We start from the raw sequence: 69,906 nt of genomic DNA on the forward strand, positions 1-69,906 counted from the left end.
GAGATGGTGCAAACTCAGTGGAGATGGCGCGCAAAATGGCAAGCTTGAGGGCGGCAGCGGCAGCGGAGGAGGAGGAGGGTCATCATGTAAATTGTTGGTGACTGCCCACCACATGGCTCACTCATCACATGGGACCTGATTTGGCCAGAGATGAGGTCGATCTAGCGTTGGGGCTCTCAATATGCCACAAGCTCAGTTAAGGGGAAGGGGCGATGGAGAAGGCGATGGGAACGAGAGGGGCATCACAGTTAGGATGGACATCGGATCTACATCGCGGTTGGGACGATGGGGAAGGCAATGGGAACAAGAGGGGCATCGCCAATGATGGAATAAGAAATAGGGCAAGATACGGGAGAAGCACTACCCAATAAAGATCTTGACAAGGAGGAAGGTTGAGCGACATCAAGTACCAAGAAGGAGGAGAACGGGTCGGCCTTAACCTCTAGATCTAGCCGGATAAACCTCGATCCAACCATTGGTGGAGAGGGGAGGCCAGTGGCGACGCGTTGGAGATGAGAAGCGATGGCTGCGAGAGGAATCATGAGAGGGAGGGGCGGTGGGAGAAGAACAATGATGAGAGGGCTGGGCTTGGGTAGTTGGGATTTTCCTCTTTTTAACTAAGGTATGTGGTCCACCTTAAGGCCCTCTTTTGAAATAAGCATTGTGAAGGTAGCAACAAGTTTTTATCAGCCCCGGCTTATGGCTGGTCAGTCTATATACATTATTGTTGCTCTTAGCTGCATCGATATCGACGATTGATAAAGTCAATTATACAAATACTTATTTAAAGCAGGGGTATATGCCACCCAATTGTGCATATCAAAGAGGAGGACATAATATTTTATACACATTCATACCTTCCTTAGGATAATAATCTTATGTTATATCATGCCTTATTAATCTCAAGATAATACAATTATAATGGGGTGTCTAAATCTAATCCTAAAAATCATGGCGAGTTCTCTTGTGTTCTAAATCCTAAAGCTATTATCGGATAAATATAATAATGGCTTGGATTTGCTATGGATCCGAATAGGTTGTTTCTGTTTCTATTCGACTAGATTTGCTTCATATTGCTTATCTAGTTTCTAGATTCCAATCTTGCTACCCTCTTTCTTTCTTCATTATCTTCTTGACACAACCCTCCTCTTTTTATATAGTCGGGTTAGAGAGACTTATCAGACTCGGAGTCTCTAAGTATAAACTCTCTATATTATATTATTTCTGAATATCTAGATGATTCATTTCTAATCTAGTTTTCATCACGATGAACTGCTTGGAATATCGACACATACCTCATTTACCTCATAACGTTTATGAAACCTACCATATTAAATAAAAGACATATACGATGATGACCTATCTTCAGAATATGTCTTCAGAATATGTTGTTAGGGGTATATTTAGGATATCTCTAGATATGGTAGTTTAGGATTGATTGTAATCTAATGATACTTGTCTTATCTCTAGAAGAGGCTTCTTGCACTTCAAGCTTTATACTCTATATATTTCGCTCTCGAGGCTCAATGCAATACATCAAACATATTAACTAATCCTCGTATTCTGTCATAGTACCATGAGTTTAGGTTCTGATCCTAGGCCATAAACCCTACCCGTCGTCAGCTTCCGCACTGCGTGCCCTCAAGGAGATCAATCTCCATAATCTCCACCGGTGGCAGTGCCGCCCGTATCTAGAGTTCGCACCGCCGATCGTGTTGATCGGCCATTCTAGATAGTCTTTTTTGATCTCTTGGTCGGGTTTTTCTCTCTTGTTGGTTGTTGACCAGTGTTTCTCTGTGGGTTTTTTTTATCCAATATCAGTTTGCGTCGCTCATCGTCCACGCGCCTCTGTTCAAATCAGCATCGACTCCATCGGTACTATTCATGGTTACTACAGTACCACTATCGCTATAGTGCCATGCCATGTTCGCGGCTACTGCAGTGCCGCCGCTACAATATCTCAAAGCTGTTTTCGTCTGCCCCACCGGTCGACACACCTCCACCAATCGGGACGCCTTCGCCATGATTTCCTCAAGCGCCCTCAGTCTAATCAGCTGATCGCGCGTGGTTCCTCCCAGTCGATCAAGCGTGGCTCCCGTCGTCCACTAGTACGAGCGTCCCCTTCCCGAGCATCGGGGCTACCGCTGCGTTACCTTCGGGCCGTAGTTCTGCCCCTCATGGCCATGCCTTTGCAGTGTCGTTGCACCCTCCCCCCCCCCCACAAGCGCGGTCCAGCCAACAGAGGATCTTACCGTCACCCTACATCACTGTCCCCACGCGCCACGACACTTTGGATGATCAACGCCGCCTCTCTCGAAATGTCGTCACCTTCATCGTCCATGCACTTGGTCTTTGTCACATTGTTCAGGTGTTCTTTGCTAACTTCTTCAAGCACCACCACCACGCTCTCTTGGATATCGGTGTCATCGCTCCAGGCTGCTGGGTTCTGCCTCCCTCTACCATCTTCATCCAACACAATCTCGTTGCCAACATCGCAGTCTCCTCCCCAACTACTTCGTCTACTCTGACAGTCGCGGGCTGCATCGGCACTCCCCTCCTCGCTGCTCTGCACACCGTAACCGTCTCAGAGGCCTCCTCTGTTGGTCCCTCAGACACTGGCGCACGGTTGGGTTCCCTACCTTCACACGTTTGGTATTGGCAACACCGGTATTGCCTTCATCCCCGACGCGTTCCCAGCCCTAGCAAACCCGATGCACACGTCATCCTTGATGGTCTCGACTGTGTCGGCTTCGACATCAACCTCTTCCTCAACGATTGCCTCGTCCGCATCACCGTCTTCTTCCCTTAGGCCTCCCTGAGCCCATCTCCATGGCGCCTCTGGCACCCGTGTCTTCAAGTGCGACTCCCTTCACCGCAACCCTGACTATGACTACGTTGACCACATCTATCTCACATGCAGCATCCTCAACCACGACTACTCGCCTCTCTCTCAGCTACCTCGACTTCAACACAAAAGGCTACCATCTGCATTAGCAACTCGTCGGTTTCTCTAGTTACAACATCTGCATCGCGTTATTTCGACTGTGAGGGGATGCCATTCGTCTTCCTCTTCAGTCTTGTCGTCTGCTACGCTCACGCTGCGACTGCGGGGATGTTAGATTATATTTGTGATATCTCCACATATGGTACGATTGATTGTAATCTTATGATATTTGTCTTATCTCTAAGAGAGTCTTTTTGCCCTTCAAGCTTTGTACTCTATATATATTTTGTCATCGAGCCTCAATGCAATACATCAACCATATTAACTATATATTTTTCACTCTCAAAGTTCAATGCAATACATAACCGTATTAATTAATCCTCATATGCTATTATATATTATATTTCTGATAAATGTTTAATTATTAAATTTTCATCAGTTAGTTTGACGTTTCTTCGTGGAAGTACTGGTACTACTTCGGTTTCATGAACTACAGCCATTAGCTCTCGGAATCTAGCCGATGAAACTGATTAGGTAGCCCATGTTTCTTGCGGCTTACGACGTGTGCTGCCTCCGATATATCTGGACCACTAGTTTAATGGAGATTTGATCAGGAAGCCTGGCTAGTGTGGTGGAAGTGGCTAAGCCGGGGTTTAATGCGAAACAGAGACCCAGCACGCGACCGAGAAAAGACGCCATGCGTATCTCGTCAGCTTGTCCTCAGACTTCAGTTGCGTCATCGAGTTATTGCTCGACTGTTTTCAGATAACTACTGCTGGTACGGCCAAGCCTTGATTAGATGCCGCATGCAATTAATCAACAAGTGCGTTAATTATAATACTAAACATTGTTAGTAGCCCATCATGTTGGATCTCTCAGGTTTCCTGGAATGCAGATATGATCGTGCTGCTGTGATGGGATGGAAATGTGACTCAGACGGTTCACCTTGTCGCCAACAAGATGATGTCTGACGTTTATTGTTAGAACGGATTGTGTAGGGAAGAAGAAGAACTAGTACAAAACTTAGCAAATGGCAGATGTTGTGTTGATGTGCATCGTCGTCGTTTGAGGCAGCGTAAACTGAGCAGCATGTGGTCGGAAAGTTGAATCAGCTGTGACTAGATGCAGCAAGGAGATCACTTTGTACCGTTTCTGTTAGGAAATTTAGCCTTGCAGAAGTGACAGATTGATCTATCAAGATGATATATACAAAATTACAGATAATATTAGAGACATGATATTTATTAATAAGATTTAACCGAAGCCTACATCTTTAAAGCATAGTTACGGGTGCTTTTGCACATGTCACAACACTGGCCTCTGTAGGGTTCTGGCAAAACCGTCGCCGTCTCTGCTAACCTGTCGCTATATTATCATAGTTATAATAGTATACCTCCTCTCATATTTATAAAGAGGACAGGTTACCAGAGTCTAACTTCAACTCTATCCATACCGTTAATTACAACTTCAAATCTAATATGTAACCTGTCTTTAACAGATCTGTCATGTTTTTTTCTGAGACATCTTTTTGTAGGGGATTTTTTTAGAATTTTAATCACGAGGATTTATATCTAAATGACCCCTACCGAAACAGATCCTTACTAGCGTTCCTACATTAGACCATTTTTTTAGTTCTCGCAAGCAGGCCATTAGCTATGCTGTCTTGCATTACTCTGCAAACCTTGGCCGGTTGCTAGCTCTACAATGTCTGTCTTCATGTTAGTACTTGCTACTTAGTCTTCTCCTGGTGGTGACGTTCTTTTCCATTGTTTTCTGAGAACTTTTTTCTTAACGCTTTTTTCCTGTAACATCTTAGCTAAAATGTGATCTTAACGCTAACTAGCTTCTCAGACTTTTCTGATAGCTACGATGTCGCGTGTAACGGAACCATCTCACTCAGTCCTCTGCTTTTCTGGAACTGGATGGATTCCTGAATTCCACCACAAGCTCTAGATGTGCAGGAAACCATAGCAATGTAAGGCGCGTCAGAACATACCCATCACATTGAACGCTGGTGTATCCCAGACCACAACTAGGATTGCAACGATACCATCTGATCCAGCAAAGTCAGCACATATTTTGGTCAAAAAGGTTTTTAGGTGATCTGTTATATCAGTATGACCATCAAGCTACAGTCCCTATGGCCCATCGTATAAATAAGGTAGGCCATCTGAAAACTGTAGGACGTATGCATCATCTGTGCTGAAGCGAAAACGAAAGCATGATCCACAGGAACAAGCCAAATTAGATTCCTCCTCCCAGACCAGAGATAGTTACAATTTACAGGCATAAATTATGTACAACGAATTCCGTGGAAGGCGAAAATGTTAACGCCTTGTATATTTGTGTCTGCACCTAAGTGAGCAACTGAGCATATGATACAGAAGAAGCTGGTTTACTACGATTCATCAGGCTTTGGTTCAAGGATCACAGGGATCTTCTCTTTATGGTCACCACGCAAGACTTCCACGGTCACCTATAATACCATGGAATTCAGTATCTTAGCAAATACTATCAAGCACAACAATTTTTTTCTTTTGTAAACAAAGGTCAAAGCTTACCGTTTCCCCAACTTTACACTGATCCAATATCCGATACAAGTCACTTCCATTTGTTATCTTTGTACCATTCATGGAGGTAATTATATCCCCCAGGATAAGCCGACCGTAGGCATCTCTTTTAGTTGATTGCAGACCCTGGCAAACAACATGAAAAGTATTACTTTTAGCCACAGTAGTACTACACTGCAAGCAGCACATGTTTTAAAATGCATTATGTTAGACGAAAGGTACATGAAAAAGGAAAGTTTATTTCAAATAGTTTACCACTGCCCATTTTGTTTGCTGAGTTGTCCATAGTTCTAACCAAACACACAGGACAACATAGGTCATCTAGTAGATTAATAACTTAAGGTTTTCCCATGGTACGTATATGCTGTAACTGGGCATAGAGCATGAATAAACTGAAAGTAATACCGCCTAAAACTCAAAAGTGAAACTGAAGTATAATTACAATATGCCCAGTCCAAGAAATCTGTACTTTCCAGATTCCAGGAAACACAAAAAGTTTCTCACCGCTTTGCCAGCTGGTCCATTTGGAGGAGCATCCAAGACAAGCACTCCACTTAGTCCAAGCTGCTCTACAGATTGATCAGGGGCAAATTTTATTCCCAGAATAGGTCTTGTCACTTTACCAAATTTTATAAGCTGATCCACGATGCCCCCAACCTGAAAATAGATGTTATTTCAGTTATGGTCAAAATGCGATGTGACTGTGAAGAAGAATGAAACAGAACAGAACAAATTTGAAGTTCCAAACTGAATTTAGTGAGCTACTATTGCCAATAGATTTTTGGCAAGGAGTGTCGGTGTATCGAATAAGGGTCCTCACAGCGTCAAAATACCCGGGAGATCGGAAAACTTTTCCGAGAGACTTGGTGATATAGGGCCCAGGCCTAGGCTGTACGTGGGTCCTTCAGCTCGATGATCTCCAGCTCGAAGCTCCTCAGAGGCTCCTTCAACGCTTTAAAAGCATCTTGAAAAATGCTATGAGTGGTGCTCTCATCCTCCCTAAGCTGGGTGTGTTCGGTGACGAGCGCAGCTTTTTCTCGTTGGAGCTCACCCACTTCTGTTGGAGCACGAGTTGTGTCGCCTTTTCTTCGGCCAGCTGCCTCTCCAGTTCAGCGCACCTACTACTTCCTTATCGTCAATCAGCTTGCAGATAGAGGTCGGGAAGCGAGTGGCTAGGGAGAGCAGGTCAGAGGCCGAAACAGGCTCCATAACTGACTCAGCAGGCGTGGGAGTCACGATCAATGCTCCCGAGGTCAGAGCTGCTGCAAGCTTAGGGGCTGAAACATGTTGCTGAGGTATTGGTGGAGGAATTACAACCGGGATCGTGGGTGGGGTCGAGGACCTACAGCAACAACAGATTTACAAAATCAAGAAAAGAAAGAAAACTTGAGGTATCTGCGCCTAACCGAAAACCTTAGCATGGCGACGAAATGCTGAGCACAAGCCTGTACCTCGTAAAGCCGTTAGGTCGGTTGGTCAAGGAGGACAGTCCAGTGGTCGAGCCGCCGAAGCTCGATGTCCCGCAAGCACGTTTGGATGCCTCCGCGGTAGACGGGCCCTCCGCCGGTCTCTTCCCCCGGAGCGCGACTGGTCAGAGCGCGCCTGGTCAGGGTGAGTTTGGTCGGGGTGATGCTGGTCGACCCTCTGCAGACCGGCGTCGCTCATAGAACAGTCACCCGCGGTCGCTACCCGACTCTAAATAGTTTGGTCGCCTTCTCGACTAGCTGGGCCGACATCACGACCAAATGAATGGCCGCCCGGAGTGGCGCTAGGAGACAGAGAAGGCATGCTGGCAGCAAGATCAACTTCCCGGGCGGTCTCCGTGATCTCGTTGATTATCGAACGCAACATCGACCTCAGGAAGACCCTGCGGCGACACAAACCATGAAACATTGGTCCAAGAGAAGACTTGAAGATGAAAGTTCTGAAAAAAGACCAAGCATACCAATCTGAGCCGAGCCCTCTCCGACGGAGAGAGATCATACAATGGAGAAGCACCTCGCGGCGGGCCATCTTTCCTCAAGGCTACCGCCATGAGGAATTTGATCCGCGACTTGATGAACTCGTTAGAAAGATCTGCATAAGAGGGATACTTAAGATACAACACGAATAAACAAAGAGCGCCATGGAAGCGGTTGCGATGTTACCTAGAGAGCTCTCCCTGGTAACGTCGTCACTCCCGGTATACATATATGCCGGATGTGCTCTTTTCTGCAAAGGGTACAACCGGCGCTTGATGAAGTCATGGGCAACATCTGATCCCGTCAGCCCGACGTTCGTGAGGTTTTTGACCTGGGCTGCGAGGCTTAACAGCTCCGGAGTGGTCGCGAGAGAGTTCCCCCAGCTCTCGGAGACTTGTGCTGGTTTGTTTGGCATGCAGATATTGTTCAAGGAATCCTCCATCTTGAGATAGAACCATTCTTCCCTCCAGCCCGACCACGACGACTTAAGACCCATCTTAAGGTAGGAGCCCGTGATACCATCGTGAAGGTGGAATCTGCAGCTCCCGTCGGCTCGTCTGCAACCTGGTTGTGTAAAAATACCTAAAGAGATCGAGGCATGATTCGACCCCAATGAAGTTCTCGCACATATGAGCAAAGACGCTTAGCATGATAATGGAATTGGGATTGAGGTGGATGTAGCAGATATCGTAGAAGTAGATGATGGTGGTGAAGAATTCAAAAAAAGACAGCACAAAGCCGTCCAAAAAGAAAGAGGTAAACAACATGATCTCCCCCTTGCGGAGAACAGGCACGTCCTCCCTTGGGTGGTACCCCGAAGAAAGGCGGAGGGAGTAGACAGTTGTCGTACATCTGCTTTAGCTTCGCCGCAGTGCACTTGGACTTGGAAAAGTCTGGTTTTTACCTGTGCACGGCACTATTGAGAGCGGCAAGGGTGGTTGCGGGAACACGAGTGGAAATAGAGACGATGGGCTCTGAGCGCAAGGACTTGGAGGCGGTGGGAGATGACGAAAGGATTTATGGGAAAACGTTAGCTTTCCAATTTATAGGGCCAATGTGATAATTCAACCGTCGCGCGGAGCTCAACCGTCTCGAAATTCAAAAGGCCACGCTTTAGAGGCCGAAATTCCCTTAGGTCCGGCAGAAATCAATGTCTCTTTCCCACGATATTTCTCTCTTTGTGGAAGTTTAAAACCTCCCCTCGGGATGTAGTTTTGTGGGTCCACCACGAAAGTGGACTACGTTGATGGCCACTCCTACGGTGAACTCGTGTTGACCTGGGGCCCAGGTGGTGCGACCAGGTCCATCCGTGACCACGCGGCGAACCACTCAAATCACCACATCCGCGATGGAGCTTGGGGGCTACTGTCGCTGTATGGAATAAGGGGGTCCCTTGTGCTGAGGGTCCACACCGGTCAATACTAGTTGGCAGAAGATTCTTTTCCGGATCAGGATCCCACCACGCGACTATTCTACATCTTAGCGACCAGTCTGCATCTTTGCGACTAGGATCCTTACCACATAGGGATTCCTGCGACCAGCCTTCGCTGGTCGCGGGACAGGTACACATCTAATCAGTCTATTCTCATTAAATACATTTCACTCAAGTGTTTTCCTTCCCTAGGCACTCCTCCCCAGCGGAAAGGTCGTGGCCGGTGCAATGATGCCATACCCCATCCCGTAGTATTAAACATTATGGGACGGGCTTGCAGGCGTGTTAGACTGATTCACAGGCGCGCGTGTAAGACCGGTGATGGGACGGGGCGCATCGACTGACCAGGGAGACGTAGGCGTGGAGGTGTCCAGCGGATGGGATAGGCTCAACTGCTTCATTTGAACAAAAAGGTGCGTCGTCCATTTAAATAGCCTAGGGGTGGGAGGTTTAGCTAAGGTATGAGTCAGCAGAAAAGAGGTCCACTTGTAAGATCTCATTCTCTCTGTTATATAAAGAGAGGAGAACCCAATTTGTAAAGGAATAGATAATCAGTTCACAAACACTAATAACAAAATACATAGGATGTAGAGCTGTTATCCTTAGAGAGGTCTGAACTTGGATAATCTCGATGTTCTTGAGTTCATCACAAACACACGCACACCGCAAGCGTTGTTCACGCGTCTATCGACCAGTACACCTCGAAATCATTGTCAGGGATTAACTTTCAACAAAGAGTAGAAAATGTTACATACCGTATCAACTGGAATGGAAAAGCCAACCCCAGATGATGCTCCTGAAGGTGAGTATATAGCAGTATTTACACCTATCAAGTTTCCAGAACTATCAAGAAGTGGACCACCACTGTTACCAGGGTTGATAGCAGCATCAGTCTGTATCACGTCCTGTATAGGACGTCCTGTTGCAGCTGAACTGATTTCTCTACGTAATCCACTGGGGGGGATAAGAATAGCAAAACAGAGAGTCTCAGTGCATTCCAATATGAATCAGCCAAAGATGAATCAGTTTAACAAACAATATTCCACCTGATAACACCTGTTGTAAGAGTGTGGTCAAGGCCAAACTGCAAACATAAAGATGATAAAATGTTTTAAGACTTCTGGCATATTACTAATCAGTTAATGCAATGCACTTGTAATCATAAAGAATACACCAAAAAAATTTAAATCCAATAATTTTCATAGAAGTAAGATCAAATCTTTCCATACAGGAACTTTGCTCAAATTTTGATCCACCAATAAATAAACGATACACTATTTTTTCATCGAAGTATTATTTGTTTGCAATTCTGTCTAGTCTGCCAACAAATAACATATTCACGAAAACAGCAACAACAGTTGGCTTATGTGATTGTTACAGTACAGATATAGCATTCAAAGTTAACCTAAGAAAATAAATCAGGAAGCAAATGGAAAGTATTTAAAGGTAAGACATCTGCCTTTAAGTTCCAAGCTACAAACCCGCTACAAACCCACCATCATGTATATAAATCTCATAAAATTACGAGGTCGTGCAAACAAAATGGTATAAGAAGCACTCACTGGGTTTCCTATGGCATATACTTTCTGACCAACCAGTAAGTCTGCTGACACGCCAACTGGTATAGGCCTTAGTTTATCCTTAGGTGCTTTGATACGCAAAACAGCAACGTCCTTGTCCTGGTCAAATCCAACAACTTGTGCTTCATACACTGACTGATCAGCAAGTGTGACCCTGTGTACAACTAGCAGGTAACTTCACTTTGCCACTATACATCTAGTGACCATCATATCGAAAACATTCATAAAGTAGCATCACAAATGGATATTTAAGTTTATTTGTGTATCTAAGTAAAACAAGTGACATTAATAGCATAATGGACACAGCTCCACAGCATGACCAATTAATGCTAAATTTTGGTTAGCAGAAATCCGAAGTTTGTGTCATTGACTCATTGTAAGATTTTAAGCATGAAATATTTTGCATTAAAATAATTAAGTGTAGTGTTAAGTACTACTTGAAAGTGGATGCAAAGTAAATAACTTCTATAGTAAGTAGTCTATATCCAACAAATTTCTGTAAACGCGCATACACATACCCTTTACATAACTTTGGACAGTCAGATAGCGAATCCGGCGTACATGTGCCATGTTGCTTCACTTATGCTCGGAAAGTGGCTTTTAGGAAGCCAAAATGATAATGAGCCATTACTGGGCCCTGCTCATAGTTTGCTGGGCTATTGTCAATCAGTAAATTCATTGCCCCAGCTTACAAACAATTGTAGTACTTAAATTCTATCCCCCTATACCCATTTCAAATTATTGCAGACTTCAGCGACACTAACATTTAGCAGAATCGAAAAGCTTTGATTGAGCACAACCAAGCTAAAGAAGTGTGGTAGCAATCAGCAGCCCTTTGAACCAACCTGAGGTCCGACGCGCCACGGATGACATGGAAATTGGTGACGACGTGGCCGTTCTTGTCCCAGACAAACCCCGACCCGGACCCCTGCGGCACCTCGAGCACATCGAGCGTGAACGCATCCTGCCTGCACCATACCTTTGCATCAGGAGTTCAGGACACCAACACAACACACAGAAGTTACCGGGCGGGGCAACCAAGGAACGGAGACGGAGTGGCCTACCTCACGGCGAGGTTGGTGATGTAGACGACGGATGGCGTGTTCTCCTGGAAGAGGCGCACGGTGGCGACTTCGTCGGCCTGCAGCTTCCGCGGCGTGGCCACCACGAACGCGGAGGCCGCACCGGCGTCGCCGAGGATCAGGGCCGCGGAGGCAAGCGCGACGATGAGGGAGCCCGCGACCGACGACAGCAGCCGGCCCGCCTCGGCAGGGACTAGCTCACCGGGCCACCGCGACCACGGCAAGGGCGAGAGAGAGGAAGGCAGGGCGAGGGAGCGGGAGCGGGAGGCGGCGGCGGCGGACTTGGTGGACGCGGCGCACGCGAGGTGTCTGAGGAAATGACGCGGGCGGCGAGGCGGGGAGCACGGGGAGAAGAAGCAGGCGGTGGAAGAGGAGGAGGCGGCGGCCATGTGGTGCGGGAGGGGAGTGGGAGTGGAGGGAGCGCAGCCGCGGCGGCCTCCAGCGGAATGGGGGTTGGGTGATGAGTGGATGTGTGGCATTGCTTTGCTGCCTGCTACTGGCTGGTTCTTTCCTGTAATTTTTTCGTTCTCGCTTACTGTCAAGTCGTGTGGGGTTTTATCTCTAGAATGTCGTGTGAGACATGCGCATCATTTCAGAAAATACTCACTTCCATTATAAATACTCGTCGTTTTTAATTTTACGGTTTGATGTACAATTTTAATAATTATTTTTTATTAAAATATAATTATAATATTTAATAAAAGTATAATATTATGAAAATATTTTTAAAGATAAATCTACGTATATGATTTTTATGTTTTCAAACTAAATATTTTAAAAATTATAGACGATTAAAGTTTTAAAATTTAATCGAATCTTAATTAAAAAGATAAATATTTATAATAGAAAGGAATAGCAAGCTACCTGTAGAGGCCCGTAGTATGTCATTCGCTGTTGCTTGGTCGGTTCAAGTTCGACTCGTAAAAAACAACAGGTTGTTTGCAGGCCCTTCAACTGGCCCAAACTAAAAGAGCAAATGGCTTGGCCCAGTTTTTCTTTCATAAAACAAAGGTCATATACCGAGTGACCCAACCTTCTTATCCAGTAAGGAACGCTCCTAAATTCCAACTAAGTCGTTGCAACTCCCTCATCCTAGTTATCTTTGAATCTGCCTACCTCGAGTCTGATTTCTAGAACAAAAGGGAATTTAAGAGTCTGAAACGGTCTCCTTGTCGTCTTCCTTTCTCTTCTTCCATAGTCCCATCTACCGACCACCACTCCCTTACTCTCCCAGCCGACGCCCATGGCTTCGCTGCGACCCTGAGAGGAGCTCTCTGCCGACCTTGCTCACTGCCTCATGTGCCTTGCTGACCGCATCCATATGTCCAGCACGTAGCGCACATGGCGTGCAGGTGTGCTCCTGCTACACCCATGTCCGAAAGAAAAATCTATAAGACCATGTCATATGAAAGAGGCTCTTACATGTGATGACACATATTCATTTCATTTTTCTTCTCTTCAGACCAATCATTAGATCACAAGATGGATAATGTGAATATGTTATCATGAGAATCTTTCTAGACAGAATTCTATAGAATTTGCTTACTCCACGCACACCCTAGCTCTTGTGGCTCCGCCTTCCGTACTGTCGCGCCGCTCATCTCCTGCTCGACATCAACCGCAGGGCGTCCATCTTTTGCGTCCTCTGCAACCAGACTCACTACGTTTTTGTCCTGTTGAACACCCGCGACGTGCTTCGACGCATACGTTGATGGCCGGATGTCGCTCATCAATCTCCACACCTACGAGCAGATCTTTCTCCCAGATGATATCACATGGGAGGGATGTCCCTCGCACCATCTCATGGTCATCCACGCTGCTACCACCTTCTCTTCCCCACCGATTCCACGTGAGGGATGTGTCACATCACTGTAATGAAGATATACAACATCAAACTAGTAAATAACAGGCATAAGTGCGGAACAGAATGATAGTGGATAAATAAACTTGCACTCCTACCCATTGGAAACAGGATATATACAGTAGTCTTTGGGGCACAACAATTCTACATGTAACACTTGAACAAGTTTGTCAAGAGCCCTAGGCTGCTCGGTTCCACTTGTCACTTCAAATTGGACAATTCAAAATTCTAGGATTTGCTTTAGAGGTCAGTACAAATTAGTGAACTTTCTTTAGGAGCATAGCGACAGATTAGTGCAAGCATCAAGTTTACAAACTAACCTAACAGCATGGGCATAACAACAAATACACCAGACATAATCTTGCCAACATGGTAATAGCAGAAGTTAAACTCCACAGGAACCTAATAAATCATTATCCCATCTGATTGCCAAGTGATGTGAAACCAATCCATATAGTTTCAAAACAGAAAATGCAAAACAGCAATTTAATCAGCCTGCAAACTGATTTCTTAGATAGCTTGTTTGGCCCAATGTAAAGTAGAGGCACAAGGCTCACGAGTTCAGGTCTGCCGTACCAGATTTGAAATCAATATGCATCAGATTATTAATGAGCATTTGAAATAGATAGATAAGGGCACAACTCTGAAGAAATAACACTTTCAAAGTTCTTGAATTCTCTGTTTTGCACCTACACTCTCCTTGTTGAAGTAAATCAGCTCGATCTTATAGATGTTTTGTTATATAAGAGAGACAGAAAAGAAATGAAATTTTTTGCAACTTCAAGAACTTGTAGGCTAGTTATATTGGTATTTCTCTTTTCTTTTGTACCATACAGTAGTTCATGATGTGGGCATCTTGGATAACATATTTGCATCAGGGTATATGAGAACATACAATAGATTCACTATTCAATAGTTGTTTCCTGATCCTCATGTTCCTTACGTTATGAAACATGTGACTATAACATTGTACACTGTCAGTTGTGCCTGCTCCCTGATATAGAAAAGGGAAGAGAATTTACCTTTCCAAACGATCCAATGGGCCATCAAGAAGAGACATAATGACTGCTACTGCAACAATGCGTGTTAGTGCAGCCTTCAAATCCCACAGATACTCTATCTGCTGCGCAACATCCTCTGACGAGGGCTCCACAGGCATTGTGAGGAACACCAATACTTTCACTTCAATACAGTGAAGGAAAAGCATTTATTTCTACAGTGCTATATCGGAGCGTCAATTGAAATAAAAGGATTCAAATATGTAGCTATAATGTTATATAGCAGGGAATAAAGGTATAAACTTCACAGGAGATCCGAAGCACTTCGAGAATTCAGGGAAAACAAAAAGGAAGACTAGTTACCTACCGTGATCACCAGATTGCGATCGGCCTGGTAATTCTCAATGATGGGCATCAGATCTCTCGACTCAATCTTCCACTTGCAGACCTGCTTGAAAACCTCCCGCCGCTGCGGATCGTCGCGCCGCAGGAATCTCTGCAGATCCTTCAGATTATCTAAAAATGGGAACGTGCGCACACGGCATTAGTTAGCAAACACGCCTCCGCGGATCTGAAATGGAGGCGAACCGAAGCCGTCGGAGGGGAAGCGAACGAGATGCCTAGGCAGTGCTCGCTTTTGGCGTAGCCGATTACCGCGCCGTTGTCGTCCTCCTCGGGCGCGCCGAGGCAAGCGCAGCGCAGGTGAGTCAGAGCACCGCCGAGTCCATGGCGGCGCGCCTTCGCTAGGGTTTGGCCGCCTGGCCGGTGCCGGGAGTCGGAGCCTAGCGGCAGTTGGATGCGGCGGCGAGGGAAGGGAAGGCGAACTGGACAAGTGAGGAGTGGCGAATCGAAGTGGAGAGACGCGGGGAGCTCGTCCTCGGGAAGCCAATGAGATGGAATTTTCCCGCCGCCGTGCGCCATTTGGGGCCGGATTGCCCCCCGCGCTTTGCTTCTTCTTGGAGCTTGGTGGGCTGCGCTTCCACTGTCCATGGGCTGGACCATCTAAGAAGTTGCATGCCCTGAGTAGATTACAGGCCATACCCACCAGGCCCAAAAGCATTTATCCACACACCGCCTAATGATCATGGGTCTGAAAACGAGATCATTCATCAGTCGATGAAGAACCTACGGGTTAGGGAAGGGGTTGATTTGAGATTAGGGATTTCATCATTGTCAGACTTAGAAGATGTCTTAAGGCGGAAGGAAGGTCCGATAGAGGAGGAGGGTGTGGGAGCGGAGCGATGAGGTGCTAGTTATGGGTGATGGAGGACGGCCAATAGGAGGCGCCAAGATAGGGGTGAGCGGAGACAGTCCGACGGAAACGGTTAGAATGGCAACAGATAGTGGATATGTATCTGGTGACAGGAGAGTTACCGAAGACATTGAAAAAGGGTGGTAGGCAGGAGCGATTTGTGCTGGCTCGAGCAAGAAGATGAATAATATAGGATAAATTGGAGAAAGAAGAAAGAACGATTGTCGTCAGATGGAGTTTGGAGCGCTGACGTTTATGGATATATGGTTTTGTTTTCAAACATCTGAAATATAGCAACACCCTTTATTACAGCCCAGATGAACCTACGGCCCAACAGAGTGATGCCATAAAGGGTAGGAAGAAGAAGCAGAAAAGGCCAGATTAAAATCCAAACTGAAATCAGCAGCTCGCGACCGTATCCATGGCCCTCTCGAGCTCGCTCCGTGCCCTGGCCCTCGTCCCCCCTCCCCTCCCCTCCGCGCGCCCGAGCGGGGTCGCGGCCCCGGCGTCCTGTGCGCAGGGTCGGCGGAGGAGGGGGGCGGGGGTCGTGGCTCTGGCGGCGGCGCTGCCGTCGGACGCGCAGTGGCTGGAGCGGCTGCCGGAGAAGAAGAAGCCGCTGTACACGCACAGCCTGCCGTGCATCGAGGCGTGGCTGCGCAGCATCGGGTTCACGCAGTCCCGCGAGGACCCCGCCGTCTGGGTCGCCGAGATGCCGCTCTGGCACGCGCGCCTCAGCCTCGACGTCACCGACCTTCACATCAGGTAGGAACCGCATAGTATTGTTCCTGTACGAATTTGTACCTTCTACCTTGGAATTCAACCCATGCTCGTAATGTCGCCAAATTTTTTCCTGCAATCTCGCTTGCCAATCAGCTTATGTGGGTGCGTGGAATGAACATGCAGTTAGGAACTTAGGATGTTTATTGTTCTGTGTAAGCACACAAGTATGCTCAGCTAGGATTTATTTTGTTAATAAGGATTGTTCATCTAGTTCTGAAGATTCTTCGTTGCATCAGTGCCTTATTCCTCAGCTACTCCCTGAGTTCCATGAATTAACTTAGCATTAGATCACTGTGAAAGTATGAATCATGTGCTCATTTACATAATTGTTCATTGTTCGAAAAAAAAAACTCAATTGTTCATCAACTGAAGACAAAATTGTTAACTTAATCTTCAACTAGGTACTTGAAAAGCGGCCCTGGAAATCTTGAGAAAGATGTCGAGAGAAGATTCAGCTATGCCCTAAGTAGAGAAGACATCGAGAACGCAATACTTGGAGGACCTTAATCCAATCACGGGGCTCAAATTTAGGATTCGTTTAGTCATGTTTGTCCTTGAGCAAGGTTAACACTGGAGAAGTTGTACAACGCCCATCATTAAAGAGATTTGCATACTTCTCTTCCATCATTTTAAGAGAAAAACGGATCATGTGCCGAAAATTCGGAAGTTATAGTCTTGCCAAAAAATGGCCACTGGAATTGTGGGTGCCTTGGGGTGCCATGCATTTGGTTTGTTGGCGTCCAAGTGAAAATTTACATTTCATTTTTCTTGTAAAACCTTATGTCCTCCTTGAGCAGAAGTTTTTCACATTTCTGTAAAATTGACTTTGTCCTATGTTTTTTTTTTATATTCGTGTGTCAATATGGCTTACCTTTTTTGACCTATATGTGGGGTTAAAAAAATTGGATCAGTTTTTCGTCATGCTAATATGACATGTCCTTGAGAAAATTTTGGTACTCCGGCTCGATCACATTTAAGTGTCATTATAGACAATGTGATTCTCTGAAAACATAATTTTGAGTAACAGCTCACATCAGTTCTGTAAAAATGAAATAGAAGTATATCATTTTTCTCTACCCCATATGACTATTCCTAAACAGAAAGAAACAACTTGACAATGCGCATTCTAGAATAACGCTTAGTATGTTTGAGTAGGGTATAAGAGAAAAAACTACTACCATGCCATTGCCTAATCCGTTAGGATTCTTCTTTCACAATGGCTGAAGCATCGCAAATCGTGCGCTGAGGCAACATGATAATGTGCGGTGGGCTGATGTTTTTCCTCCTCCTCTTTCACCTCATCTCCCTCTTCTATTTCTCTTGCAAAAATTTGAGAGGGGGCTCAAGGCCCCTACCGGCTGCCACTCCTATAACCCCCAAGCCCTCCCCCTAAGATTTGCCGTTAAACATAGGACATGTTATTATTTTTTCATCCACCCTCGCCTAACCTTCCTTAGTAAGCCAGCGAAGGAGGATGTTCACGGTTCTCTTCCTTGGTTTGAATTTCCGCAAGGTGGATGATGATTTACTTAGTATTAAGAGAGTCAAATTTAGCTTTTCTACACCACTTAGCGTTGCACAACCTTGCCTAGCAAGGCTAGTGGACAAGGTTGGAGTAGAAACCAACATTGCCTAATAACTTACATTGAATCAAGGTTGTGATGATGATCACGTAGTGCTAGAGGTGTAGCGAGATAGTAGGATACCGTCGTGGATTGAAGACAATGGTGCACTGTAAACACGATAAGCATCTTGGTTTGTTGTGTTGGAAATAGGACGTTGGCTGTTGGACATGATGGGCAACAATCAACAATAAATTAGAGGCAATAAAGGAGCACATAATGAGCTTAACATCTAATCCATTGCAGGTTAGATGCATCTATCTATTAACATGTAAAACTATAGTTATCAGCTGATATCGAATTAAAATACTAACTATAATATTGGGATATTTGTTAGACATTTTTTTATAAAAAACTGAGAGTTCGTAGAACTATAGTATACTCTCACGAAAAAATAAACATTTTACGGATGAGACATTTGGGTGGCACCTGATCAATAGCCAATAATTAATCATCGATAGATGAATAAACAACATCGAAGCATCCGGCAGCAAACGCGAGTTTCTTCTTTGGGAGCAAGGACGAGTACGTTTAGCGATGCAACACCTTAGTCCAATGCAACCACCCCACGTGGGATCACCCAACCGCCTCCCAAGTCAGGATAAGCTAGCTAGATCCCTGTGCTGGCACCTAATAATGATGTCTCCTTGCCCTCGTGGGACCCACGTGTACTGTATTGCGGGCGACGTGGCTTAATCGCTTCCTGACTGCATCGCAGATGCACATAAAAGCAAATTTTATATACGTGTTCTTTCTTTTTTTAAGCTCAGCAATTAGATTACTCCCTCCATTTTTCAATACTTATCACTTTTATCAAACATATATAACTAGACATACCAAAAATAGTATCAATTTTAAATATAAAATAACAAAAATACCTAAAAACTATCACAAATATTTTAGAATCTACCATAAATAAGTGAGTAAAAGATATTTTATAAAGCTAAAATTAGAAACTACGTTTCAAAACATAAAGTGATAAAGATTTAAAAACAAATAAAATAGTTAAAAGTGATAAATAGTGAAAAACGTTTGCTCCTTTCCCCGCAAACAAGTAAAAAGTATATAGCTAGACATGGGGCTACGACGTGTCAAACTGACACACGTCTGCTCCTTCCCCGCAGCCGAGGCTGACATGTGGGCCTCCGTGGTAAGTGGGTCCGGCAACTCACGAAGGTACAGTCTCGTGCGCGTGAAAAGAGGCGGAGGAGCCTCGTTTTATCGTCCAGAAATATCTTATCCCCACTCTAAAAAAATATTTTATTCCATCGGCGGGGCCGCGGGATGCGGCCACCACGTCACCCACGTGACTGGGATTCTAAGCTGGCCCCCAAGGGACGCCGGGCGGCGACACGTAGATCGGCGGGTGGTCGACACGTGAGCGGGCGGCACACCGATGGTGGGGTGACGAGGAGTGGGCCCCGGTCCACTTACCGTCGCCCAGCTCGCGCTCCACTTGCAGCATTGTCCATCTCCCGCCATATTACAAACTGCACCCCGAAACGTACCACCGTCTGTTCTTTTGTTTTATTTGGGTCACACTTAGCATTTATATTTATATCTTGATGTTCCTATAGCAAGCGTAGATGATTTTAAGATAGTTATGGACAATTTTACTTTTATCGGATGCTAGTAGGAATCTACTATAAGCTTAACCGTAAACACCTTAGAAAGATAGTCAACGCATCTTTATTTATAGTCGTTGAAATATTTGAAAGAAAAGTAACATGAGAATTGTTTAAATCTTTAGACTCCAGTCGGATAAAGTAGTAATTTTGGTGAGAGAAGGTTATTTCAAAATTTGGTGTCGTCGAGTTGATCACTAGTGCATGTTCATTTTAGTTTTCTGCTAATATATTTTTACTAGTTGTGTAATTAGACTTTTGAGCTTATATAAACTTTGTTGTGATTGTTTTCTATTCTAGTGTGTTTAACTGACCGGTGAGTTTGCTGTAAACTCTCCTCTTCTTTAATGAAATCCATAATTCTATTAAAGCTCTCGCCATCTTCCTAAAAAAAAGAAACTAATGTAGAAGATTATTACCCTATATGTTATTGGGGAATAAATATGATCAAAACTTAATAAATTTGTATATAGAAAACAGTTATTGTTAGAAATTAGGAAGATATTATATACTTTAATACCGATCGTATACACTTCTTTATACTTACAGTCCTATCGATGTGGCATGTCCTTTTAATATCTCCTACTTATCAAAATTAGATATGCATCCACTCGTGATCCACTGATGCACACTAGGCTCCGGTCAAGGAACCGTAGCAGTTGCTATCTAGAGGCCCCGGAAAAATCTGTGGGATGCAATCCAAGGTGCATGTAGCAGGTTGCCCGGCCGGGCACGTCCCAGTGGCCCAGTCCTTATCATAGACACGTGTCCCGTGACGTGGCTCCAGCCTTTGGCGCCCCTCACCTCCCCCTTCCTTCCTCCACCTTCCCACTCTGTCCCTCTCTCTCTCTCTCTCGCACCACTTCTCTGTCTCTGTCTCCGTCTCCCTCGTGCTCTCGCCACGCACCTCTCCTAATCGGATCAACCGGACCTGGCGTCCCAGGCCGATCCGTGAAATCTCGCCGCCCGGTGGAGGCGTGACCTGACTAGGTGAGATTATTATCGTTCCAATTCGTGCGCAATGCTCGCTGATTTGTTCTGTTTCCCTGCGTAGAATCATGGTCGCGTTATCTCATCACAATCGTCTCTAGTAATTTTGTTTAATGTCCTCTTTAGTATGGTATAGTTCATGCACGGGGATTATCCGGGGGCTACTCGAGTTCTAGACATGCCCGTTAGGGAGACCCTGAGAGTTCGGTGCATGATGCATTTGACGCGTCACGGCGAAAGGAGGCTTGGTTGCTCTTCAGAATCCGTTTGTATCTCCTTGCGTTCGAGTCCAACCCCGCGGTTGGTTTGCTCTGTTCGTTGGATATCGAAGATGGCCATAGCCGCCTAGAGAGTCAGTACAGGCGTTCTATTTTGGTTGGAGATTTAGGTGTATCCCAGCTGCGTGACACTGCAGTTGTTGAATCACTCGATTGCGTGTGGCTAAAATTGGTGAGGCAGGCTCATCTTGCGTTTCGAATGCATCGCGGACTATTTCCACGGTGAATTGGTGCTTTTGTCTTCTGCCTCTGATGTATTGTTCCCCCGGGGTGTAACTAACGGAGGATGATTAAGCTATTATTTTCAGTAATTCCGTGTGAAGTTATGAAACTAAATTTCTCATAAAATTTTCAGTGTCGCTATTTACCTTTTGTATGAAAAAAATTGGGTTGTAGAAAAAGGCTTCAGTTCTGATCTTATTTCAGATAAGTTGGCAGGACCAATCTGGTCTGTAGTGTTGAACAGTGAAATAGTGTTTCGCAGCATATGTCAAAAACTTCTGGTGGAAAAAAAAGTAGATATTCACTTTTTTGCACTCATGTTGTATTATTTTAGTTGGCTAGATTGTATGTTGTGATAATCTAAACTTTTACATGACAGAGAACCAGATATTCGTAAAAGGCATGGCACATGATGAAACTGTGGCTACCCAGAAAACTGGAAAAACAGCCTCACCTCCCAAGGTAGAAATATTTGATTTAGTAGTGCCTTTTTTTGGCGAAATATGATTCAGCAGTACTGATTACTGAGATATTGCCTGATCTGTGGAAACCGAAGCCAACTCATGTATACAACTAGAACTTCTCTTAGAAATGAAGCAAGGACATCACTGAAATTACTTTCCTTATATGGAGTTACATGTAGTGTCCTTAACCTGTCAACATAACATGTACAGCGAATACTTGCCTGCTCATCCTCATGGTTACTGCTGGTTTTGGGATCGTACATGGAATGATAACATAATGTATTTTCTGACTAGGCTTTATCGATTACAAGTGTAGGACTACTTACCGTTGATGTCTCATAGATTACATCTGTTTGCAGGACCAACCAGCTGCTTATCCATATCCCGATTGGGCGACCATGCAGGTTGAGTTTCGGTGTTTCTTTTCCATTCTGCCACTTCATTGGAACACTAATTTAAGCAGTAAGCACGAATTTTTACAGGCATACTATGGCCCTGGTGTGTTGCCGCCAACATATTTTGCTCCAGCAATAGGTCCAGGTCATGCACCGCCATATATGTGGGGTCCTCAGGTATTTGAGTTTGATCTCCATGTGCATATGATGTTTCACGTACTGTATTGAAATGTAATGGACCCTGTGTATCTCTGCAGCCTATAATGCCACCCCCTTTCGGGACACCGTATGCTGCAATGTACCCACATAGTGGAGCATACCCGCATCCCATTGTGCCCATGGTAAAGATTAAACCCTTGTGTGCTTCCATTTCCATAATTCCATGTACCTTTTTTCTTTAATTAAACACATGATATGCTATTCATCAGCATTTGAAAAGAAAGAGAGGCAGATGCCTGTTATTGCCATCTGTGGTACTCCACTGATTTTAGGATAAGATATTTTTAATGTAAAGCAAAACAGGGAAAATTGAGTCCCGTCATGTTGAGTCTCAAGTACAAAACAATGTTGGAGCAGACAGTGCTTCTGGAAAAGCCAAACATAGCTGACCAAGTGACCAAGCCATCCAATGTTGGAAAAGGGAAATAAAACTTGACATTAGTTGGACTACTGTTACGTGCTTTTAGGTTTACTGCAGTTCACCATTGACTGCATAGCATGCAGAATGTTTTCCGTAGCAAAAAATGATGCAGGTCATCAAAACAAAGAACCTGTACTATGCATCTAGAACAACTTATTCAGATCCACACTCGATAATGCCCTTGGACAATTTACTCATTTATTTGATTTTTAGTTTACGTATTGCGTCTAAAATTCTCATGTTTATTTATTTTTGCTTGATCACAAATCAAAAGTTATTTCCTTTTTAAAAAAGTTTTCATTCTGTTCAATTTTATCAATTTGGTCTGCTCATGATGCTTTCAAGATGTCAAATCCATTGAGTGTGGAGCCAGCAGACAGTAAGGATAAAAGTTTCAATAAGAAACTTAAGGAAATGGATGGGAATGCAGTATCTGCTGGCAGTGGTAACAGCAAAAAAACAGTGTCATCCAGGTATTGACATGCTTTTCTTCTATTTGTGGATTTTAGTACCCCCTTCTCGTTACTCTTCTGGTAAACTGAAATTATATGCTTTTGGTTGTCTATTCAGTGAAGATTACAGTGCAGAGGGCTCCAGCGATATAAATGACCAGAAGGTATGATCTTCTGCACGTGTTATCTGTCGAATATGCCTGAGGTATTTTTAAGTGATGCAGTCATGATGTTCTTCATCATTACACTGAACTTTTGCACTATTTAGGTGAGAAAAACTCCCAGGAAACGGAGCTCAGATGATGGACCTGGTAAGAACTCTTTCGGTACTCATAGAGGGCATGCTAGTTGCTACTTCTCCACAGTCCCACTGTGTAAGACTCGGTAGAGCCATAGGTGGTAGTTAATTTGATTTGTCATCTTGCCACATTGATCATCTCATACTCTTCTATTATAACTTCTTTGGGGGTCTTGCTTGCATGTTTTCTTTTTGACAGATAGTTTCACAAAATCTTTCAGTTGCTTCATAGGATATTAACTGTGATCAAGTCCTGTTCTAAGCATCGAAGTTGGCAAAAAAATGGCTAAATAAAATATATTGGCAGGTGCAGAAACAACTGCAGCTGCAAACATGGAAGGTGTTATAGTTCCTAACCATACGCTTGGAAATACAGCCATTTTGCCGCATCACTGCTTTCCAGCTCCAGTAATTAAGCCCAGTGCTACAAATGTTGCTAATTCAAGGGCAATGGGAGCAACTATATCTCCACCTGGTGTGATGGTTCCAACTCATACTGGAGTACCAGCTGACTTATCAATCAAGGTATATCCTGTCTGTTATCATATAGAACTGCTAGCAAAATGACGATTATCAAAAATAAATATTTTTTGCGTGAAACAATTGAATTTCAAGATGTTACTATTTGAGAGAGCTTGTTTCTTAATCCTTCCACGATCTATCATAAAACTTTTCATGTTACAGTAATTATTTTGTGATTTTTCCATGCCAGGATGAGAGGGAATTTAAGCGTGAAAAGAGGAAGCAATCAAATAGGGAGTCTGCTAGACGGTCAAGGCTGAGAAAACAGGTATGTTGTGTTGACCATTTTATGCATTTCCATTAACTGGAGAGGTTCTCTTGCAACACAACTGGAGAGGAATCGACGAACAATCCAAAATAAAAAAGAAGAAGCACTCCAGGTCGCTCTTTTAATTAAGGAGCATATCGATGAACTCTTCTTAGCACTGCCTTCTGTCTCTTAGTTCTTGTTGTCTGGCTAGGTCTGTTTTCTTTTTCCTCCTTGTTGTCAGGTCGTGGGGGCTTAGGAAAGGAGCTGTTAGGTGTTTTGGCCGCCACAAATTCCTCTTCCGCGGCCAGGAACAAGTCTTTTAGTCCTATGTTACCTTTCTCTCTCTTTTTTCTTTGTCCTCCTTTTTTACTACTAGTCTAATAAAATCGGCAGTCCTCCTACCCTGCCGCCTTTCTAAAAAAAACACAGCTGCGATATGGTAGATATAATAACAACGATGCTATATCACGGATACATGGAAGTGTAGCCCATTTTGTATTATTGTCTGTACGATATTTATTAAAAATCTTCACATCTTATTAGGAAACTAGAGTGCATCAATTGTAAGATATATGCGTTCTCTAATTCTCTGCAGGCTGAAGCAGAGGAGCTGGCGATACAAGTGGAATCACTTACAGCCGAGAACACATCCCTTAGATCGGAGATCAGCAGGCTAACAGATAGCTCCGAGAAGCTCAGATTAGAGAACTCCGCCCTAATGGTACTGAACCTTCTTGGTGATACCGTAGTCATACACCTTGACGTTCTATACTCCGTTCCAGGTGCAGCATTTCAATCTACCTTTCTCTGATGAACTGCGCATCATCTTTTCAGGTGAAACTGAAGGACACTGCAGCACTGACCTCTGCAGAATCGTCTGTGGACAAAGCAGCTACATCCTCTTCCTCTCCCTGTGCCGTGGAGAACTTCTTGTCCATGATCGACAGCACAAACACATCGGGTGTCAGTCGCCACACGGAGCACGGCGAGCCCAAGCTCCGGCAGCTCCTGGACTCTAGCTCGGCGACTGATGTTGCTGCTGTAACCTGATGCTGATCCGCCTTTATTTCCCCTGGCACAGAGGGGCTGGTACCAGCATGTGGCCTGGGGGATTTTGCAAGCTCATGCTGCTCACATAACATCAGCGTAACAGTGTAGGCTTTGATTCCACTATACTTGAGAACACAAGTAATTTATCTACTCTAGTGCCGGTTTCCGGCCACTTCTCCCTGTCTCTGGCACTGGCAGGGATGCCTGATGTACCATGAATGATTTTCTTCCCAGTTTTAGCAGTGTTGTAACATAGGGTGTTGTGCTACATGCCAACCTTAAAAAAACTTCGAGATCTTCGAAAAATCTCGGTGCAATAACCAATACAAAATGAAGTTTGTACAAGAAGGGGTGCTAGAAAACTGCAGTGTTGGTCTGACGCGTCATTTTTCGTACAGTATACGGGGGTATGGATCTACCTGTGATCTGAGTATATGTATCTGTTTTGACCTTTTTAGGTCAAAAGGATCACACGCCAACAGTGATTCATATCCGAACTCACTTTTGACCATTGCACGCAACCTCTTTTCCGAGTGTAAGCCAGACGCCTTTTCGGATCTCGACGCATGGATTTTTCACGAGTCACGAGCAAGGCGTTACACTACGACTTGCAGAGCACCAACGGGCTTCTTCGCTAGTATTTTTTGTACAATGACCAGGAGCGTCACACAGTAAAGTAGATAACGAAAGCTTCCATCTAGTTGGCCACATGCCAACTTGGGCAGGCTGAGAACGGTTATTTGAAGCGCTCAAGTCCTTTTATGTGATGCGGATGCACACAAGCGTGACATCTACATTATCCATGCAAATTGTTTTTTTTTCTTTGGAACTAGGCAGTAGTTATGCCGTTTTGATTAAAATAGAAGAAAGAAATGTTTTTACACAACTGCTGTTAAAAAAGGCTAAGATATTACATGAAAGGAGATAAACCCCATGGATAAAACACATGTTAGCCATCTAAAAAGAGGGCACGCCGCTGACCATGAGTAATATAAATTATTGTATATAATAATCATATATGATATAAATCCCTATAATCTCTTAAATTCTTAGAGCATATGATTGTATACAAGAAATAAGTCACTAAGCATATGAAAACTACTTATAGGTATATCAATAGACCATTTAGGCTGTGTCGGCCTTCTATGGATACGTCCTTGCGGGAGTTCTATGTGGAATGGGAATAGCTCATGAGACTTGACTAGAATTGATAAAGGCAATCTAAGGCAAAGGTGCGTGGCTATCTCTAGTTCACTTTGACATAGTGGACATTAGGGTTGATGGGGGCAACCCTGAATAGCAAGATTATTCGTAGTGAGGATCTTATTTTGGTAAAAGTCCAAATGACAAACTTGAATTTGTTTTCCGTCTTCGCTTTCCATAGGAGGTTGGAGTTGAAAGAAGGGATGGAGCCTTTGAATTGAGCCAAGTAACCCGATTTTGTAGTGTAGGTGCCTCACGGACGGCACGAGAACGTTATTCCAGTCTTTCACCTTTAGACTTTCAGCCTTTGCTCGAAACAAGAGGAAGAGAGAGAGAGAGAGAGAGAGAGAGAGAGAGAGAGAGAGAGAGAGAGAGAGAGAGAGAGGTACCTCAAAAAGGAAACGCCGTTCCAAGAACATGACAATTCAGTTGAGAGTCTTAGATAGCGATTCATCGTATGATAATTATAAAAAAAGAGAGAACAATCTAGCAGCTGAATGGCCTAATCCAAGCTATGGAATGCATGTTACTCAAGCCAGCGTGCTGACTAGGCCGCCATCTCTTTACACGAAGGATGAGGCTGATCCTGGCACGGATTCTGCAGGTTTGCACATGCTCCGGACTCGGTAACGAAGACGACTTTCAGGGACGAACGTAATCTTTCCCAAAATCTTCCAAGCCCCTGAGTCATCGATGACACTCTTTTGGTAAGATTCTCCATTGCCTTCGAAGAAAGCACACCTGCTTTGAACAAAGAAAATGAGACCCTAGCTAGAGGCTAGAATAAGCAGGGTTTACCCACATAAACACATAGCTTTATTCCCCTGTTCGGTGCTGTTATGGACAAAGGCAGTTCTGGGTGCTGTACGCGCTGAAGCAACAAGAGAGTCTCTTTCGATGCACTGTTTGTTCTTTTAAATATATAGTGGAAAAGTAGTTTCCAGTCTCTGCATTTGCAATGCATGGACAAAGCTTTAGGACATGTTTGGTAGAGTTCTTCTTGATCTTAATTTTATGAGGAAAATGATTTTCTGGAAAAAATGATTCTATAGTTAAAAGTGATTTTATAGGGTAATTTTTATAGAGTAAGTGAATCAAGAGAAGTTTGTTTTTTCAGCTCTCAGCATCTAATTCATTTCAAGTAATTACTCTATAAGCTAAAAACTACAAATTGTCGTTTGATAGAGATTCTACTGATTCCACCCTGAGAACTTGTCTAAAAGCTCTGTTAAATAGATCTTTAATCGTATATATAGCATTCAAACAAAATTATTGCTTAACATCCTATAAATAAGTAGGAATTTTGTAAAAGAAACAAGAGAAATGAGCTCGGAAAAAAAGATCTAGGGGATGAAGCGGAAGCCTCAAGAAATGCCAAAACCTTTTTTTTCATGAAAAATGTTAAATTCCGTGGCAACAGGAACTCGACCGTTGTCATGTGGGCTCCTCCGAGGAAATCTGTGAACCGACAAAGCGAGACCACGATTACGAAAACAATTACACGCAAAGAGCCAGAAAAGAGAAGCTGCAGAATCAAAAGCCAAGCTACACTGTAAATACCCATGCAAAAATACTCGACACTTTGACCTCAGGAGGAAAAGGTAAATCAAGAAACAGACGGTTTAGGCAAAATTAATATACTTTATTAATATAATATACTTTTAAGTATTTATAAATATTTCATAGAAAAAACGTAAAACCAAAATTATTACAGTAAAGAAATTCGATGATAAATAAACAAAAACAAAAATATATTTTATGATTATTTAATATATCTATTAAATATGAATCACAATATAAATAAACAGACACGCGCATGGCCGAAATCTCTCACCGTTGAAATCCTTTTTGCCGTGCTAGACTTCTCCGCAGCTGCAAACCTCGAGATCTTGTTCCCGTTAAGCGGCGAGCACGTGTCCGCGGTGGCCCCAGCGGATCTCCACCTCCTGCAGCTCTCGGGCGGCTTCGTTCGGTTCGTGTCGTCCCTGCAGCTTTCGCGCCACACCGCAGCCATCTCCAATCTCCAGCGCCGAACTAGAAACAAAATGTACAGTGTCCTATTTATTAAGTTAAAGATTCAATTATCTTATTTGCTAGGTTAGAAAATATTTTATAATCCTGATATATATATATGCTGGATCATAGAAAATGCAAAATTATTAGGTGTTCTGTGCACCCGCAGCTTCAACTTGGGTCCGCCCTGGCCATCTCCCTCCCTCGTGTAGTGCTGGATCCTTGCGCACGAGCTGTTCCGTTCATTCCACCACCCTCCTCATCACTCTCCTCACGCCATTGGTGACCGACCTGACCGATCGAGTGGGGTGGTTGCGCTGCGCCCCCTTCTGACATCTGCACGTCTCCGCGTGCACTAGCGGCCTTGCGTTGCGGCGGCGGCAGCAGCAGCAGCAGCAGCGGGTTCTCGCCGTGCCGTGCGGATTTGCCGAACCCTGTCAGGCTTTGCGGGTGGTTGGGAAAGGAGAGGAGGAGGGGGAGGAAGGCTGCCGCTGCCGCTGCCGCGAGCGCTAGGTGGCGTGGCTAGCTCACGGGTTCCAGGCCGCCCGCGCGCTCGCCTTTTTTACTCACACGGGAAGTGCCTGTGCCGCCCCGCGCGGCTGGCCGTGACACCCGAACCGCCCCAATGGCGACCCCCCTCGCCTCCCCACGAGCTCCTCCTCACCCTCCGCATTAGTAGCAGCGGCTGCAGTTCCCACTCGTCTCTCTCGGCGCGTGCCTCCTCCTCCTCCTCCTCCTTCTTCTTCCTTGGTCGTGGATGAGCATGGGGCACTTCGCCAACTCGACGGATCCGAGGTCGGGCCTGGAGGTGGTCAAGGACTGGAACGGGGTTGGCCAGGTCGTGCTCCGCTCGCCGAGGGGAGCCTCTGCGCGGGTAGGATTACCAACTTCGGACCTTTTTTTATGGAGCGATCGGCTCGGCATTGCTTGCTTCGCTGGGTGTGTGGTTTTGATTGGGCTTTGCCGTCGCTGACTCGCTGGGCTGGTTGATTTGCATTGCAGGTGAGCTTGCACGGCGGGCAGATCGTCTCCTGGAGGAACGACCGCGGCGAGGAGCTCCTTTTCACCAGCAGCAAGGTGAGTTCTTTTTTTTTTTCTTCCTTTTGTTGTTCAGTAATCTGTAATGCTGAGAAGTTACCGATGGGAATTTGTTAGAGTGTGCCGGGGAACTTGATCCTCCCTCCTGAAATTGGTGAAGGATTAGTTCATGTCATTGATTGCTTATGGTTATGCTAAGCTGTGGATGTTCTTAGTAGAGCATTTATGTGGGTGCTCTATGTATTTTCTGAAATTTCCACTGGTCAAATGACAAGTGTTCAAATGGGTTGGAAAACACAAAGTTGAGTTGGATCCATACCCTTGCCATTCCTTCTGTAGTCCATCCTGATGGCTGGAGAAGGCAAATGACGAATTGATTTTTTACTTAGCGTTCTCCTCAGTTTCTTAATTTTCTCCTGTTGCCTTTCCCGGAGTTTCCCCCAAGCCTGTTGTTTTGCTGTCACATGTCTTTCTTTGGGGGAGTTTTTAGTTGTTGTTTTGGCCACCTCGTTTTCGTTTCCGTGCAGATGTTGCACCGGTCTTTCGGTTCTCCGGACCATCCTCTCTCTTTCTTTTAGTTTTTTTTTTACTCCTTATCTAATAAAACGGTAGATCTCCTGCTGCCTTTCTAAATTTTTTTTTGCTATGGTCCCCTTGTGCTGGGACTAAATTATGATCCTAAAGTCTCATAACGATTCTCCTCAGTTTCCTGTGCGGAGCTCTTTTTCTTCTCTTGATTGATAGGACAAGTAGCGGGCATGCTGTCTTCAATTTGCTCCTATGGTCTAAGCACTTTCACGACTGTTGTTTTTGATGTGCAGGCAATCTTCAAGCCGCCAAATGCAATGCGCGGTGGAATTCAGATGTGCTTTCCACAGGTACTGCAGCATCCCCATTCTATTGGATTGCAAGTTGTCTTTTTCCTGGTGCTTCTGATAACTGTAAAATTCCATGCAGTTTGGAAACTCTGGGACATTGGAGCGACATGGATTTGCAAGGAACAGGATTTGGACTCTAGATGATGACCATCCACCAATAAATCATAATGATAACGTCAGCAAAGCTTCTGTTGACCTTCTATTAAAGCCATCTGAAGATGACCTCAAGTGCTGGCCACATTGGTATGCATTTGTTTTGGCTTATCTGTGTTTGCTTTCCTTTGACTATACGTACTTTATGTTACAACTAAATGAGAGCTAGATGTCAAATTTCTGTTAAGTATTACATCATTGAGGTGCGTGGTCAAATAACTGAAGCTGGGTACTTCTGATGATATTTTCTGGAAGCGAACTTTTTTTTGACATATTTTCAAATGATTAGATGTGGAAAATTAACCAGGATGTATTTTTATTACATTGAATGCAAGGAGTGTCTTTGATATCTGCAATCGATCACCCCTTCCTCTTATTGCATTTATGTTTTCTTTTATTAAGAAAAAAATCTGAACAAGGTTACTGTTGCTTGATGGATGATCCTGGTGCTGTTGAGTGTTGATCAGTGCCAAACTAAGAGACAATATGTCTATGATGAACAAGATTGACACCAAGCAACTTCTTTGGTCGAGACATGCAATCATTTAAAAGTAGAGATTCTTTGATTTGAGAAATGTAATCATTTAAAAGTAGAGATGCCGAGGCTATAAGAACAGAAGGCGTGGTTTTTTATGGATCAAGATGCTTTCTCATGCTTAAGTTGCAAAATGCAATATTGAGTATCTGCATAAAAGAAGTAAAGTACTACTAATGATTTTGTATTTGTATTCCTTCACATGAATCTCCTCATATATGATTATAATTTGATTGCAGTTTTGAATTCCGTCTGAGGGTCTCTCTTTCAAAGGATGGGGACCTATCATTAGTATCGCGCATCAGAAATGTCAACGGCAAGCCATTCAGTTTCTCATTTGCTTATCACACATATCTTTCTGTTTCTGACATCAGGTCAGGCCGTCAGGCATTATTTACCCAGTAAAATATTTTGTATACCTCACTATCTAACTACTCCCTTCAGTGATGTTATATGATTTTCATAAGGTGACTTGCTATGTCTTGTTAATTCCAGCGAGGTAAGGATAGAAGGTCTGGAGACACTTGATTACCTCGACAATCTTAGCCACAGAGAACGTTTTACAGAACAAGGAGACGCCATAACATTCGAGTCAGAGGTGAATATTTTTCCATCCTTCAAATGATAAATTGATGCTGAACATATTACTTTAATCTACTTAAGCTAGCTGAAACTTGCTTTTTAGCAAGTCAATTGCTGTGCTGTCCTTTGGTATAGCCATCCACATATTATATGCTTGCGTTGTGGATAGTTGAAGCATTATTACATAAGATTTCATGATGTAGTTTCGTTTGTGCTGGAACTGTACTGTCTTAAATGCTTAAGATTTAAGGTGGTTAGTGTTGACGCCAGGTCTTTGCTCAATTGCTTCACAGGTTGACCGGGTCTATGTTAGCTCCCCAAATGTAATAGCAGTTCTTGACCATGAGAAGAAACACTCATTTGTCATAAGAAAGGAAGGACTTCCTGATGTTGGTAAGATATGGTCCCCTTTGCCACCTTCTAGAAAAACCAATGTTAACAGTCTTACAGATTTCACATTGTAACCATTTTATTCCTGTCAGTTGTGTGGAATCCGTGGGAAAAGAAATCGAGGATTATGGTGGACTTCGGTGATGAGGAGTACAAGCAGATGCTTTGTGTTGATGCGGCCGCTGTGGAGAGAGCAATCCCACTGAAACCAGGGGAGGAGTGGACAGGGAAGCTGGAGCTTTCTGCGGTTTCATCGACCAACTGCAGCGATCATCTTGATCACCCCGTCTGCATCTAGCATGCAGTGTGGGAGTTCACATTTGACAACATAATGCTATATAGCCGCCTCACAAGAAAAGTATGAACCCCTTTTTGTACATGATATAAGTAGGTTCAGTCAGCAATCGACTTAAATCTGTCAAAGAATCGACATCCTGTTGTGACATGGTTTCTGGAATCTCAATAATGATGGTAGTGACGTGCTTCATGCCTTATTTTTGCAATATTTATGTTTAGAAATTTGCTATTTATCTATCCACATATTCTAGAGGGGAGAATATGTTGAATTTTTAGCCATTGATCCCGCATTAAGATTAGTAGATGGGAGGTCATCTTCTCCGATGAGCTCCTCGTCTTCTTCGGTGAGGTCATCAGTTAGGGTTAGGGTTTGGGATTTTTTAGAGGAGGGTGATTTAGTGTCCTCTGTTTGTAGAAAGATGGTCGGGGAGGCCGGCTGCCAGGCGATGGTGGTGGCGACAGGCGGAACGACGGGGCGGCGGGAGCGTCACTCGCCGCGATGGTGGAGGACTGCCGGTTGAGCGGGGTTGGTAGTGGGGTCATCATTCTTTGAAGTGGTTAGTGAGGGAGTGGTCAAGGGTGATGGGTCCAGTGGTGGTGGCGCCGTCAGAGCCAGTAGGGGTGGTAGCGGAGGCGGGGGAGCGCGAGATCCATCGCCGGCATGGAAGAGGACACACTCAGAGGGCAGAGGGGGAGGGAGGGTTAGTGGTGAAGACGGCCGCCGGCTAGGTGGTTGAGAGTGGCATGCGTGGAAGTAGTGTCTGGTGGCGGTGCCCAAAGAATGGCCTCTAACGTCATCCGGTCTTCTTGTTCCTCGGCGCCACTATGTTGATGGCGTCCCAAAGCCCACGAGCTTGGAGCATCATCTTCATCATCAACGACCAATCGTCGTAGTTCATCCGAGTGAGTGTTGGATATGCCGCCGAGCCTCAAACCTCTCATACCGTTCGCTGCACCACGAACGCACAGCCACCATCATCACAGTTCTGTCCTCAACGCAAAAGGGGAGAGGGAGATCCACGACGTTCTCGTCACAGTGGAGTCTGGGAAAGCTTTGATCCTCCTGGAGCCCATGATTCCGACATGACGTAGGAGCAGAGGTACCAAGGCTTTGATACCAATTGTTGGAGCGCATGCAAGCACTACTCATTGAACCCTCCAACCACTCCCACAACCACTCATTACCACTCAACGACCACTTGATTAGTGCTAGCAACCACACATAGACCCGCTCTAGCACTGCTCGTAGGAACACAGAAACACTAAGATGCGAGAAAGATTTTTGTGTCACTCAAACACCGTGATTTTTTAGATTTCTTTCTTCTCTTATTTATAGACTCTTACAAACCGACTCTTATATGCGACCCATGCTTCGCAACTTGCACTGTGTCACACGTCGCAACCAACATGGGCACGCCCGTTCACATGTCATTTCTCATGTCTCGGTCTTATACCTACCTGCGTGTTCCCGATGCAAGCATGGTAATATGCGTTTGACTTAAACACAAAAATAAACAAAGGACGGAAGCTGGCAGCAACAAGTTGTTTCGAACAGAGTCCACGATCACACCGCAAAGCGTTCGGCGGCCACACTCTGGACGATGTGCACGTAGTAGAAACTCGCTATCTTGGGGTTCCTGACCATCAGGGTGAATGTTGCGGTGCTAGAACTGAAGGTTAATGTGGAGGAGCGGGATGAGGAGGGCCTCACCGAGGAGGTGCGGTCCACGATGCTTTAGGAGAAGCTATGGCCGTAGTGGCGGGCGATCTGGCTAGGTTACTCTTATTTTTTTCTCTTTTTATTTGTATTTACATATATGCTACTCATAATTTGTCGGCTCCCTCAAGTTTTTTTCATGTGAGCCAATAGGCCCAATACTTTAATTTGCTTCTATTTTTCGAAGAACCCTTTAATTGCTTCTAGTGCCGCGCGTGGTTTGTTTGAGCAAATTAAAGGGTTGTTTGGGTTTCCACTGTTTAACGTTTGTAAAAATTAATTAGTCTTCTGGTTAACCTGTCCTTTGCTTTATATTTGTCAACTTGCGGCTCGGGCATTAGAGATCAACGCAGACTAGACAATAGCAGCTGAAATGAAAGACGATCGAGAGCAAAATTTCAGGTAAACTTGCATTCAGAAGCCGAAGCCGAAGGAACGTTCCTAGTCCGACCACGTACAACAATCACATGCATGCCACTGGTTTTATACGCTGTGAGGAATCGCCATGCTGTGGCGTGCCAATTACATTGTCATTAGCAACGCGGACACCAGGCCGGCGGCGAGGCCGGCGGGGTAGTAGATCAGGGCGACCGAGCTGGAGCTGGTGGGCGCGTCGGGCGGCGGCGGCGCGACGGCGGAGACGTTGATGGCGAGCTTCTGTCCGACCTCGCAGTGCTCGCCGACGCCGTCGAAGTAGTAGCGCGGTCCCGGCTGGGTGAGCTCGATGATGGTCGGCCCGCTCTGGTACCGGTTGGTGATGTTGCTCATGCTGCACTCGTCGAAGCGCGCCCTGGTCGGCACCTCCACGATGTTGTACACCCCGCTCCTGTACAGAAACACTGCACGGACACACCCACGCTTATTGGTTGAGACGATTAAAGTTTCATCAAAATTCTGAAATAAAATACTTAATTTTTTAAAAAAATTACTGGTATGTGGGATTCATAGAACAGATGATGAAAATGACTAAAATTTCATGAAACTCGGTCTTTTTACCGGTGAACGAAAAAAATTTAAACGAAATTGACATCCCTGAACCTAGCTAGAGCCTCTTTGTCTTTGGAACGCAGGAATAATCTCACAATAACTTCGCAGGATAAACACAGTTCAATTTTCCTTTTTTAAAAAAATAGTTCAATTCCCTTCCCGCCTTCGACACGGGGCCTTACTCAGTTTGTCGCCGATGCTGATGTTCCTGGTGCGAGCCCAGTCCTCGTAGTACGTCTTGTTGGGGGGAAGCCGCCACCCTTTGCCGGCGCCTACGATGTGGTACACCCCGGCGGTCGAGCCGGCGACGAGGGAGGCCATGACGGCCGAGAGGAGCAAGAGAGCGTGCTGGCTCCTGCGCGCCATGCTCACTGGCTGGCCTCCTTGCTTCTTCCTCCCTGGGCCGGAGCCTTCCCTTACCTTGCCGAAGAAAATATTGCAATGGTGTAGGGAGGAGGCAGGAGGGCAGCAAGGAGAACTTCTTTAGGGAAGTTAGGGAGTTGAATCCATGGCGTTTGCTTGTTTTAGATGCTCCAAAATTGGCAAATCATCGGGGGTCACAAATGGGTAACCGACGATGGAGCATACGCCTGTGCTTTTTCCTTGTTTGGCTGGTGAACAAATTGAGGCACTACGGTTGATTGCATGCTTGCCGTTGCTTTGTTTTTTTGAAAATATAGCTTTATTATTTCTCAACGTTATATCTAAGATGATACAACTGTATAATAATTTTCTAGCTACATAGTTAGTATGCACACAGTCAAAACGACTCTGCATTGCGGTTGATTGCATGCTTGCCGTTGTAGTTTGCAACTTTCCCTTATCCAATTTTGCATAGACGTACGATAAAATGATCAGCCAGTTTGTTGCAATATAATTGTTCTTTGTTCATAACTACAAAATATTGTTGATGCTCTTGTTACCAGTTCGAGTGTCCGTATCAGTTCGTGCTCCGATTATGTGAGTTTATTACTGCAATATTGCCATATGACTCGTATGTTACGATCAAGATTAATAAAAAAAGACACTGGTACAAAAACCTCTGGTTATCATTGTTGGTTTCCTAAAATTAAAAATTAAAAATATTATCATTATCAATTTACTAGGTCAGATTGGCACAAATGTTTGACCAGAAAAAAACCGACAGTGACTATAACTTATCACTCCTGATTCTTAAAAAAAGTAATCGGTTTTTCCAAAGAATAGGCACGGATAAATTCTAGTATTACTACTCATTCTTAAAAAAAAACCAATAATGATATTACTGCTGTCAGTTTTCTAAAGAATAAATAGTAAACCCGCACAACACCCGTAAATATCTTCTATCTTGTTCTCTCACCTCATTTTTCTTTTTTCTTTCTCTCTTACTTTTCTGATTATAAAAAATTTATCAACTTTTATCGTTACATCAACATAATAAAAACGTATAAGAGTTTACCACTTATTTATACCTAACTAGAATGCACACCGACCAAAGTACATCAGCAGTGTTTGAATTCCAAGTACACAGATCTTGACGGTGGGAGGTATCCATGGAGGGAGCTCAGCGACCTCCTTGCATCGTGTCACTCCTCCCCCTTGCTAGCACTAGAGCGGTGCAATGAGTGTGTACGGCCTCCTTGCGGGGAGGATGAGTGCAACGAGAAGCAACTAAGGTTCACAAAATCGTTTAAACCTCGAAAATCGCTCGTCGGTGGTTATCGAAAAATCACGGTTATCATAATAACAGAGCAAAATTTGGTAAGAATTCCCTAAAAATTCACTCGGTCAAATTTGAAATTCGGCGAGAATTCGAACCGAATCAACCGAACAGTAAACAGTCGGTTTGCTACAGTTACCAACCGCATTTAGCAATTTATCGAGTGGTTTTTCCTCATTTTTTGAATTATCGTTAACCGTTCAAATTCATCGGTAATCGTTCTGTTTTAGCGATTTATCGAGCTGTTTTCTCGAATTTTATTGAAGTTTAACAAAAAAAAACTAAAAAATGGGTCAACTTTGTAAAATCGATAACTAATTTATCTGAGCTTCAAATCAAGTAAAACAAATTTCGTTGGTTTCCTTGTAATATGATCTACATAATAAAAGTATTTATACTCATAAAAAAGTTGAATATTTTCTATGAGAAAATGTATTTTCTAAACATAGTTAAATGCATAGTTTACTCTTTGCTAATCCAAAAATTATGAAACCAATTTTTTAGTCTTCTTATATGATCCTGTGTTTTTTTTAAAATACATAAACTCATGAAATAGTTATTGTTACATGCAAGATTGTGTAAATGTGTTGCAACTAGATTAATTCATAACTAACCCATCACACCTCCAAAATTAATGAAACCACTTTTCTTAGTTTACTTATACTATGATTTATATAGGAAAAATAATTTTAGATATGAAAAAGTTAATTACAATGTTGTTTATTAACATATTCACTTTATGCTTGTGAATATTGTAAAAATCATGAAGAAATTAATAAAACTCTAAATGAAGTGAAACTAATTTTAAAGATCCTCTAAAAAAAATGTGTTTATATGTTAAGCTTTCACTTAACATAAGTTAATAAATGAGCTGCACGCTTCAATTTTTTTTTTTTCAAACTTCTTTCCTATAGAATATGATACAAACAATTTTTTTTTTGAAATTTTCTTTACATTAAGGTCTTAGAATTGTCTCTATTTTTTTAGAATTTTTTTATTTTTTGAATTTAAAATTGAAAACCAATCGATTTTTATTATCGATACGGAATAGTAAGCTCGATTACCACAATTTTCGAGTGGTAACTATAAGTTGAACCCTAGAAGCAGCAGGTTGACCTGCGAGGAGTAGCAGTCTCACGGCAAGGATAAGACCTGGTAGGATGAACAACAAGCGGTCCCCTTCTGGTTGCCCGATGGGTACGATTCCTCCACTCATCCATATGTTCGATTTGTTTCTCCTGTCTATGTCGATTGGTTGAGGTTAGTAATTCATGTCAATCTGTGCATTAGGATGGATGCTTTGATGACTTATTTGGTTACAATCCGATGCTTGAGCAAGAAGAGTAGCAAGGAAATTTTTTGTGGGGTTTAACTTCAGCTTGCCAATTGAATCATACACTAGTAATTACAAGGATTTTGTGGATGAACTTTGTTGGAAGTGTCCCTGTGTTTTAGATGAGAGCATATCCATGCACTACTCCGAAATCAATTTGAGCACTATGAGCATGTCTTCTATTGTCATTTGCGCATTTGTTCTGTGATGTTAGCTGTGAAATCAATTGGGCATTTTATTGTCGATATCTACGATAGTTGCAGTGAAATTATGTTCATGTGGTGATAGCAAGTCTTGCCAGATGGGTGCTCTACAAAACTGACGCAATTCATGATATTTAAGACTTTCCACCTGCTGGCTTAGCTGTTAAGTAAAGAACGGAGTATGTACAACTCTTGTCTGATTCTGCAACCATGCTACCATAACGTGATTATGTTATCTAATTTTCCCTTGTAGCAGTGCAAATCTCTATAGAACATATCACCTAACGATTGTACAGTGAAGTGTAATGTTGTTTGTTCCTCATATAAGTCCCTTCTTCCTTCTTCTGAAAATTAAACAAACATGATTGTGAGAAACGGTAAGGTATAAGAGGGTGATAAAATTAGGACACTTAAAAATTAATGACTTTAAAAACTTTATAAAATAAATCTATCTTAATTTTTATCTAAATATGCTACAAATTTATCTAGTGTGTCTACTTTACCGTTTAAAAGTATTGCAAACTACTCTAGCAAGGTAAATTGGAAGTATGTAAATGCAAAAACGTAAATAAATTATAGAGACAAACTCGGCACCCTTAGTCCATGTCGGAGCTTCACAAAAGATATACTCTCGGTCACCAAGTCTCTTCCAGTCACGGCTCTTGAGCTACCAAGTCACCAAGACAAGGCCTCAAGCACGATAAGCTATTAAACCATCAAGGCGAGGTCTCACCACTAAACTCTTTTCTAGTCACTTTTACGCTATCATCACTTCGGAGTTTTAGTCATAAAGACAAAGGCCTCCGTGTCCCTACACAATCTTCTTGCCGCTGCTCCATACCAAATCGAAGGATCAAAAAGTTATCGGTGAGTCACAAAGACTCTAAGACGTCGGTGTACCTATCGGTACACAGTTGTATCACTCCTTGATCCACTCTCTAAGTTGCAACACCTAGCAACTCTTCTCTTTAGACCTATAAGCACTAATCACTTTCCAATAGTGTGATAATTGCCTTGGATTAACACTTTAAGTATTTTGATGGCTTGGATATTTTCTCAAGTGTATATGAACTTCTCTAGATTTCAGCACATTTAAATAGTCGAGTGGGTTGGTATTTATAGCCTCAAACTCGCCAACTAGCCGTTGCTCCTACGGCTCAATTTTACTGTGAACATCGGATAATCCGGTGACAATAGTGATACAAGCATCGGACCATCTGATGTGTACAAACTTAGAAACTAGTTGTTAGAACCCACTCAGAACCACTTCTAAACACCGGATTGTTCGGTGTATACTTCATCTCCATTATTAGACCATCCCGTGTGTATACTTGAGCCTGATCAAGCCAACTTCTTCACTGTTCAATTGTCCGGTGTATTGATCTTCTTATCACCGGACTTTCCGGTGTGTATAGCTTTATTTTCTCTGAGTTCTAGAAAATACTCTGGTGTGCACTGTCTTTTCATCACTGGAACTTCCGGTGTATTGATTTTTAGTCTTTGATAGTTGCAGAACTTCTGTTAATTGCTCCAATATACACTGATTATGATCACCGGACCTTCCGATGAGTAAAATCTCATTTCAGCTCAGTTTTTTATCTTTCTAGAAAACACTCCGGTGTGTACACTTGTGATATCACCGGACTATCCAGTGTAGTTATTTTCCCTGGGACTTCTCCAATTCAATCAAATTTTATCTCGATTTCGGTGGCTTCTACATGCATTGCATCCATAAGGCTTACTATTTATATATTCTTAACAAATATGTTAGTCCCAATAATTATGTTATCATTAATCACTAAAATCGCAATAATGGTCTAATAGGTCAATCTTCGCTGCAATATCTCCCTTTTTGGTGATTGATGACAACACAACCAAAGCAAACGATAAATAATAAATGATACCAATTGTAAAGAGTACAAAAACTTACTACATTGCTTAGATGCATGTTCTTACCATTTAGTCTCCCTTTTATTATGACTCTCCCTTTCTCCATTGTCACTATCTCACTTGATCAACCTATGCAAGAACTTCTCCATTGCATGCTTTTGATACCAAATATAGATGAGTCCCTCTTTGTCAACCTTAGCATCTTGCTTGTTCTCCACTAGGCATGTCTCTTGCTTTGGTCGTCAAACTTTTCTTCTTTTATCAACAATTTTAAAAAGGGCTACAAACACATGTTGAACTCGAGAAAGAGCGTTAGAGCGCATGAGAGAGAGCTTCATAAATCATAATTCAATGAAATAATACCAATTGAAGTGATACCACTTTGTAGGGATAATATTTGAAGAATATGGTAACAATCGAAATGAAAGCACACATATGACAATTCATAAAACTCACATAATATGATTTAAATTCCTCATATATATGTGTATACATATGATAAGAGAGATATGCACAATTAAACAATATGTCAAGATGAAAGTTTAAGCCATATTATGCATGGAGATAGCTTAAATGAATAAATAAATTGATAATGATACCAATTGAAGCCTTTAAGTATTGTATACCTCTGTGGACGTATTGATTGCTCTATAAGACTACACAAGATATCACTTGAAATACATATTAGTCTCAAAATCATAACCTATAAGATATACTCCATATAAATGTGTGCATACAAGTGTTAAATATTTGTGAGATATATGTACTTATTATTGATAATAATAAGAAGGGTACCCTATAGATTGGTTCATGTCACATAAAGGATACCATTTGTAAAATTAGTGTCATAAAAAGAACCTACAACTAATAAACCATGTAGGTTTCTTAAAAGAAAGAGAGAAACACAAGCAACCTACTATATGAAAGACCTACACTAGGTATTGCAACAAATTGAAATATGCATTTGTGTGATGATTTGCGCGATGATGACTTGTGTGATGATAACTTTGAGGAAGAGCTTCTCTTAGAGGAGTGGATGGTGAGACTCTTATCACTTGAGCTTGAATATGCATCTTCACTCATCCATCTTCCCATGCTTGGAAATCCTTTGCTTCTTTCTCTTGTCTCCCTCTTGTTCTTGGTCTTTTTCTCTTTCTTGATATGATCAATTATTTCGAACAAGTCTTTTAAGTAGATTGGATGATCAATCTTGGTATTAATCCTTTTGATGTTCTTTTCCATTTGTGACATAAGCTTGGTTATCTTGGGATCAATTTTTTCATCGTTTGATATGCTTTGATCATCCTCTTTATAGCTCTCTTCATCTTGATCATCATCATTTTCACTTGAGCTTGACTCTTACTCTTGTCTCCTTATTTTTACCTTTATGTGTGAATATGATACTTGTTTGCTTGTGATGATAAGGTTTTTGGTGTCGGATGAGGTAGAAACTTTAACCCTTATATTTATGGCCATCTCATGAGCGGTGATCTTGCCGAGAACTTGGCTTGGAGTCATCTTGCTCATGTCATGGTTGTCATAGACGATGGAGACAATTACCTTGTACTTTGGAAGAATAGCTTGGAATATTCTTCTCACCACTTGAGTATCTTCGATTTGCGTCAAACCTAACATGTTGATCTCATTGATAAGAATATTCAAATGTGAGTACATGGTATTAGCACTTTCATGATATAGTTGTTTGATGTCATTAAGCTTAGTAACAAGCATACGATATTTCTCATTGTATACCTTCATATATTTCAATGAGACTATTCCAAATATCATGTGTATTAGTGAGAGAATAAATACGATTAAATGCATCAACATTTAAATATAATAAAAAGATATTCTTTTTCGATGCATCTAATTATCTTTCTCTGTTTGTAAGGTGTTGCCTCATCCCTTCCTCGATGACCCTCCAAACATCTAAGCATCAAGCTTGCAAATAACAAGACATTACAATTTTTCACCGGGGGAAATTTATACCATCGAAATGTGAAGCGCTATAGGTATCCATCCCAACCTGGACGTCACAACTCTATGCAGTTAAAACTATGAAGAGCACGAGACTCTAATACCAATTGTGAGAAACGATGATGTCCTAAGAGGGGGAAGGTGAATTAGGACACTTAAAAACTAATGGCTCCAAAAACTTCACAAGATAAAACTATCTTAATTTCTATCTAAATATGCTCTAGGTTTATCTAATGTGTATGATCATAACCTACTCTAGTAAGGTAAATTGTAAGTATGTAAATGCAAAAACATAAATAGGGTAAAAAGATAAACTCAGTACAAGGGATTTTTATCCCGTGATATTAGTGGCGCATAAAGTCACCCCTAGTCCATATTAGAGCTCCACAAAGATATGCTCCTGGTCATCAAGTCTCTTTCAGTCACGGCTCTTGAGCCACCAAGTCACCAAGATAAGGCCTCAAGCACGATAAGTCATCAAGCCACCAAGACGAGGTCTCACCACTAACCTCTCTCCTAGTTACTTGTGTGTCATCTTCACTTTGAAGCTTTAGTCACAAAGATAAGGGCATCCGCGTCCTCACACAATCTTCTTGCCATCGTTCCACACCAAGTCAGAGGGTCAATAAGTTACCGGCGAGTCACAAAGACTTTAAGGCGCCAGCGTACCTCTCGGTACATGGTTGGATCACCCTTGATCTACTCTCTAGGTTGCAGCACCTAGCAACTCTTCTCTTTAGACTTATAAGCACTAATCACTCTCTAATGGTGTGCTAATTACCTTAGATGAACACTTTAAGTACTTTGATGGCTTGGATGTCTTCTCAAGTGTACATGAGCTTCTCTGGACTCTAGCACCTTTAAATGGCCGAGTGAGTGAGTATTTATAGCACCAAACTCATCAACTAGTCGTTGTTCCAACGGCTCAACTTTACTGTGAACGTCGGATGATCCGGTAACAACAGTGGTACAAGCACTAGACCATCCAGTGTATACTAACTCTGATCATCGGATCTTCCGGTGAGTACAATCTCATTTCAACTCAATTTTATATCCTTCTAGAAAATGCTCTGGTGTGTACACTTGTGGTATCTCAGGACTATCCGATGTAGTCATTTTGTGAGACTTTTCCAATTCAATCAAATTTTGTTCAGGTTTAAATGATTTCTTCATATATTGCATTCATTAGACCTTCTAATTATATATTTATGATAAATATGTTAATCCTGATGACTATATTGTCATTAATCATCAAAATTATAACCATGATTTGATAGAGCCATTTTCGCTATAAAGATATTGCATTGATAGTTATTTATTTGCCTAAAATAAATATATTTCATCATGTAATGCTTTAGGTAGGATAAGAACTGGACTGCATGCTAAATATTTATTGATTTGCTCCACGGCAGGAAACTGTAGACTTCCAGCTCCAATGCATGACCTTGGATAGAGGAATGGAGACTTACAGCCGCAGCTTGCAGAAGAAGAGCCAATGTCATGTCACTTTAAAAATAGTAGTTGATATCAGTACTGCATGGCAAGATTTAGTGTCTAAGTTGTTGCTATTTCAATGTAATTGACTTAATCTGTATGTCTTCGATTGATGCTCAAATCATTAAATAAAAAATTGTGATTTGGTTTCTATTTTTTTTAATTAATGCTAGTTACACATCCAACTCTCTATTAACAACTAGTTATCATTGATGATTTTTTTTATGAACTGATAATGATGTTATCACTATCGGTTTTAATTAAGAACGGATGATAATTAGTTTTTCTATAGCAGTGAGAGTAACAAACTTGAGAGATAACTCTAAGCACAAAACGAGCTCCTCTCTTTTATCTGAGCTATGAAAAATTATAAACGATAAAAACTATATAAATTTTAAGAATAAGTTATGAAAAATTATAAACGACAGAAACTATATAAATTTTAAAAAATATACTCTAATGATTAGAGCTAATAAGGTGAGGTGAGTCAGAGCGTGTGCACAAGCATAAGCAAAATTTCGGTCCAAAAAAAGCATAAGCAAATAAGCAATCTCCCGTCCTCCAATTGTTCCTGCCAAAGCATCATCAAAATAACGATGTACAGGTATCAATCTGCCATTAATCTTTTTGAGAAGACCATTAATCATACTGGATTGGTGACAGAATCTTTTGAGCATTCTCCTCTAGTAACAAGGCCTTTCAGTAGCCGATCCTAAACTTATGTACAATAATTAAGCGGAATTGAAAATTAGACACATTCTACTTGCAACATTCACACCGCATGATTAAACCTTTTCGAGCTACAAGATCACCTTTTTTTGTACCATTGTTTGCTCTAACCCAAACTGACTTAATTTCCAATAAGATACTGATTGAGTAGATGTATCAGGTCAGCCTCTCTAGCCCAAAGGCACATCATGTCTCACGACATATTGCATCGGCCCTAGGGACGTTAATTCTGTACAGACCCTTAGGCCCACCTTAAGATGATGAATAGTACTGTCAAAATGCCATCTAAAGTTACAAACACGATAAATAGAGCTGATAGTTTCCTTCCAGAATAGCTGAGGCCGCAAATTTTGTTGAGTTTGCTTGGGAGTCTCAAGCAAAGAGTTCGAAACAAATAATCGGCATTGTAGGTTGCTTGAATAGTGCAATTGCGTCGTATAGCTGCTCTGGTGACACAATGAAACCCAGACCTAGAAAGGGGAGTTGATGCTTAGTGTTTTGCATTGAGGAGGCAGAGCACTCAGTATCAGTAGGCATGGTCGTCAGAGCAGCGCCACACCAAGGTGGCACCTAAGCACCTTAGCATTCAGATCATCTCCTTCAGTTTAACTCATCGGATTTTTCACACAAGCTCAAGCACTTTGATGCTGCCACTAGAGTTGGCAGCCACTACCATGTTTGACTTTCCTCTCCAGCAAACACTTGACACAAATTGTTGATTGTCTTCATTTGTCACTTGTCCAGTTAACGGGTCGATCGAACCAAACTTATGATAAGTTATTGGCATGGGAAAGGTTTTGTAGTAAGAAAATACCTGCACACCACCAAAAAATGTATGAGCAATTCCTCATCAGCATGCTTCAATTGACCCGCTAATAAATACATATGTGAGCTGAATTTCAGATATTGAAGATTTCCAGTGACATGTTCCACATTGAATCTTCAATAGAGCATACTTTCAACTCACAGTCTAAGTCGCAACATATCACCTAAATGTTAAAATTTAACTCTCAAGGTGTTATAGTTATGTAGCCAACATGAGAATCTTCACTGTTAGGCCAGGGGAGGTGGCCCACAAATTGTATCACGCAGCTAGGGATGTGTTTTCACAAAGGGCAGTAGAGCACAGAGGAAAAATGGAACACGTGTGTATTAGTGGGGACTTGGATAGGTTGAGAGGCTGGGGCCATTGGGATTGTTCGTGCTGTGCAAAAACGAAATCACAATTTCCTGGGCATAATAATGTGCTGAACACATAGCTGCTCCATTGGAAGATTTCAACTTGACAGAACTCACTCCTGACAGTGTCTCGATTAAAACAAGTGAAGTGTGCCAATGAAAATGTATGCATTAAATGAAATACTCACTTCATTGGTTTCAGAGCCACATGTTATGTATCCATCGTGAACAGATAATCCTACAAAATTCTGCACAAGCAATTATTAGTAAGGTTGATCATAGATAAATTCCAAAAACAAGTTACCATAAGAAAGTAAACTTGCAGAACATAAAACCTTCTCATACCTTCTCGTTGGTATGACCACTCAGTGTCAGGCTGCAAGAATCAGAAGATAATCCACTGGAATTAGTCCGGTTAAGGTCCCATATCTTCAATGTGTTGTCCGTTGATGCAGAGACAAGTGTTTCTGGATCCAAGAACCTTACATAACTGACAGCTTTCCCATGTCCCGAAATAGTACACCAAGGGATCCTTGTGTTCCTCAGATCATAACAGTATATCTTGTAATCAGATGAACCAAAAGCTAGCATGCGGGCGGAGTATGGGGAGAATTGTACACAGCATACATTGGCCACATTTCTGATTGTATCAATGCAATTTTTCTGATAAAAAGAGATTAGACATCATTAAAATGGTGCCATGAAACTGTATTTATGGAAGATAAAACTAAGGGGTTTCCCCTTAGTTGATGGGCTCTTGCCTTTGTAATTCTGTTCTTTATATACATAATAATATACTTACCACAGTAGGGGTTTCCCCTAAAAAATAAAAATAAAACTTAGGGGTAATGGTCAACCCCAGACACACATGCATTGCACGTTGTGCTATTTAACTCTTAGCCATTAAAAATAAGTTTGAGTAACCATCCAAGTGAGAGCAAAAATAGAACAGCTCGATGAGTTTGATATTTCGCTATCTATAACTCTCTGTCTCAGAGCCGATCTATTATCTAGCATGCTTTAACTCAGGATACAGAAAATATGAGTAACATAACACCCATGTTTGAAGTAAGGACTCAAATTAAGAAAAATATCCTGATAAAGAAAAGAGTGGATGCATTTCAGTAACATGCCTGGTTAATACTCCATACTTTCACGCAACAATCATCACTCCCACTTGCCAACTTAGTTGGGTCCACTTCTGAGAAACTAACAGACCAAGCTCTTTTCCGGTGTTCTGTAAACTGTGTGAATCCTTGACCAGAGCTGGCATCCCATAACTGCATTCCAAATAATAATTAAACTAATTGGTAAAAAAGAAAGGGAATAACACACAGTGCATCTCCAGGTCTGATGCTTATAACAGAGAGGCTTTTGCTCTTTGTTAAAGCAGTAAGGAAATAGCAATGACTCATCCGAACCATAAGAAAATGATAAACGAGGGGAGAAGCTAGCAGCTCAAATGGAACCTGTCTTTTTGGGGTAAGAAATGAACAGTTTTGATTGCTGAAAGGCTGAAAGATAAGAACTGCTGTTTTCACATGAAGCCACTAGAAGATCAAGCAGTCTAGATATGAAATGGTGTTATTGATCCTCCATAGCTACCATGATGTTTCTATTTTCTGGCTAACCAGCTCATGCAGCATATCCTCTCTGTACATAGTTCTTTTCAATTATCCGCATTAACCTCTATCCTTTTCTTTCTATAGAGAAATCCTGGCACATTGTACTATCAGTAGGTAGTCGCATTTTCCTCAACAGTTTAAGCTTTTTGGGTGAACAAGTGCAACAAATTCAACAAAGAAATGCAATTCTCAATCAACAGCCAATATAGCCTAAAGCTCACCAATTCACCTTCAGAGCACTTGTTTTAACTATCAACCTACTTTTGCCCCGTCACAGATCACAATAATACTGATAACATAGAAGGCACCCAAACAGAAGAAATTGGCACAGCAGACACCAGATTGTCCTCCCCAAAACTAAAACTATGAGGATGTGATGCCTAAATCAGTAGACAACTTGATCTATGCCCACAACATAAACCAATCTCAGTAGATTGACAACATCTCGAATCCAGAGTCGGCATGTTGGTGCATTAGTTAATGATGGCAACATCAACAAATTATATAAGATCAAATCCGCCTGAACCAGATAATGATGCCATTGAAAGAAATATAGGATAAAACTACAAGAAAGGAATGAAAAATATGCCAATTTGATCATGGATGATCAGATAAACCGGATATCTTGGAAAATATACAGCAGCATACAGTTAGATACATACCTGAACAGTGCCATCATAGTCTGTTGATGCCAGGTAGTTCTTTATATAGCTGTTCCAACAGACACAGCTTAGCTTGGACTTGTTAGGCATCTCTATCAATGGATAATGAACATCAACACGATCATTTAAGAGTGCATCAAATTCAAATATTTTTATTTTCTTCGAAACTCCAGCAGCAGCAAAATATTCTTCATCCCTATCGAAACTCAACGAACAAATGACATTCGGAGAGTTAAGTATATCTGCATTCTTCAAAATTCCTCGTACCTCAAACCTACTGTGCCGGGCATATTTGCATAAACCATCAAAAAAGCATCCCAGGCGGTCTGTTTGCTCACTCGTAGCATCAGAATCACTTTGAAATTGATATAAATTTTCACGGACCCTCAAAGCCTCATTATCTGGACGTTTGATTACATTAGTTTCACACGTGTCCACAGTGGACCTCATGGAGTAATATGCATTTTCAAGCTGCTCCAAATTCTTCATCACCCGCTCCTCGTATATGCTTGACTTGAACAATGATGGTAACAAACCTGACAGCAATGCACCTTGTGGGGCACTCGTAGAAGCTCCTGACAAAGCACTGGAACTTGCCAGTATATCCATGTCATCTAAACTAAATCCTATCCTTGTTGAGTGTCTTCTCCCAACCTCTGCGATATCTGTTTGTAAGCTTGCAAGATTTGCTGATAACTTGGCAGCCTGCATCTCCTTTTCTTCTTTCAATTGAGAAAGGAAATTGAGTAGCAAACTAGATCTGGTGTCATCTTCACTTACGGCAACTGGTGACTGATCTAATAAGGACAAATCTCGACCCTCATTTATCAAGTCACATCCAAGAATGTCTCTGAGAAAACAGCAAACTGGCTATTAGGCCTAAACAGGCATATAACTATTATTTCTAGTCTTCAGACGGCAAAGAAACATCAACTAAAAAGGCACAAAAGGAAAACTACTGAGCAGATCTTATATCATTTCTTCCTGCGATAAACAACAAAAATATCCCTTGACTTGGGAGCACCAGTCTAACTTGTCAAACACTTCTACATGAACTCAGGTGTTATTTCATGGCACAAATAAGCTAAACATTCACGGTATAAGTTTATGGAGAAAGCTAAAGAATCTGATAAAAATCTGCCCTATAAGTACGGCTGTGGAGAACAGAAGCAAACAAAGGTAATAACAGTATAGTGCTGAGCATGGTAAGTGCTTATATGCTATGAAATAAATATTTCCGAGCTCAAGCTCTTCCTTTTATTCCACTGGAGAAATAATTGTTCTAAACATCAAGTGTAACTTACATATTCACCAAAATAGAAGGCGGTTAATATTTACTTATATGGAAACTAATCAGTAATCAATTTTCTTATTTTGCGTGCAGGAGGGAGAGAGATAGATATGCTCACCTAGCTTTTGGTCTTGAACAGGGATCTGGATGCAGTAACCAAAGGCAGAAGCCAGCCTCCTTAGGACTTTCTGAGAGAAAATTTGGAGGCAGAATGCGTTGGCGAAGATTTGACATTGCAGCACAGTGCACTTCCCATGTCTCACAACAGCAAAAGAGCTGGTAAAAATACCAAGTTCATTAAATACCTTGCCTGCCAGGCTGAAGAAAGAACCAACAGAATCACACGGAAAGTAGAGAAATAGTAAACTCAAATGTGGTTTCAGCTAGCAAGCAATCAAATGTGCATGCATGTGCTAGGGTACAAGTGGAGTGTCCTATAATAAGTTAACAACAACAAAGCTTTTGTCCCAAACAAGTTGGGGTAGGCTAGAGATGAAACCCACAAGATCCAACTAAAAAGATGATGAGAAAACAATAATGATAATAAAAGTACTAGTAATAGTAAAATATAAAAATAATAATGTACAAGGTGACTGATGCATAAGTTATGGTTCTAGAACGTGGATTGCTAACTTCCACGCACTTCCTCCATAAGAGTGGCTGGGTTTTTTATGTTGGCTCGCCAAGCTTATCACAACCGTCCTCTTTAACCCGGGCTTGGGACCGGCTATAATAAGTTAATAACAAGAGACTAATTGTATATGGTATGAAAAAAAGGGTATCAATCTGCCTTCTCATATAGCTAAGATAATCATAGAATATTATAATTCCATGGTCTTGGGGCTCAAAAACAATTGGACAACTCAACCAAAAATGCCTTCAGCAATCCAAGCACAGCTGTACCAATAAAAGCAGAATGCATCTCGTATTATTTATTTAGTAGGAAACACCATGTATACAGGTGTCGAAAGTTCAACTGCTCATAAATAGATTTGGCAAGTAAAACTATTTGAATTTGTTTTTAATTGATTAGTTATTACCACCCACAAAATTACAAATTGCAGTTGCACACTGTCACTTCACTTCTAACGGAAATCCAATAGGGGTACTACTGCAGCAAATGTCATAAAACTAATAAACATACCTCAAATAGAAGAACCCCAAGGCTGTAGATGTTTGATGGGAATGTGCCTTTCGATTGACTGAGCTCCTCTGGGCTTGTGTACCAGCTTTCCTCCAACTTCCTCAATTCAAATGCCGATTGTTGGTTGCCAGAACTAGATATAAGTTGAGCACAAGATGTATTACTGCCATATGGTTCAACAAACTTAGAACGTTCTCTGACAGTGTAACTAGAATTTCCTTGCCGCAAAACAACTGGATCGGCATCTTCATTTTGATTGTCGTCTCTTTGGTCAGTCCAAAAGGTATGTATCGATCGTCTGACAGCAACCGAATCTTGCTCACCAACCTTTTGATACTTCAGCATTGAATTTACATGGCCATTAGATTCTTGGTGCTCAAATTTATGGCCAAAACACCTTTTCCTATTCACAATATCTTCTGTAGCGATGTCTTGTTTGATTGAGGTTGATAGATCTTGTGTAGTATAAGAACCAGTATATTTAACTTGACTTGAAGATGGAATTGAAAAATATGATGGTCGCAAATGTTGTAAATTAAAACCCTGTGCATGACACTTATCCACAAAATCCAGGATCTGCTTAAATAAATGCATTTTCTCAAATTTGCTCATTGTTTGCTGCCCAGGCTTAATCAGTTCCCTCAGGCTAGTTCCCTCAGATTGAGATTTAGAAACATTTCCACCACTACTGAAAAGCAATGGATCCACTTTGGCCGTAGGATCATGCATCGAGGTAGGAATAGTAGGGATCAAGTCCAAAGGGATTATGGGCCTTGCATTAGCTTGCACTTGGACCTCCTCCCGTGCATCTTGGTACGCAACCCCTTTACCTTTCGATTTGTTCTGAAAAGGGGATCCTAGAACCCCAGACGCAGGTGTTGCAGTCTTACTTCTGATCTGATCAAGAATTCTATTTGAAAAGCTACTTACTTTAAGAGCATTCTCCCTTTCAGCTCGTTGTTCATTCTGATTAGGTCGTGCAGACAAGAGAAGCTGCGGATTGCAAAATGGCATCATGCGCTCGTTATTCACATTGCCACCACGACTCATAGGTGTCTCCTTGTCAGACATATCATTATTCCGTGAGATCATATTGTTGGCAAGGCTCGCTGCCAAATTTTCTCTGCTAGACGCATCACCAGCCCTCAAGTTTGCAATGTCACCACAACTCACTGCTACGTTTTCCCTGCTCGCCACATCGCTAGTTCTCCAAGCCATCCGTGTAAAGTTACCCCACAGGCCCTTAATAACAGTAGGCCTATCCCCACTACTTGGGCTTCTGCCAGCAGAAACCTCGTGTTGAACATCAGTGTTGATGCAATTCTTCACTGTGAGCTCCTCCACCCTCTCTTCCACATCGTTCAAACCGCGCTGCGTCACACTGTCTGGCTTCGACTCAGAATTCGACGGGCCAACGCTGGTCAAGCCCCTCGCACCATCCGTGCTGCCCTCATACCCGCCCAAGGAGGTGAAGAAGGAGAAATGCTCCGACCAATCTATGTCCCGCGGGAGCGGGAGCGGCGTGGCGGGCATCTCCAGGGCGTCACTGCCGGACGGCTGCTGCGCTGGCTGCTCATTCTCCTTGCTGACCTTAGTCTGCACATCCCCTGCCGTGCCGTCGCTGGCACCGCCCACCTCTGCCGCCGTCGTCCCTTCCATCGCGCACTAAACCTACCCTGCCAAAACCGCAAGCCCCAAGGCACACCTTCGGAATAAGATCACGGCGCCCCGAACCATCCCTGGCCCGATTCAGTGGCTGGGAGCCTGGGAGCCATACCTCGCGGCGGGCGCGACCAAACCCGCGAGCCCGCGCCGGTCATCTCAGCACCACAAGCCCGCTGCCCGCCATGACCCTTCGCGCGGTTGGCTGCAGTTCAGACCGCGGATTAGGATTCGTCCGATCCAAACACCGGCATTCGCAGCAGCAAAAGAGAGCCACACGTTACCGGAACGAGCCGCGGGAGCCCGGCCACCGGCGCCGGGCACGGCGAATCCGCGGCGCGGCCAAGAATTTCCCGAAATGGAAAGGCGCTTAGGCTTCCCTTCTTCTTCTTCTTTTTCTCGCTTGACCCCCCTCTCCTCCTCTCCTTTTTTCCCCCCCTCGCTCGCGAGCTTGTGGTCTTGTGGAAGGGAAGCAGCAGCAGGAAGAAGTGGTGGGATTAAATAAAACTATCGGCAATCGCAGATGGGGAAACGAATTTTGTGGGGGGAAATTGGGACGCGAGCTTTTTGCTTGCGTTCCCTGCCGTGCCGGGACTGGTCACGCTTTCGGGATTCGGCAGGAGGGGCGGGGGGGGGGGGGGTTGGCCGTGGCCTCGCGCTTCGCAGGCTGCAACCCTGGCCTCTTGTTTTGGGCAGAAATCCTCCAGTTTGGTGGCTGCTTTTTGCGCTGCCGAGCTAGCCTTTTTTTTTCAAGGGTACAATCGACCGTGGTGTGTGGGTCGTGTCCGAGGTACCTTTTGCGTGGACATATCTGAAACTTGCTTCAGATACACCCGCCGCTTCCGAACCGACAACTTTTGGAAGCAGGACAGCCGGGTAGGGGACTACTCTACCTCTTTCTCTAACCTTTTCCTCATCTCTTTCATTCATAGCCCAAAGAATGAGTAGGGTAGAGTCTATCTAAATTGTCTTTTGGTTAGATTGGTATTGTATTTATTCTCTTTTATTTGTTGTTTAGAATATCGACACGATCTAGTACGTTTGATTATTATTTTTTATAAATATCTTTTGATAAAAGTTAATGAGAATTAGATGATGTTAAAGTATTTTTTAGGATAACATTATTACTATCATTTTTATATATCAAATATTATCATTTTTTATAACAGCTTAAGAGGCTTAAGCCCCTGTGGCTATCTAATCTTTGAGTACGTCAGACTTCGTGAACACGAATCCTCCTGGCCATGCAAATATGGTTTTTCTAATCTGCCTATGGGAAGTTGGGAACAAACAAAAGGAGATTACAAAGGGGTAGCATTCCTTTCTTGAGAGAAAAATGGAAGATGAAGGTGGTTTCCAGGCCACCAACCAGCCAACTCCGCCGTACGGGCTCGGCCCCACGGTTCACAAGCACGACCAACGACCAAACCAAAGGTTGCAGCTCCCGGTTCCCGAAAATGGTTTTGCAAGTAAACTGTACAAGTACAGCGACAGAGTTCGTATGCATGGGGTGATGCAAACTGCAAACAGTACATCCGTGCCAAACTTCTAATGGTTTATCTTCGAAGTTGATTTTTTTTTCCTTTTGGGCGTCTAATTAGCTCTCTCTTTTGTGTATATTAAAAGTGTTCGATGTAGTTGTGTGCTAATATGTTTATTATTTTATCTTTTGTACGTTCTCATTATCTTTGTTTTGAACAAGGTGCGTGATTTGTTGTATAAATTGTTTTCTTCTTTAATGAACGGCAAAGTTTTCGGGGGAAAAAACATACAGGTCGAAGCTGAGACTTTTACGAGGAAGAGGAGAAACCAATCGTCTGGTCAGGGCTTCGTTCAACCATGTCGGCCGGCCTTCCAGCCTTCTCCTGGTGTTTAGACAGAGCATCACGTGTTCCAAAGGGTTCGATCGGATCGAGCGCAGACGTAGTCCACCGGATAGTTTGCCCACGACTAGGTATGAAACTGCGTGCGGCGTGCCGTCGGCTGCTGTGTGCAAGAGCAGGGTCGCGCCGCGCGCCTGCTCCCGGCGCCGCGACGTGGGGCGCTGCCCGCCACCACTTCAGGCCTTTAAACTACTCCCACGCAACCGCACCGCACCGCGCGATCTCGATTTTTTAAAACAATATTATTTATTAAAAAATTATAAAAATAATATCTAAAATCTAATTTTTGCAGATAGGTGTCTATCGGTACTACCGTGTCGATAGGTCTGTGTCCCGCGGACAGTATTAAAAAAATAGATCTAAATTTTTTAGCTACTTTTTAGTTATCTAAATATATTTAAATGAAAAAATATTCACTTGAAAATTGTAGATATCATTGATAAATATAATTTTTATATAAATATCATCTTTATCTAATATCATATAAAAAAGTTACAAATTTATTTATATATCGTTTGTAAGTCAGTAACATGTAGCATGTGGATACTTATGTACCAACAACAGATACTTATTATAGTTTTCTAATAAAATAAAACTCCGCGATCTCGGTTCATATGATACTATGATACTGTGAGGCCCGGAGCGGGGGCCGCAGATTTTATTTTGCTATATTCTCGTACTGGACTGGTCCAACCGTACAAGGTGGCGGCCGGCCGGCCGTCTGCCGGCGCCATCGCTGATGCTTATCGTCTTCATCGTTTTCTTCCCAGCTGCTGTCCAGTTATCTTCTTGGAACGAGAAACAAGCTAAGTGGTCGAAGTGCAGAGCCGTCCTCGCCCATACCACACGGCTATGCCGAATTGTTGTTAGCTGTCACTACTCACAAGGATAAGCGAAGTGCTCCAACACATAACCCAAAAAAGAAAATTTTGGGGAAGATGCAATGCAAGGCGTGCACTTGTGATAAGAAACTGGTAGCGTGCGAGTCCTAGCACTAACATATAGTAGTGTTATCTCTGAAGGTGACATACAGAGCTGGCTTGGTAAAACTTGCGAGCCATACCTTAGACTGATTAGTTTAGTTTACTCATCTAACTTATTTAATTGGTGGCTAGGGTTTCCTTATGATAAAAGTTGTTATCGTCGTCAGCCCTTGCTGTCCCCCGCTCTATCAGCACCCTCATCCACCGCACTGCCGCCTAACGTTGGCGAATCTCATCCACCGCGCTGCCGCCTAACGTTGGCATTCACCGTTCACCGCTCCGTCACTTGATGCCAGCACTGTCGTCCATCGGCCACCGTGCCAACGACCAAATCCAGCCCGCCCTTCACCAAAGTTGCTCCCTTGTCCGTCATGCACTAGCTCTCACCGTCGAGGCCGCCTTTTGATGGCGGTGCGGTTGCATAGAGACAGTGTGGCACGATGATAGCAGCACGCACCTGAGCATCGCAAGCTGTCGCGCCTGCAGAGAGCGCTATAGCAAAAATAGTCTTATTAGGGTATGATTGTGATTTTGATGATTAATGGTAACATAGTTATTAGAAATATAGTTATTGGAACTAACATGTTTACAAAGTATATACGTTAATAGGTCTCATTGATGCAATATATGAAAAAGTTATCGTAACCGAGACAAAATTTGGTTGAATTAGATAAGTCTTATGAGACTTTTTTCACCGGATGGTCCAGTGCAGTGAAGTTTACACTCACCATAGCATTGTGTCCAGAGGCTGTTAACCTCACCGGATGGTCTGGTCCTTAGGAATGTACACGCCGGAGTAATTCTGACAGTAGATGGGAAATGCTTTGACCGAATGATCCAATGTTCAATGGATAGTTTATATCAGAGCATTTTGCTTCTGGACAGAGGAAATCTAAGGCACCGAAAGGTCCGACAATCAGTGAGGATGCATGATGGACTATTTCTTGCAGAGAAGAATCCAAGTACAGAAGAACGAATGTCAACACACCGAAAAGTCCAACGCATGTGTTGTATACACTGGAGCATTTCATGCATAAACGTTTTCAAGAGTTGAAAATCGAAGAATATCTCACTGAATGGTCCGATGATTAGTGTTGTGTACACCGGAGGTTTACGCCGGAACAATTTACACAAAGAGGCTACAGAGGCTTAGATAACTCAAATGTACTCACCGGATAGTCCGATGATGGAGATGAAATATACACTAGAGTGTCCGGTGTTTACAGAGACTTTGAGTGTGGTTCAAACGGCTAGTTTCTGAAGATGTACTCACCGGATGATCCGGTGTTAATACTACTATTCTCATCGGATCATCAGGTGTTAACAGTTTTTTTAGCCGTTGAAAAATGGTTAGTTGACAAGTTTGAGGCCATAAATACATCTCTACTTAGTCATTTAAATGGGCTGGAGTCTAGAGAAATACATAAACACTTAAGAAGATATCCAAATCACTAAAGTGTTTAAAGTGATCATCCAAGACAATTAAGCTCGAGATTAATGAGTGATTAGAGCTTATAGGCCTAGAGAGAGTGTTGTTAGGTGATTATTGTCTAGAGAGTGGATCGAGGAGTGATCCTAATCTGTTCCAAGTGGTTCGTCGGCGTATTAGAGTCTTAGTGATTTACCAACAACTTGAGTCGGAATTACTCAAGCTTGTTGACCCTCTGACTTAGTGTGAAGCGGTGGCAAGACGCTTGTATAGGGACACGAAGACTCTTGCCTTAATGGCTTAAGCTCTGAAGTGATCACAACGGCAAGCGGCTGGAAGAGAAACTAGTGATGAGGCCTTGCCTTAGTGGTTTGGCGACTTATTCAGCTTGAGATCTTGCCTTAGTGGCTTGGTGGCTCAAGAATTATGACTGGTGTCGACCGACAACATATTTATGATGGAACTATAACGCGGATTGGGGGTGACATTTATGCTATCGATACTATAGGATAAAAATCCATTGCATCGAGTTTGCTTTCTCTATTGTCTTTACGCTTCCGTATTTACATTCTTACAATCTACCTTTGTGCATTTATTTTTTTAGAATAGTTTGTTAGAATTGACTATAGTTTGTAAATCTTTTGAGCGATAAAATAGACACACTAGATAAACTTTGAACACATTTAGATAAAAATTGATATATGTTTATCCTATGAAGTTTTTGGAGCCAATTAAATATTTAAGTGTCATAATTCACCTTCATCTTAGGATATCACCGATCCTTTCAAGCGTGCTGGCTCGCCTCGCCCTCCCGCGTCACCCACCGCAGCGCGACCATCGTCACCTCCTCCTCTCTCGCTGGCAATAGCATTAGTGGAACCACGTGGAGCACTCCTTCCCTTGTCTTCTGCGCAGAAGATGCTAAGCTTGGTCTAGCTCGCAAGTCGCTCGCTCGCTAGCTCGGCCTCAACTCGATTTAGAATCAAGCTAATGAGGAGGCTTATGCTAGACTCGTTTGGACAACGAGCCAATTCAAATCAAACCAAGCTCCATAAACCCGAGCTAATTCATAAGCCTCAAGTTTTCTATCCAGCCTTACCCTTACACTACTGCTGCCATACATTCTTGCTTAGAGAACTGTAGCTGCCGCCGTCTTCGTTTCACTGTTTCAGTGAAGAAGACTCATGGCTTCTAATGGAAGCAGTGCAGTGGCCATTGGGAGCCTGAAAAGGTGTTCGGGGCCCTTGCTTGATCAACCAAACGTTTTCTCTTGTGTGGCATGAGGCCTTCCCCTGACATCACCTTCTCGGTCGCCGGCCGGCTGCATCGCGATCTGCCGCGCGCGGTTGCATGGTGACCGGCGATCATGAGGGCCATCGCCCCAGGATTCTCTCCCTGAAGACAGATGGAATTTCCTGTGACATCGGTGTGCAGGATCCGGTTGTCAGCGCTGCAAACGTTCCTCGCTCATGAGTGTCTGTCCCCGAATCTAATATTGCAACCTGATGATACTTCCATATTCTAACAGCACGGCGCATTGTGGCCATCTCAGTTAAACACTCACTAGCCACTGTTCAGTATTTTTTTTTCCGTTAGTGTTCAAACGCTTGCCCATAGGGAGAGAAAAAAAATCTGAAGGCAGTAAACATGTTGCTCCTCTGAAAAACAGAGATAAAACAGTAACCGGGCTGGGCCTATGACATTGTCAATTGCTAGTGCATTCAGATTCTGAAGTGCCAGGGAATGGTCTCAAGGCAGGTCCGCATGTTTGGGCCGAGAAATAGCCGAGCCCAATCACATCCTCCCCAAAATATCGCTCGTCCCACGGAACTTTTTTTTATATATTTTAAATAAAAAATTGTAAATATATGTGAACTTTTGAAAAATTATAAATCTAGATGTAAATCTAGATTTGTCGCCCTTCCAAACAACCAACAAGTTTAAAAATAAAAATATTATGTTTCAATGCTATCAAAATTTAAAACATATCAAAATAGTCATGACAAGATAAATTATGTGATGCCGAGAATGATATAATCTAGCTCTCTAAATATTTTCAACTTAAATAATTACTTATGAAATGAGAAACAAGATACATTTTAGGATCTCTAAAATTTATCTTTTTTATTGTTTAAATCATATTTTTATCTAAAAATATTTCAAAAGTTTGATAGTAACATCCTCTATATCATATTTTTAAAATTTTTATGTTATAATGGGCAACATGAGCCTATATTTGTAAATTTCTAAAACGAACATATATATGTACAATTTTTATTTTTTAAAAATAAAAATAAAAATATCACACGGAGGAGGGAGGTTTATCCCTACCACTCTCGATGCGGCGAGGGTGAGCGGCGGAAATGGACGCCAAGCTGATGCTGCTCCCCTTCCCATCCGCGCCCGCGCCTCTCCACCCGGCGGCGCCCGCCAGGTCCCTCTTCCTTGGTGCCTCCCTCCCCCTTCACCCGTGCGCTCCGCCGCCGTTCCTGCTGCGCCTTCGCCCCCGCCCCGCTGTGGTGGTGGCGCAGGCCGCCGTGAAGCGCCGCAAGGAGGTGCCCTTCGACAACGTGATCCAGCGGGACAAGAAGCTCAAGCTGGTGCTCAAGCTCCGCAACATCCTCGTCGCGCAGCCCGATCGCGTGATGAGCCTCCGCGACCTCGGCCGCTTCCGCCGCGACCTGGGGCTCACCCGCAAGCGCCGTCTCATCGCGCTCCTCAAGCGCTTCCCGGGCGTCTTCGAGGTCATCGAGGAGGGCGTCTACTCCCTCAAGTTCCGCCTCACACCGGCCGCAGAGCGACTCTACCTGGACGAGCTCCACCTCAAGAACGAGTCCGAGGGCCTCGCCGTCACCAAGCTCCGCAAGCTCCTCATGATGTCGCTGGATAGGCGCATCCTCATCGAGAAGATCGCGCACCTCAAGCACGACCTCGCGCTCCCACCGGAGTTCCGCGACACCATCTGCCTCAGGTACCCGCAGTACTTCCGTGTCGTCCGGATGGACCGAGGGCCAGGGCTGGAGCTCACGCATTGGGACCCCGAGCTGGCCGTGTCGGCTGCTGAGCTCGCGGAGGAGGAGAATCGGGCGAGGGAGGCTGAGGAGAGGAATTTGATCATCGACCGGCCACTCAAATTCAACCGGGTGAAGCTGCCCAAGGGGCTGAAATTGACGCGGGGAGAGGCGCGGAGGATTGCGCAGTTCAAGGAAATGCCATATATTTCACCGTACTCGGACTTCTCACACCTGCGGCCCGGTTCGGCTGAGAAGGAAAAACATGCCTGCGGAGTCGTTCATGAGATTCTTAGCTTGACACTTGAGAAGCGCACATTGGTGGACCACCTGACGCACTTCCGGGAGGAGTTCCGGTTCTCCCAATCCCTGCGGGGCATGCTCATCCGTCACCCGGACATGTTTTATGTATCGTTCAAAGGGGACAGGGACTCGGTCTTCCTCCGCGAGGCATACAGGGACTCACAGCTAGTTGAGAAGAACAAGCTGGTGCTGATTAAGGAGAAAATGAGGGCTCTTGTAGCTGTCCCACGCTTCCTTAGAAGAGGTGCAGTTAGGACTAGTGAGGCGGCTAAGGGAGCCAATGGAGCGGCACAGTTATTGAATGAAGGAAGCGACACAGAAGATGATGAAGACGAAGGGCTGTCTGATATGGAAGATTTGATTAGTGAACTTTCTGGAGGCAAATCCGATACTGACTACCAATGGGGAGATGGTTGGTTTGGTGAGAATGATGACTCGCCACCAGACTTTGAAGACGATGACTCAAGTCCGCAAGAAGTCAAGGTTACTATGAAAAATGCTGATGGTTCTGCCAACCGCAGGGTCTCTGTTCCTGTATTTCCTGATGGCAGACCAAGGGAACGGTGGTAAATTGAGTTATTTTGAGCTTTTGGTTGATAGAATTATTAATCTCTAATGTTAGTTCTTTGATCATATCTAGTTGAAAAGCCCTTTGTCTTTTGAGATGTCCTGCTGTTTTTTGTTACCAAGCACATTAGTAGCATGTCACATCAAGGAACCTACACGAACATGTTAAAAAAATCAAAAACATAATTCTCTGGTGAATGTTAAAAAACACACAGATTCGTAAAACTGTATTTCACAAGAATGTGCATATAGTCATCGTGGCTAGGGTTTTGGTCATGTTGAGAAAATTGGGTTGTATGATTGATCATATCTTGTGATATATACGACGCATAAATATCTAACGCTGTTAGTTATGCTGGCCTTTTCTTGAAAAAAAAGGAGGCTTCAGTGGTTATGAAGTTCTATAAATTCCTAATTTGATATTTGAGTGGACTGGGCGGCAAATAATAGTTGTGTTTAAACTTTGGCGAAATAATGACTGTAGTTTATTTTGTTTCTAAGACATACTTGTGGTCCTAAGTTTGACAAAACTACCTTGTAGCAATCTTAGTAAGTGGCACTGGGACCAAGGGGCAAGGGTATTAGCCATTTTTTTACTCCTCCATCAGTCAGTGTTTGTTCAAGTTGATGGTGCAGCAAGAAGATAAAGGCAAGAAATACAAACAACTGGAATCGTGCAATGTCCACACTAAACATAAAGGATAATAAGTAACATTTTTAAAACTCACTAAAACATGCATCTCTTTCAGTTTACTGTTGTGGTTTTAGATTTATGACAATTCATGGCCAAAGCCAAATTTAGGGCCTGTATCAATTGTTACGCTGGAACATGTTTTCCAGCACCTTATCTATCTGAAGTCTGAAATGCTGGCCATAACTTTTAGGGGTATCCAATGTTTCATAAATACACAGATTTGACATCTTCAAAAAGTCTAGGTCCATGATTGATCATAGATTGTGATATAAATTGTGTGCCAACCTGTATATAAGGACTTAATATAAAAAATATATTAATTTGACATCATGTTAGTTATGTTGTCCTTCTCTTGGAAAAAGGAGCTATGCAGTTTATTCAGTTAAATACAGTGCTATTTTGAGTGGACTTATAGTGTGTGGTACATTACAACTTGTGTTTAACTCTCTGCAATCATGGATGGAACAATTGTTTCTAAGGCATGCTTGTTGTTTCGGAATCAGTTACCTCCTAGCAGTCTTTGTAAGCCACAGTGGTAGCATGGACATTATACTTCTGACTTCCTCATTAGCCGGTGCCTTTTAAACTTGCTGGCTAAGAAGTTAGGAAACAAGAAACACAAAGCACATTAAAAAAAGACGATACATGCATATGTCTTGTAGCTTAATAGGTTTTCATTTTATATTGATCGTGACTTGATCTCCGAATATGGATTTTTGGCGCCCTCTTTTTGTTGTTACCCTGGAATTCCATTCAGACGTATTATTCAGTGTTTTTTCTGTTAAACCAAAACAATATGTATCCTCACCGTGTAATACCAGAAGTTCAGTTTAAGTCCTAATGTATTCAGAAGTTGATATCTACTATGTGTTTCTTCTTTTCATGTTTTCATGTCAGTCATATGAAGACTTTATCATGAAATATTTATAATTCTGTAACTGTAACTCCTGTAAGCCCCGTTCATTTAACTCAAAGAAACCACGTAGGTTCCTTGGTTCTTCAATATTTGCATCTGTACTTGTACATTTTTCTTGGAGAAAAGCTTGCATTTACATGAAGACGCTGCATACTGCACACCTGTCATCTTGCAGCATGGAATCACAGCTGCTGAATGATGACTGCGGCTCATTTCATCTCATTGATTTACTTGCACATTCAGCATTGAGATCTTTGGCAATGTTTAAAGACTTCAATTAATAATATTATTAATTTATTTGTACTTTTAATCTACCTCTATGTATAATATGACTTAAACTTCCTATCTTGATATTATCAATTCATTTGTACTTTTAACCTACCTCTATGTATAATATAATTTAAACTTCCTATCTTGATATAGTGTTAGTTGTGCTTATGTTACATCCTCATCATATGTATACATATATAGAGGAGTTTAGACTATATTATGTGATTTTTATGTATCGTAATCTATATGTTTTTATCAGTATCCACATAATCATTCTAATTAGATTCCTACAAGCGATACAATCTTATTGGATCATGGTTCATAAAGGTCTCTCTCATGTGCTCTAATAATTTCTATTGAGTTCAATATGTATTTATAGTTTTTTTTTTAAAATTGTTAACAAAGGGGATAGTTTTGATGATCAAAGCAAATAAAAAAACATGATAAACAAGATGATGTATCTAGGGAAGAACAAGCAAGGAAGTAAGATGACTAGGTATGCCAAAGTTAACAAAAGTGAGAAGAAAAAGCTCTCGCATGAGTTGATCAATGGAGATAGTGGTGACGAGGAAAGAGAGAGCCACGAGAAAAAGGAGTACAAAGTGTAGGGAGATAATGATGATGGAGAAATAGGGCGCCGTGAGGGGGGGGGGGGCTTGTAGATAAGAACAAGGACAAGCTTCCTCACAATTGGTTCTCTAGTTGTTCTTACTGTGCATCTAAGTAAAGTGGTAATGTATTGTGCTTTTTTATAAAAATGTTGCTATATTTGTGCCAATTACATTTGATATCATTTATTTATCACTTGCTTTGGTTGCGTTATCATCAATCACAAAAAATGAGATTGTAGCGAACATGACTCTTTTAGAGCATGTATGTGATTTTGGTGATTAATAACAATATAGTCAATGTGACACACATGTTTACTAAGTATATACCTTAGTATGTCTCATAGATGAAATACATGAAGAAGTTACCGAAGCTGGAACAAAAATTGATTGAATTGGAAAAATTACAGAAAAATTGTACACACTGGATGGTCCGGCGCTCAGAAGTTTGTACAAATTGGAGCATTCTAGAGGAAGGAGTTAAAGAAGCTACACACAGATGGTCCGACGTTCTGAAGTTCTACGCTCCAGAGTGTTTTGTGTAGAGAAGAAATGTTTTGCTTGGCAGAAGAAGATATGCATGTCGGATGGTTCGGCGCTCTGGAGATAGTGCACGCTAGAGTATTTATTGTAGAGAAAGTTGTATGTGATGAAGAATGAAGATCAACACACCGGAAGATCTGGCGCTCTGAAGATCAATACGCCGGAGCGTTTTTTTAGAGAAGGTTTCAATGACTTGGTCGGCTCAAGTATACATGTTGGATGGTCTAACGATATAGCTGGTGAATACGTCAGAACATCTAGTGTTCACAGAAGGTTTGAGTTGGGTTACAACGACTAGTTTGTGGATAATGTACACACCGGATGGTTCGGTGTGTACAATCTATTTACACAGGATCATCCGTTATTTAAAAAAAAATGAGTCATTGAGGCAACGGCTAGTCCACACGGTTGAGGCTATAAATACCACTCCACTTAATCATTTGAATGTGCTAGAGTACAGAGAAGCTCACATACTTATGAAGACATTCAAGATATTAAAATACTTAAAGTTATCATCCAATATAATTAAGCACAATATTAAAGAGATATTAGTACTAATAGGTATAGAGAGAGTTATTGTTATGTGTTGCTGTTTAGAGAGTGGATCAAGAAGTGATAATATCATGTACCTCGAGGTATGTTAGCACCTTTAAGTCTTGGTGACTCGTCGACATCTTGGATCTTGGTGACTCGAGCTTGTTAATCCTTTGACTTAGTATAGAGTGATGACAAGAAGCTTCTACGGGGACGCGGAGATCTTTATTTTAGTGGCTCAAGCTCTAAAGTAAAGACAGTAACAAGTGATTGAAAGAGAGGCTAATAATGAGATTTCGTCTTGGTAGCTTAGTAGCTCAAATCCTATGACCGTAAGAGTCTTAGCGACCAGAAACATATCTTTATTGGAGCTCCGACGTAGATTAAATGTGACATTCATGTCATGATACAACGAGATAAATTTACCTTACTAATATAGGTTGCAAACAAATATTTGAATGGTAGAATTAACACACTAGATATATCTGAAACATATTTTAAAAAAAATAATATAAATTTATCTTGTAAAGTTTTTAGAACCAATAATTTTAAATATTTTAATTCATAAATCTTAGAATGTCACCGAACTTTACATCCGGACACGGAGGACGGGAGCGCGTACGTGCGGATCGCCTGGGATCCACAGCTACTGAGCTAGCGGTCAACAGGTCAAGCGCACGAGTACATCGCGTCCAATTTTCCGGTCAAACAGTCAAAACCACGTCCAACTGGAGGTGCAGACCATCGCACCGCATCGCATCGCATCGATTCGATGTAGAAAACTTTCCAGGTATAAGCTGCGCCCCGTGAGAGCCTCCAAGCCGAAGCAAAAGATCGAGCCTGAACTTGCCTTGCCTTGTCTTTCCCTGTTCAAAAAAAGCGGCCGATCCAGCACAGTAGAATTGATAGATATGGAAGCCAGGAAGGAACAAGGAACGACCCTCTGGGTTTGGATTGGAAACGGAGGAATTACCAAGGAAGGAACGTGCACGTACCTACCTACAAACCGAGTGGCTGCATTCGTACGTTTCTGTCCATATGTGCCTAAACAATGGTGAACCGTTCGACAATATGGACTGTGTGGAGATCAGATGGCGTCTGGGAATCTTCTGCAGCAGCCACTCGTTGATGACGATGTGAGAAAAGTGCTGGTCAACAAGGAAATTTTTTTCTTCTTCTTTTTTCCTTTTGCAGCTCAAAAAAGAAGAAAGCTTGGACTTGGAGCAGAGGAATCGTGCCCATTGCAACTCCTGGATGGATACAGAAAGGAAATCAATAGATGTCCAAAGTGCTCGCGGCTTTACAGCTCTTTTTCTTTTGGGGATCATACTATTGCAATGGAAATGAAAGTAGCCATACAAGGAAATCAATAGCTGTCCAGAGTGCTCGCGACTTTACGGCTCCCTTTCCTTTTGGAGATCTTTTGGAGATCACACTATTGCAGTACAAATGAAAGTAGCCGTAGAAAGTAAGTTGAGAATAAAATTCTTGTATTGATTCATAGGATGTTTATATATTTATATATGACAAAAGGACATAATAAAAAGATATATTTATTGGCAAGATACTATTTTCCAATATACATTACTCTTGGTAATTGATCACATGATTACACCAAAAATGTGTCTATTCATAACACTTCCTCTTGATCAATTATTCCAGTTGTAAACTACTTGTTGAAAAGTCTTTTAAAACCCTGTGAAAAATATGAGGAGAAAATAATATGTTGATATGCTATTAAAACTTTTTTAAAACTGATTGTGAAAATGTAAGAAGAAAATGATATGACATATATTAGTTATTGTCTCATTGTAAGCTCATGTGAGAAATCTAAATAGGAAAAACTCATTGGTGAGCTTAGAGAACAATAGTTATGATCTATGGATCATATTAAAACATTTGAAAATCTCTTGAAAAAATAGGAGGAATAATAGTGATATGCTGTTAAAACTCCTTTAAAATTTAGTGGGAAAATAAGGAGAAAATAGTACATGATATATTGATTATTGTCTATTTGTAAACTCATATGAGAAAACCTTTAAAAGGAAAAAAATTTGTAAACGAGTTTAGAGAACAATATATATGTTTTTGATACCTTCTTTAAAAACTTTGAAAGGAAAAATAAGAGATATGACATATGATCTTGTGTAGATATTGTCTCACTGAAAACCTTGTATGAGAAACCGTATAGGAAAAACTCATAAAGGAAAAGAGTGTAATATAATTATGAACATATTATTATTTATGGATAAACTCCCCGCGAACCTTGCAAATCTCATAGTCGTCACATACTAATTCCGTTAATATATTTTTGGAATACGAAAGTTGGTAAGGACTTAGTGAATAGGTATATGAGATTATCACACGATTTAGTTTGCAAGATTTTTATCTCTCTATTATGATGATAGAATATTTTAGGGGCAATGTGCTTGGTTATATTGCTCTTTATATAACTTGTTTGCATTTGAGTAATGCATACCGAATTATTTTTATAGATAATGGTTGATGATTCAATGTAACCAATACCACAAGATTTTATGTGATTGATCATTCTACGAAATCATAGACATGTATGTAATGTTTTAGAATGATAGGTGAAAGTAGCCACTAGAATCTGTTTTGATAACTCCTATGAAAATGTTATATCACCATAAAATTATTCTGTGGTCAGGTGTTATGGGGATCAATTATATAGCCAGAATCTAGATATCTCACTATTGTTATATCTTGATCTTTCTGATAGAAAAACCTAGATCTTTAGTGCCATAAAGATATTTGTGGATATCTTCTTTGACTCCCGCCTAATGACGTTGTTAGAGCTGCGCTATTTAAGCTAGCAAGTTATCTACAAATGCAATATCAGGCATGTTGCTATTTGCAAGATACATGAGCGCTTTGATAGCACTAAGATATAGAACTTTATGTTTAATATCTTTTCATTATCAACTTAATGTATGAATGGATCTTGATTAATGTTTATGGATTGAATGATCATAAGTATTTTGATAGATATGATTATTGGATATTGGTGGACTGATATATATAAAAGTTGTAGACTTAAGCAAAATTTGGTTTTACCCAAATCATTCATCTCAAATTTCTTTTTAAGATGATTACATATTTTATCGTGTGTGGTTTAGAGATGATACAAAGTTCAATTGGGATTTCATTATGAACACACATATGCAATCGTTGTAGTTGGAGTAACCATTATGTGGAAGGAAGTCATTTAGTCAGTTATACCACAATCAACTTAACTGCTTGAAGTCATAGAGTGACTTTAAGCTGTACACAATATATATTGTGATTGTATTAAGATTCAGAATATGAAGCCCATTAGGGACTTATATGTTCGAATCTATCCAATTCATTTGATCTGCAAAAAATATTGAATATGAAAACATAATTTTCACACATACCATGGGGTATGTAGCATCATAATTGATGTCGGGTCTCTGTGTGAACTGTTTTGCTACTAGCCTCGCTATTTCACCATCTTTTGGAATAAAAATCTATTTTGCTTCCGTAGGAAAGATATTGGAGGTGTAGGTATTACTTTTATGAATACCTCTATTTTTGTAAATGAGTGCAATTCTACCTCAATTGTTTCCTTCTATTTGATCTAGTCTGAGTGCTTGAGGCACCCTGCCATAACCATGGACTTTGGCTTAGATCCAATTAAAAATCTTTTGCAATTTTTGAGAAGAAATATTTGTCGACAATTTGTAGTCTTTGGTATTGATTGATTCTATGTAATCAATATAGTTTGTGAAAATATTATCCCATTTCACTCCATGTATTTCCTAAAACAATGGAGTTAGGGTGTCCCTATAACCCAGCGTCTGAATTTGTGTATACAATTGTGCTGGGCATTTGGATGCTGAATATCTATAGGCGTTTGGATAGTGAATATCCATAAGGTATCTGTTAACTTGATGTTGATTTGCATTTACTATTGTATAGGAGGGATTCCTTTGCTTCCGCGGTAGCTTGCAAGTAGCTTTATCCTTTGTAACTGTACTTCTCCCCCTCTTATTTTGATTTGGGAGTTGAGTGATTTTGTTTGGTACCTCCACTCTTTTTGGCACATTTCTATTAGGAATATAGGATTTTGTGACGCCATTATTGTCAGTAAATGCATCTTGGCAGGTTGTTTGCAATATGTTACAAATGCAAGATATTCTGAATAAGGATTCAGATATCAAGTACATGGATATAAAGACTGAATGTGAACTTGTATGACGGTCTCTTATGATTCCTGATATTCTTTGTGGTATTAATATCTCTCTAATTTTGGAAATTATCCTCAAAATGTTATGAGCATACGGGCAATGGATATGTCTCTTGTGAGGGACTCGAGGTATTATATGTTTGACGGATAATTATACCTCATATTAATTCCCAATCCCCTTTTACGTATGTTATATGATGGTGATATCAGTACGTGCATAATGTAACCGATTCACAGATGAAAAATACTTGGCTGAGGCCAAACTTTCACGTACTAACTGCAACGGAGGGAGCCGTATGACTATAGTTGGATGAATTTGGTTTAATGATGTGATGTGTAAAACTGCATGTCATCAATAAGATGTTGGTAAATTGTAATTTTATGATCAGTCATGCAAATGAATTGGTTCTCTTGATGAGATATTCATCTAGACCATTGTGGATGTGAACATATGGTACTTAATGTAGTAGTGTCCAAAGCCAAACAATAATTGCATGCATGTTAAAGAAAGACATTGTCCATGTGAATGTATTTAATCTGTGTCCAGGATAATTTGCTCTAATTTTGAGTATCTGAGCATTGAGTTTGACATAAGTGTGGTTCCTTATGTATAAGGGACATATTCGGGACTAATTTGTATATGCATCAATCAGCATTGTAGAGTATCTAGATGGTACATAATATTGCTGAATAGAGCTACATATATGTTCTTGAAGGTATTCAAGAAATTGGGTGGCACATTTTGAAATTTAACATAAAAGGGTCTTAAAATTAAATTCATTGTGACACATACGGTGCACACAAATATGAAGATTTTTAGAATATTTTGACCAATAGAATTGTTAATAATTTTTCTCATCATCTCTAAGATAGAGTGACCAAGGCAATCATGCCAAGTCTTGATTTGATCAAGATAGAAAAAATATTTTATATGTAATATATGGTATGGGTTTAATGTATGTATAGTACAATCCATATGGTATATATGTAAGCTTACCATATCCGTTGATTAAGATAAGAAATTCTTCTTTTGTTGTCATCATGGGTTTTGATATGTAAACCATTCTGACGGATATCTCTATATCTTAGTAAGATACGAGTTGAATCGGGATAAAATAGAGTATCAACGATTATGACTTCTATACCTATTGGGAGAGTAATTATGGTACGATCAGAGCCAATAATCACTACATCGTGTTCAATGATTATCAAAATATTTCTTTATCTCTTAGTAACAGTTTGGAAATATTTTGGTTTCCCTAAGTATAAAATTTGTGGTATAACTGTCCACATGACACGTTTCCTCCATCGGATTGACTCTCGTAGAAATCCATATATAAAATTGAAGAATTTGATATGAAATTCTTTATCAGATATATAGAATACATACATACTTTATTTAGTATCATTGTGCTGATACAATATTGTATTATAACATTTAATAGGGCGTAGATAACATGGTATCTAAGGAATTGAAAGACTAGAAAAGGTCTCCAAACATGTCACGCGAAGCAAATTCGATAAACATGTTTTCTGTGCTTATAGGATCTTCTGGCTACAGAAGAGTCTGGTTGTTACTAGGTTCTTGTGGAACATGTTGTGAACAACTAGACTTTTTGGTGGAGTCTGTTTGAAGATTGAAGTGGGATTCAAATCTTTGTCCTTGAGCAAGTCTGTTATGTCCTACAGATTGTAAATACAGATTAACTAAATGTCTTGGGTTACGGTATTTCTAAGTGGAGTGCTTGCAGCATTCGCACTTGTGACAAATATTAGATTTGTCAAATTTGGAAATGCCTTTCTCCTACTCCGGTGCATGTGGCTTCTACTTTTTGTTGTGTTTGCATTTACCATTTAAGTTCTTTTGATGTCATTTAATAGATGATTCCTTAGAAGTAGTTCATCATGCTTTTTATCTGAAGTAATATAGGTATCAAGTCAGAATAAGCTTGATATTCTATTGCACGGTATTGTTGGTGTAAGAT

General features: G+C 42.0%; 7 protein-coding genes and 1 pseudogene across 10 annotated transcripts; 4 read left to right on the forward strand and 4 right to left on the reverse strand.

The window, feature by feature from the left end:
• Nucleotides 1-5,166: 5,166 nt before the first annotated feature.
• Nucleotides 5,167-12,063, reverse strand: LOC133929444 (protease Do-like 1, chloroplastic). Its single transcript, XM_062376196.1, has 8 exons — nt 11,552-12,063; nt 11,333-11,455; nt 10,470-10,641; nt 9,954-9,991; nt 9,663-9,861; nt 6,019-6,171; nt 5,506-5,640; nt 5,167-5,420 (listed from the first exon to the last, which is right to left on the reverse strand). Exons 1-8 carry the CDS (start codon nt 12,046-12,048, stop codon nt 5,343-5,345), a joined length of 1,395 nt encoding a protein of 464 aa, XP_062232180.1. The 5' UTR covers nt 12,049-12,063; the 3' UTR covers nt 5,167-5,342.
• A 3,977-nt stretch (nt 12,064-16,040) lies between these two features.
• Nucleotides 16,041-17,303, forward strand: LOC133929445 (uncharacterized). Its single transcript, XM_062376197.1, has 2 exons — nt 16,041-16,442; nt 16,862-17,303. Exons 1-2 carry the CDS (start codon nt 16,102-16,104, stop codon nt 16,965-16,967), a joined length of 447 nt encoding a protein of 148 aa, XP_062232181.1. The 5' UTR covers nt 16,041-16,101; the 3' UTR covers nt 16,968-17,303.
• A 3,217-nt stretch (nt 17,304-20,520) lies between these two features.
• LOC133929446 (common plant regulatory factor 1-like) lies at nt 20,521-25,616 on the forward strand. Of its 3 annotated transcripts, none has more exons than XM_062376199.1 (12): nt 20,521-20,697; nt 21,577-21,659; nt 22,021-22,065; nt 22,144-22,233; nt 22,314-22,397; nt 23,042-23,169; nt 23,267-23,312; nt 23,417-23,459; nt 23,754-23,971; nt 24,159-24,236; nt 24,814-24,939; nt 25,053-25,616. In XM_062376199.1, the coding sequence occupies exons 2-12, from the start codon at nt 21,600-21,602 to the stop codon at nt 25,266-25,268; spliced, it is 1,134 nt and encodes a 377-aa protein (XP_062232183.1). In that variant the 5' UTR covers nt 20,521-20,697; nt 21,577-21,599; the 3' UTR covers nt 25,269-25,616. The 3 variants fall into 3 exon arrangements, with proteins under 3 accessions (XP_062232183.1, XP_062232184.1, XP_062232185.1); XM_062376200.1 differs by having other exon boundaries at nt 23,760-23,971; XM_062376201.1 differs by having other exon boundaries at nt 23,823-23,971.
• A 3,340-nt stretch (nt 25,617-28,956) lies between these two features.
• Nucleotides 28,957-32,563, forward strand: LOC133929447 (putative glucose-6-phosphate 1-epimerase). The gene is made up of 8 exons (XM_062376202.1): nt 28,957-29,358; nt 29,487-29,561; nt 30,344-30,400; nt 30,480-30,643; nt 31,328-31,462; nt 31,584-31,686; nt 31,964-32,063; nt 32,153-32,563. The coding sequence occupies exons 1-8, from the start codon at nt 29,242-29,244 to the stop codon at nt 32,356-32,358; spliced, it is 957 nt and encodes a 318-aa protein (XP_062232186.1). The 5' UTR covers nt 28,957-29,241; the 3' UTR covers nt 32,359-32,563.
• Nucleotides 32,564-34,495: 1,932 nt separating this feature from the next.
• On the reverse strand, nt 34,496-35,427 carry LOC133927925 (umecyanin-like). The gene is made up of 2 exons (XM_062374253.1): nt 35,244-35,427; nt 34,496-34,913 (listed from the first exon to the last, which is right to left on the reverse strand). The coding sequence occupies exons 1-2, from the start codon at nt 35,425-35,427 to the stop codon at nt 34,597-34,599; spliced, it is 501 nt and encodes a 166-aa protein (XP_062230237.1). The 3' UTR covers nt 34,496-34,596.
• Nucleotides 35,428-44,256: 8,829 nt separating this feature from the next.
• On the reverse strand, nt 44,257-52,599 carry LOC133929448 (protein SUPPRESSOR OF PHYA-105 1-like). Of its 2 annotated transcripts, XM_062376203.1 has the most exons (9): nt 52,234-52,598; nt 52,065-52,154; nt 50,288-51,963; nt 49,262-49,419; nt 47,853-48,702; nt 46,699-46,845; nt 45,911-46,228; nt 45,754-45,813; nt 44,257-45,200 (listed from the first exon to the last, which is right to left on the reverse strand). In XM_062376203.1, exons 3-9 carry the CDS (start codon nt 51,944-51,946, stop codon nt 45,009-45,011), a joined length of 3,384 nt encoding a protein of 1,127 aa, XP_062232187.1. In that variant the 5' UTR covers nt 51,947-51,963; nt 52,065-52,154; nt 52,234-52,598; the 3' UTR covers nt 44,257-45,008. The 2 variants fall into 2 exon arrangements, with proteins under 2 accessions (XP_062232187.1, XP_062232188.1); XM_062376204.1 differs by lacking the exon at nt 46,699-46,845 and having other exon boundaries at nt 50,288-52,154; nt 52,234-52,599.
• Nucleotides 52,600-58,550: 5,951 nt separating this feature from the next.
• Nucleotides 58,551-60,223, forward strand: LOC133929449 (protein WHAT'S THIS FACTOR 1 homolog, chloroplastic-like). The gene has a single exon (XM_062376205.1). It carries the CDS (start codon nt 58,608-58,610, stop codon nt 60,126-60,128), a length of 1,521 nt encoding a protein of 506 aa, XP_062232189.1. The 5' UTR covers nt 58,551-58,607; the 3' UTR covers nt 60,129-60,223.
• A 4,513-nt stretch (nt 60,224-64,736) lies between these two features.
• Nucleotides 64,737-69,906, reverse strand: part of LOC133929452 (uncharacterized) — a 12,541-nt pseudogene continuing 7,371 nt past the window's right edge.

The sequence above is a fragment of the Phragmites australis genome, chromosome 9, assembly GCF_958298935.1.
Source record: "Phragmites australis chromosome 9, lpPhrAust1.1, whole genome shotgun sequence".
In the NCBI taxonomy this organism is placed as follows: Eukaryota; Viridiplantae; Streptophyta; class Magnoliopsida; order Poales; family Poaceae; genus Phragmites; species Phragmites australis.

What these genes read in the sequence shown, in the direction of transcription:
- LOC133927925 (XM_062374253.1), bottom strand. Translation starts at nt 35,427, where the DNA reads ATGGCGCGCAGGAGCCAGCACGCTCTCTTGCTCCTCTCGGCCGTCATG. An exon ending in CAGCATCGGCGACAAACTGA is followed by an intron (nt 34,914 to 35,243) that starts GTAAGGCCCCGT and finishes GTGTCCGTGCAG; the next exon opens with TGTTTCTGTACAGGAGCGGG.
- LOC133929447 (XM_062376202.1), top strand. Translation starts at nt 29,242, where the DNA reads ATGAGCATGGGGCACTTCGCCAACTCGACGGATCCGAGGTCGGGCCTG. An exon ending in TCCTTTTCACCAGCAGCAAG is followed by an intron (nt 29,562 to 30,343) that starts GTGAGTTCTTTT and finishes TTTGATGTGCAG; the next exon opens with GCAATCTTCAAGCCGCCAAA. An exon ending in TTCAGATGTGCTTTCCACAG is followed by an intron (nt 30,401 to 30,479) that starts GTACTGCAGCAT and finishes AATTCCATGCAG; the next exon opens with TTTGGAAACTCTGGGACATT.
- LOC133929449 (XM_062376205.1), top strand. Translation starts at nt 58,608, where the DNA reads ATGGACGCCAAGCTGATGCTGCTCCCCTTCCCATCCGCGCCCGCGCCT.
- LOC133929445 (XM_062376197.1), top strand. Translation starts at nt 16,102, where the DNA reads ATGGCCCTCTCGAGCTCGCTCCGTGCCCTGGCCCTCGTCCCCCCTCCC. An exon ending in GTCACCGACCTTCACATCAG is followed by an intron (nt 16,443 to 16,861) that starts GTAGGAACCGCA and finishes ATCTTCAACTAG; the next exon opens with GTACTTGAAAAGCGGCCCTG.
- LOC133929444 (XM_062376196.1), bottom strand. Translation starts at nt 12,048, where the DNA reads ATGCCACACATCCACTCATCACCCAACCCCCATTCCGCTGGAGGCCGC. An exon ending in ATCACCAACCTCGCCGTGAG is followed by an intron (nt 11,456 to 11,551) that starts GTAGGCCACTCC and finishes GGTATGGTGCAG; the next exon opens with GCAGGATGCGTTCACGCTCG. An exon ending in TTTCCATTCCAGTTGATACG is followed by an intron (nt 6,172 to 9,662) that starts GTATGTAACATT and finishes ATCTATTTTCAG; the next exon opens with GTTGGGGGCATCGTGGATCA.
- LOC133929446 (XM_062376199.1), top strand. Translation starts at nt 21,600, where the DNA reads ATGGCACATGATGAAACTGTGGCTACCCAGAAAACTGGAAAAACAGCC. An exon ending in AAAAAAACAGTGTCATCCAG is followed by an intron (nt 23,170 to 23,266) that starts GTATTGACATGC and finishes TTGTCTATTCAG; the next exon opens with TGAAGATTACAGTGCAGAGG. An exon ending in TAGAGAACTCCGCCCTAATG is followed by an intron (nt 24,940 to 25,052) that starts GTACTGAACCTT and finishes TCATCTTTTCAG; the next exon opens with GTGAAACTGAAGGACACTGC.
- LOC133929448 (XM_062376203.1), bottom strand. Translation starts at nt 51,946, where the DNA reads ATGGAAGGGACGACGGCGGCAGAGGTGGGCGGTGCCAGCGACGGCACG. An exon ending in TTGGGGTTCTTCTATTTGAG is followed by an intron (nt 49,420 to 50,287) that starts GTATGTTTATTA and finishes TATTTTTACCAG; the next exon opens with CTCTTTTGCTGTTGTGAGAC. An exon ending in ACTATGATGGCACTGTTCAG is followed by an intron (nt 46,846 to 47,852) that starts GTATGTATCTAA and finishes TTTGGAATGCAG; the next exon opens with TTATGGGATGCCAGCTCTGG.